Here is a 72,089-nt window from a genome sequence, read left to right on the forward strand (position 1 = left end):
TACTGGAACCAGGATGGGGAGCAGAAGGTACAAGAGCAAAAGACACTGCCGAGAACCAGCTGACGGTACTGGAACCCGGATGGGTAGCCGAAGGTCCAAGAGCCAATGGAACTACCGAGGACCAGCTGATGTTACTGGAACCCGGTTACTAAGCAGGAGGTACCCGTGCTGAAAGCACTACCAAGGACCACCTGACGTTGGTGGAACTCAGATACCCAGAGGGAGGCACCTAAGCCAAAGGCTCTGCCCGGAACCAGCTGACGGTACTGGAACCAGGATGGGGAGCAGAAGGTACAAGAGCAAAAGACACTGCCGAGAACCAGCTGATGGTACTGGAACCCGGATGGGTAGCCGAAGGTCCAAGAGCCAATGGAACTACCGAGGACCAGCTGACGTTACTGGAACCGGTTACAAAGCAGGAGGTACCCATGCTGAAAGCACTACCAAGGACCACCTGACATTGGTGGAACTCAGATACCCAGAGGGAGGCACCTAAGCCAAAGGCTCTGCCCGGAACCAGCTGACGGTGCTGGAACCAGGATGGGGACCTATTCAGGCTTGTCTTCCTAGAGCCCCAACTAGCGGTGTTGGAGCAAAGGGTCAGCAGGGGGAGCAGAGTGTAGGCCGAAGCCTGCACTGGCGGCAGCTTTGGGTCTGTTGTGTCTGCGTGGCTGTTGCAGGACACGTTGCCGGCTACACAGCAGGGGAACAGCTGGCGGTGCTGAACCCCACTGACACATTGGCTGGTGTTTTTCTCTGTGCAGCTAGCAGGACCGGGCCCCAACTGGCGGTGTTAGAGCCCAGGGTCAGCAGGAGGAGAGGGAGCAGAGTGTAGGCCGAAGCCTGCACTGGCGGCAGCTTTGTGTCTGCGTGGCTGTTGCAGGACACGTTGCCGGCTACACAGCAGGGGAACAGCTGGCGGTGCTGAACCCCACTGACACATTGGCTGGTGTTTTTCTCTGTGCAGCTAGCAGTACCGGGCCCCAACTGGCGGTGTTAGAGCCCAGGGTCAGCAAGAGGAGAGGGAGCAGAGTGTAGGCCGAAGCCTGCACTGGCGGCAGCTTTGTGTCTGCGTGGCTGTTGCAGGACACGTTGCCGGCTACACAGCAGGGGAACAGCTGGCGGTGCGGAACCCCACTGACACATTGGCTGGTATTTTTCTCTGTGCAGCTAGCAGTACCGGGCCCCAACTGGCGGTGTTAGAGCCCAGGCTCTGCAGGGGGAGCAGAGTGTAGGCCGAAGCCTAATTGAACCAATTTTAAAGGTAACCTTTAACCCCCCCTCAGGTGTTACAAAGTAGAAGAGCCACAGCTTATGCAGCAGTAGTGCTGCACAAGTCAAAGGTTGCTCTTTTAATTTTTCTCCTTGCACACGCTGAATGAAACACGTATATCATTTAGCCCTTTATACAGTCAAACTGTGTTGGAGGCGAGAGTTCCCTTCGTAATGAGACGCAGCACAGATGTCAAGAATCCCACCTTGGTGCTGGGCGCAGCCTCCTGAGCGTTGTTATTTGCTGTACAGGAGTCTGCGCTGTCGTTTTATCCCTTGGCCTTGCGCTGTTAGCGCTGCCCATCTTCTGGCATCATTTAATGTCGGCCGTTGCGGTTTGCGATGACCATGAATCCCAGCCCCGCAGTGTCTTGACATAGTTAAAACACTGCGGGGCTGGGATTCATGGCCTGGCGCAGTACATATGTTGGCCTCTCACACTCGGGTCCTTACACCCGCTTCAGACTGTGCGGCGTCAGCTGATCCCTTATCGCATGCCACGGCCATGAAGCCGCACAGTCTGAGGAAGGCGGAAGGAGATGAGGGACAGGCGAACATATGCACTGCTCATGCCCATCAATCACACCCTCGCAGTCCAAATAAATAAGACACCGAGGGGCGTTGTGTCGGGCAGGGCGGCCGCAGAGGCGCAGGCAGCCAAACAATGATGCCAGAAGACGGGCAGCGCTACCAAGGGGGTTGCAGCGTGTCATTACAAAGGAAAGTCACACCTCCGGGACGGTTAAATGGTCACAGAGGACACATTTTAGACGTGTTCAGTTCCACATGTGCGAGGAGAATAAGTTTATGAGCCACCTTGCACACATGCAGCATTACTGCTGTACAAGGTGGCTGTAAAACATACAAACACCTGGGGGAGGGGGGACAGGTTCCCTTCAATTTCAGTTCTTGTGTCTGCGTGGCTGTTGCAGGACACGTTGCCGGCTACACAGCAGGGGAACAGCTGGCGGTGCTGAACCCCACTGACACATTGGCTGGTGTTTTTCTCTGTGCAGCTAGCAGTACCGGGCCCCAACTGGCGGTGTTAGAGCCCAGGGTCAGCAGGAGGAGAGGGAGCAGAGTGTAGGCCGAAGCCTGCACTGGCGGCAGCTTTGTGTCTGCGTGGCTGTTGCAGGACACGTTGCCGGCTACACAGCAGGGGAACAGCTGGCGGTGCGGAACCCCACTGACACATTGGCTGGTGTTTTTCTCTGTGCAGCTAGCAGTACCGGGCCCCAACTGGCGGTGTTAGAGCCCAGGGTAAGCAGGAGGAGAGGGAGCAGAGTGTAGACAGAAGCCTGCACTGGCGGCAGCTTTGTGTCTGCGTGGCTGTTGCAGGACACGTTGCCGGCTACACAGCAGGGGAACAGCTGGCGGTGCGGAACCCCACTGACACATTGGCTGGTGTTTTTCTCTGTGCAGCTAGCAGTACCGGGCCCCAACTGGCGGTGTTAGAGCCCAGGCTCTGCAGGGGGAGCAGAGTGTAGGCCGAAGCCTAATTGAACCAATTTTAAAGGTAACCTTTAACCCCCCTCAGGTGTTACAAAGTAGAAGAGCCACAGCTTATGCAGCAGTAGTGCTGCACAAGTCAAAGGTTGCTCTTTTAATTTTTCTCCTTGCACACGCTGAATGAAACACGTATATCATTTAGCCCTTTATACAGTCAAACTGTGTTGGAGGCGAGAGTTCCCTTCGTAATGAGACGCAGCACAGATGTAAAGAATCCCACCTTGGTGCTGGGCACAGCCTCCTGAGCGTTGTTATTTGCTGTACAGGAGTCTGCGCTGTCGTTTTATCCCTTGGCCTTGCGCTGTTAGCGCTGCCCATCTTCTGGCATCATTTAATGTCGGCCGTTGCGGTTTGCGATGACCATGAATCCCAGCCCCGCAGTGTCTTGACATAGTTAAAACACTGCGGGGCTGGGATTCATGGCCTGGCGCAGTACATATGTTGGCCTCTCACACTCGGGTCCTTACACCCGCTTCAGACTGTGCGGCGTCAGCTGATCCCTTATCGCATGCCACGGCCATGAAGCCGCACAGTCTGAGGAAGGCGGAAGGAGATGAGGGACAGGCGAACATATGCACTGCTCATGCCCATCAATCACACCCTCGCAGTCCAAATAAATAAGACACCGAGGGGCGTTGTGTCGGGCAGGGCGGCCGCAGAGGCGCAGGCAGCCAAACAATGATGCCAGAAGACGGGCAGCGCTACCAAGGGGGTTGCAGCGTGTCATTACAAAGGAAAGTCACACCTCCGGGACGGTTAAATGGTCACAGAGGACACATTTTAGACGTGTTCAGTTCCACATGTGCGAGGAGAATAAGTTTATGAGCCACCTTGCACACATGCAGCATTACTGCTGTACAAGGTGGCTGTAAAACATACAAACACCTGGGGGAGGGGGGACAGGTTCCCTTCAATTTCAGTTCTTGTGTCTGCGTGGCTGTTGCAGGACACGTTGCCGGCTACACAGCAGGGGAACAGCTGGCGGTGCTGAACCCCACTGACACATTGGCTGGTGTTTTTCTCTGTGCAGCTAGCAGTACCGGGCCCCAACTGGCGGTGTTAGAGCCCAGGGTCAGCAGGAGGAGAGGGAGCAGAGTGTAGGCCGAAGCCTGCACTGGCGGCAGCTTTGTGTCTGCGTGGCTGTTGCAGGACACGTTGCCGGCTACACAGCAGGGGAACAGCTGGCGGTGCGGAACCCCACTGACACATTGGCTGGTGTTTTTCTCTGTGCAGCTAGCAGTACCGGGCCCCAACTGGCGGTGTTAGAGCCCAGGGTAAGCAGGAGGAGAGGGAGCAGAGTGTAGACAGAAGCCTGCACTGGCGGCAGCTTTGTGTCTGCGTGGCTGTTGCAGGACACGTTGCCGGCTACACAGCAGGGGAACAGCTGGCGGTGCGGAACCCCACTGACACATTGGCTGGTGTTTTTCTCTGTGCAGCTAGCAGTACCGGGCCCCAACTGGCGGTGTTAGAGCCCAGGCTCTGCAGGGGGAGCAGAGTGTAGGCCGAAGCCTAATTGAACCAATTTTAAAGGTAACCTTTAACCCCCCTCAGGTGTTACAAAGTAGAAGAGCCACAGCTTATGCAGCAGTAGTGCTGCACAAGTCAAAGGTTGCTCTTTTAATTTTTCTCCTTGCACACGCTGAATGAAACACGTATAACATTTAGCCCTTTATACAGTCAAACTGTGTTGGAGGCGAGAGTTCCCTTCGTAATGAGATGCAGCACAGATGTCAAGAATCCCACCTTGGTGCTGGGCGCAGCCTCCTGAGCGTTGTTATTTGCTGTACAGGAGTCTGCGCTGTCGTTTTATCCCTTGGCCTTGCGCTGTTAGCGCTGCCCATCTTCTGGCATCATTTAATGTTGGCTGTTGCGGTTTGCGATGACCATGAATCCCAGCCCCGCAGTGTCTTGACATAGTTAAAACACTGCGGGGCTGGGATTCATGGCCTGGCGCAGTACATATGTTGGCCTCTCACACTCGGGTCCTTACACCCGCTTCAGACTGTGCGGCGTCAGCTGATCCCTTATCGCATGCCACGGCCATGAAGCCGCACAGTCTAAGGAAGGCGGAAGGAGATGAGGGACAGGCGAACATATGCACTGCTCATGCCCATCAATCACACCCTCGCAGTCCAAATAAATAAGACACCGAGGGGCGTTGTGTCGGGCAGGGCGGCCGCAGAGGCGCAGGCAGCCAAACAATGATGCCAGAAGACGGGCAGCGCTACCAAGGGGGTTGCAGCGTGTCATTACAAAGGAAAGTCACACCTCCGGGACGGTTAAATGGTCACAGAGGACACATTTTAGACGTGTTCAGTTCCACATGTGCGAGGAGAATAAGTTTATGAGCCACCTTGCACACATGCAGCATTACTGCTGTACAAGGTGGCTGTAAAACATACAAACACCTGGGGGAGGGGGGACAGGTTCCCTTCAATTTCAGTTCTTGTGTCTGCGTGGCTGTTGCAGGACACGTTGCCGGCTACACAGCAGGGGAACAGCTGGCGGTGCTGAACCCCACTGACACATTGGCTGGTGTTTTTCTCTGTGCAGCTAGCAGTACCGGGCCCCAACTGGCGGTGATAGAGCCCAGGGTCAGCAGGAGGAGAGGGAGCAGAGTGTAGGCCGAAGCCTGCACTGGCGGCAGCTTTGTGTCTGCGTGGCTGTTGCAGGACACGTTGCCGGCTACACAGCAGGGGAACAGCTGGCGGTGTGGAACCCCACTGACACATTGGCTGGTGTTTTTCTCTGTGCAGCTAGCAGTACCGGGCCCCAACTGGCGGTGTTAGAGCCCAGGGTCAGCAGGAGGAGAGGAAGCAGAGTGTAGGCCGAAGCCTGCACTGGTGGCAGCTTTGTGTCTGCGTGGCTGTTGCAGGACACGTTGCCGGCTACACAGCAGGGGAACAGCTGGCGTTGCGGAACCCCACTGACACATTGGCTGGTGTTTTTCTCTGTGCAGCTAGCAGTACCGGGCCCCAACTGGCGGTATTAGAGCCCAGGCTCTGCAGGGGGAGCAGAGTGTAGGCGGAAGCCTAATTGAACCAATTTTAAAGGTAACCTTTAACCCCCCCTCAGGTGTTACAAAGTAGAAGAGCCACAGCTTATGCAGCAGTAGTGCTACACAAGTCAAAGGTTGCTCTTTTAATTTTTCTCCTTGCACACGCTGAATGAAACACGTATAACATTTAGCCCTTTATACAGTCAAACTGTGTTGGAGGCGAGAGTTCCCTTCGTAATGAGACGCAGCACAGATGTCAACAATCCCACCTTGGTGCTGGGCGCAGCCTCCTGAGCGTTGTTATTTGCTGTACAGGAGTCTGCGCTGTCGTTTTATCCCTTGGCCTTGCGCTGTTAGCGCTGCCCATCTTCTGGCATCATTTAATGTCGGCCGTTGCGGTTTGCGATGACCATGAATCCCAGCCCCGCAGTGTCTTGACATAGTTAAAACACTGCGGGGCTGGGATTCATGGCCTGGCGCAGTACATATGTTGGCCTCTCACACTCGCGTCCTTACACCCGCTTCAGACTGTGCGGCGTCAGCTGATCCCTTATCGCATGCCACGGCCATGAAGCCGCACAGTCTGAGGAAGGTGGAAGGAGATGAGGGACAGGCGAACATATGCACTGCTCATGCCCATCAATCACACCCTCGCAGTCCAAATAAATAAGACACCGAGGGGCGTTGTGTCGGGCAGGGCGGCCGCAGAGGCGCAGGCAGCCAAACAATGATGCCAGAAGACGGGCAGCGCTACCAAGGGGGTTGCAGCGTGTCATTACAAAGGAAAGTCACACCTCCGGGACGGTTAAATGGTCACAGAGGACACATTTTAGACGTGCTCAGTTCCACATGTGCGAGGAGAATAAGTTTATGAGCCACCTTGCACACATGCAGCATTACTGCTGTACAAGGTGGCTGTAAAACATACAAACACCTGGGGGAGGGGGGACAGGTTCCCTTCAATTTCAGTTCTTGTGTCTGCGTGGCTGTTGCAGGACACGTTGCCGGCTACACAGCAGGGGAACAGCTGGCGGTGCTGAACCCCACTGACACATTGGCTGGTGTTTTTCTCTGTGCAGCTAGCAGTACCGGGCCCCAACTGGCGGTGTTAGAGCCCAGGGTCAGCAGGAGGAGAGGGAGCATAGTGTAGGCCGAAGCCTGCACTGGCGGCAGCTTTGTGTCTGCGTGGCTGTTGCAGGACACGTTGCCGGCTACACAGCAGGGGAACAGCTGGCGGTGCGGAACCCCACTGACACATTGGCTGGTGTTTTTCTCTGTGCAGCTAGCACATCTGGGCGCCAACTGGCGGTGTTTGAGCCCAGGGTCAGTAGGAGGAGCATAGTGTAGGCCGAAGCCTGCACTGGAGCAAGTTGAAAGGGAACCTTTAACCCCCCCCAGGGGTTTGTAGCTGAAAGAGCCATATTGTACAGCACTAATGCTGGAAAAGGTAAACTTAGCTCTTTTAATTATGGTCCTTGCAAACGCTGAACTTGACACTTATGAAATGTGTCCCCTCACACCGTTAAACCGTCCGGTCGGAGGGACTTTCCTTTGTCATGTGACGCAGCACAGCTGTCATTCTTACCCCCTTGGCGCCGTGCGCCGCATCCTCAGCGTTGTTTGAATCTGTCCCGGAGCCTGCGCTGTTATGTTAGACCTTGTCCATGCACACATTTTGCGCTGCCCATCTTCTGACATCATTTGGTGTCAGGCTGGCTGCGCCTGTGCGGCTGCGCTGGCCAAGATCCCGCCTCGCTGTGTCATCTAATGTAATCACTCTGCGGACCTGTGATCCATGGGCATGCGCAGTGCATATCCTTGCCTCTCACTCCCCTCCTTCCAGCTTCTTCAGACTGTGCGGCGTCATGGCCGTGGCATGCTATTAGGGATCAGCTGACGGCGCACAGTCTGAAGAAGGCTGAGGGAGATGAGAGAGAGGCGGAGGTTAAGATATGCACTGCGCATGTCCATGGATCACAGGCCCGCAGTGGGATTAAATCAGAAGACACTACGAGGCGGGATCTCGTCCAGCGCGGCCGCACAGGTGCAGCCAGCCTGACACCAAATGATGTCAGAAGATGGGCAGCGCAAAATGTGTGCATGGACAAGGGCTAACATAACAGCGCAGGCTCCGGGACAGATTCAAACAACGCTGAGGATGCGGCGCACAGCGCCAAGGGGGTAAGAATGACAGCTGTGCTGCGTCACATGACAAAGGAAAGTCCCTCCGACCGGACGGTTTAACGGTGTGAGGGGACACATTTCATAAGTGTCAAGTTCAGCGTGTGCAAGGAGCACCACAAAAAAAGCCACTTTTTCCTTTTGCATCATTATTACTGCTGCACAAGGTGGCTCTTTCAGTAACAAACGCCTTGGGGGGGGGGACAGGTTCCCTTAAATTTAAGTTGTGCCTGCGTGGCGGTCGCATGACACATTGCCGTATACACAGCAGGGGAACAGCAGGCATTACTGAACCCCACTAACACATTGGCGAGGTGTTTGGCTCTGTGCGGACAGCACTTCTGGACAACAACTAGCGGTGTTGGAGCCCAGGGACAGGAGGAGGAGGTGGAGGTGGAGGAGATAGGAGGGATTGCCACACACACAGCTGGGGAACAGCTGACGTTACTGAACCCCAATAACAGAGGAGGGACTGTTGGGACTGTGCGGACAGCACTTCTGGACAGCAACTAGCGGTGTTGGAGCCCAGGGACAGGAGGAGGAGGAGGAGGTGGAGGAGATAGGAGGGATTGCCACACACACAGCTGGGGAACAGCTGACGTTACTGAACCCCAATAACAGAGGAGCGACTGTTGGGACTGTGCGGACAGCACTTCTGGATGGCAACTAGCGGTGTTGGAGCCCAGGGACAGGAGGAGGAGGAGGAGGTGGAGGAGATAGGAGGGATTGCCACACACACAGCTGGGGAACAGCTGACGTTACTGAACCCCAATAACAGAGGAGGGACTGTTGGGACTGTGCGGACAGCACTTCTGGACGGCAACTAGCGGTGTTGGAGCCCAGGGACAGGAGGAGGAGGAGGAGGTGGAGGAGATAGGAGGGATTGCCACACACACAGCTGGGGAACAGCTGACGTTACTGAACCCCAATAACAGAGGAGGGACTGTTGGGACTGTGCGGACAGCACTTCTGGATGGCAACTAGCGGTGTTGGAGCCCAGGGACAGGAGGAGGAGGAGGAGGTGGAGGAGATAGGAGGGATTGCCACACACACAGCTGGGGAACAGCTGACATTACTGAACCCCAATAACAGAGGAGCGACTGTTGGGACTGTGCGGACAGCACTTCTGGATGGCAACTAGCGGTGTTGGAGCCCAGGGACAGGAGGAGGAGGAGGAGGTGGAGGAGATAGGAGGGATTGCCACACACACAGCTGGGGAACAGCTGACGTTACTGAACCCCAATAACAGAGGAGGGACTGTTGGGACTGTGCGGACAGCACTTCTGGATGGCAACAAGCGGTGTTGGAGCCCAGGGACAGGAGGAGGAGGAGGAGGTGGAGGAGATAGGAGGGATTGCCACACACACAGCTGGGGAACAGCTGACGTTACTAAACCCCAATAACAGAGGAGGGACTGTTGGGACTGTGCGGACAGCACTTCTGGACGGCAACTAGCGGTGTTGGAGCCCAGGGACAGGAGGAGGAGGAGGAGGTGGAGGAGATAGGAGGGATTGCCACACACACAGCTGGGGAACAGCTGACGTTACTGAACCCCAATAACAGAGGAGCGACTGTTGGGACTGTGCGGACAGCACTTCTGGACGGCAACTAGCGGTGTTGGAGCCCAGGGACAGGAGGAGGAGGAGGAGGTGGAGGAGATAGGAGGGATTGCCACACACACAGCTGGGGAACAGCTGACGTTACTGAACCCCAATAACAGAGGAGGGACTGTTGGGACTGTGTGGACAGCACTTCTGGACGGCAACTAGCGGTGTTGGAGCCCAGGGACAGGAGGAGGAGGTGGAGGAGATAGGAGGGATTGCCACACACACAGCTGGGGAACAGCTGACGTTACTGAACCCCAATAACAGAGGAGGGACTGTTGGGACTGTGCGGACAGCACTTCTGGACGGCAACTAGCGGTGTTGGAGCCCAGGGACAGGAGGAGGAGGAGGAGGTGGAGGAGATAGGAGGGATTGCCACACACACAGCTGGGGAACAGCTGACGTTACTGAACCCCAATAACAGAGGAGGGACTGTTGGGACTGTGCGGACAGCACTTCTGGACGGCAACTAGCGGTGTTGGAGCCCAGGGACAGGAGGAGGAGGAGGAGGTGGAGGAGATAGGAGGGATTGCCACACACACAGCTGGGGAACAGCTGACGTTACTGAACCCCAATAACAGAGGAGCGACTGTTGGGACTGTGCGGACAGCACTTCTGGACGGCAACTAGCGGTGTTGGAGCCCAGGGACAGGAGGAGGAGGAGGAGGTGGAGGAGATAGGAGGGATTGCCACACACACAGCTGGGGAACAGCTGACGTTACTGAACCCCAATAACAGAGGAGCAACTGTTGGGACTGTGCTTACAGCACTTCTGGACGGCAACTAGCGGAGTTGGAGCCCAGGGACAGAAGGAGGAGGAGGAGGTGGAGGAGATAGGAGGGATTGCCACACACACAGCTGGGGAACAGCTGACGTTACTGAACCCCAATAACAGAGGAGCGACTGTTGGGACTGTGCGGACAGCACTTCTGGACAGCAACTAGCGGTGTTGGAGCCCAGGGACAGGGGGAAAAGCAGAGGAACACAATGCAGGCCGAAGCCTGATTGGAGAAAGTCGAAAGGGAACCTTTAACCCCCCCCCCCAAGGCGTTTGTAGCTGAAAGAGCCAGCTTGTGCAGCACAAAGGATGCAAAAGGAAAAGGTGGCTCTTTTCATTATGCTCCTTGCAAACACAGAACTAAACACTTATAAAATGTGTCCCCTGAAACCGTGAGACCGTCCCGGAGGTGGGACTTTCCTTCGTAACATGACACAGCACAGCCGTCATTCTTACCCCCCCGGCGCCGTGCCATGGCTCCTCAGCGTTGTTTGATTCCGTCCCGGAGCCTGCGCTGTTATGTTATCCCTTGGCCAGGCACACTTAGCGCTGCCCATCTTCTGACATCACTTGGTGTCAGGCTGGCTGCGCCTGTGCGGCCGCGCTGGCCGAGAGCCCGCCTCGCAGTGTCGTCTAATGTAATCCCACTGCGGGCCTGGGATCCGTGGCCATGCGCAGTGCATATCCTCGCCTCTCACTCCCCTCCCTACGGCTTCTTCAGACTGTGCGGCGTCATGGCCGTGGCATGCTATTAGGGATCAGCTGGAGGCGCACAGTCTGAAGAAGGCGTAGGGAGATGAGTGAGAGGCGGAGGTTCAGATATGCACTGCGCATGTCCATGGATCTCAGGCCCCCAGTGGGATTAAATCAGAAGACAGTGCGAGGCAGGCTCTCGGCCAGCGCGGCCGCACAGGCGCAGCCAGCCTGACACCAAATGATGTCAGAAGATGGGCAGCGCTAAGTGTGCCTGGCCAAGAGATAACATAACAGCGCAGGCTCCGGGACGGAATCAAACAACGCTGAGGAGCCGGGGCACGGTGCCAAGGGGGTAGGAATGACAGCTGTGCTGCGTCATATTACGAAGGAAAGTCCCACCTCCGGGACGGTTTTACGGTATCAGTGGACACATTTTATAAGTGTTAAGTTCTGCGTGTGCAAGGAGCTAAACAAAAATAGCTACCTTTTCCTTGTGCAGCATTACTGCTGCACAAGGTGGCTCTTTCAGTAACAAACGCCTTGGGGGGGGGGACAGGTTCCCTTACATTTCAGTTGTTGTGTCAGCGTGGCGGTCGCAGGACACATTGCCGGCTACACAGCTGGGGATCATCTGACGTTACTGAAACCCAATAACACTGGGTCGTATGTTTTGACTGTGCAGACGGCACTTCTGAGCCTCAACTGGTGGTGTTGGAGCCCAGGAATTTAAGTTCAGGTGGTAGAAAGATGAACACAACAGGAGACCTGGATAACGTAGACAGTCATCTAATTATTTAATCAGGAAGAGGAGTGGCAAATTCCTGCGAGATCCAGGCCTTGTTCATTTTCAGGAAAGTAAGCCGGTCAACGTTATCGGAGGATAGTCGCATGCGACGGTCAGTTAGTACACCACCTGCAGCACTAAAGACGCGTTCCGATAATACACTAGCTGCAGGGCAAGCCAGCACCTCCAATGCATACTGGCTTAGCTCTGGCCATGTATCCAGCTTTGAGACCCAAAACTTGAAAGGTGAAGAGCCGTCTGGGAGTACAGCAAGAGGGCAAGACATGTAGTCTGTCACCATCTGACGGAACCGTTGCCTCCTGCTGACTGGAGCCGTCTGTGATGGTGTAGACTTTTGTGGCGGGCACAGAAAACTGTGCCACAGTTGGTATACAAAAAAGGTTGCACTCTATCGTGCCAAAGCATGTCTAATATGGAATACTTGAAATTTGAATAGCAAAATGGCTTTTGAACATTAGAAAATTATTTAAGAGACGCTTAGCATAGAATTTGATATAATCAAATAGTGTGTGCCCATCAACCGACGTCAAGGTGGTCTCATAAACTGATGGGTCCCTGACCTCCCTGTCCAAATGTGAACACTTACCAAAGGCCAATGTCTGTATGCCTGGGTGAATGTGAAAACCTCTGTTCAGCACAGCCTACATATGAGTTGGCCGGGACCAAGTGTAATGAGATGCAATTAAAAACCACATGGTGATGGGAGGAGTGCTCAGTCAATAAGCTAGCATTGAAATGACAGAAAAAAGACTCGCACATCCTTTTTTGTATATTTATGTATGGAGGTAGCTGCTCCTGGTATGCACCTATTCACACTAGTTAGGATGTGCGAGTCTTTTTTCTGTCATTTCAATGCTAGCTTATTGACTGAGCACTCCTCCCATCACCATGTGGTTTTTAATTGCATCTCATTACACTTGGTCCCGGCCAACTCATATGTAGGCTGTGCTGAACAGAGGTTTTCACATTCACCCAGGCATACAGACATTGGCCTTTGGTAAGTGTTCACATTTGGACAGGGAGGTCAGGGACCCATCAGTTTATGAGACCACCTTGACGTCGGTTGATGGGCACACACTATTTGATTATATCAAATTCTGTGCTAAGCGTCTCTTAAATAATTTTCTAATGTTCAAAAGCCATTTTGCTATTCAAATTTCAAGTATTCCATATTAGACATGCTTTGGCACGATAGAGTGCAACCTTTTTTGTATATTTATGTATGGAGGTAGCTGCTCCTGGTATGCACCTATTCACACTAGTTAGGATGTGCGAGTCTTTTTTCTGTCATTCTGTGCCACAGTTGGGCCATACTGGTCTTGCCTTGGGCAGAGGCACTGCTTCTGCTCCCTCTTTGTGCAGAGCCTACACCACTGCCTGGACGCACTGAGCTGCTTTGTAATGCACTAGCAGCACTTCTCTCACTTGGAATGGAGAAGATGATGGAATTCACCAGTGTGTCTTGGTACTCCCGCATTTTTCGCTCCCGGTTCAACGGTGTGATGAGGCTTTCTACGTTGTCCCGGTAGCGAGGATCGAGGAGGGTGAACACCCAATAATCAGACATGTTGAGAATGTGGGCGATGCGGCGGTCGTTTCTCAGGCACTGCAGCATGTAATCCACCATGTGCTGCAGACTGCCAACTGCCCAAGAAACGCTGTCCCCTGCTGGAGGCGTGATCTCTGCCCGCTCGTCATCACCCCACCCTCGCTGTACACACTGAGTACTGGACAATTGTGTAACTCCCTCCTCTGGACGGATGTCTTCCTCCTCCATTGACTCCTCCTCATCCTCCTCACAAACTGTCCCCTGCCTACGCGTTTGTGAGGAACCACGTGGCGCTGACTGTCCAGAAGATGATGGAAATGGTGAATCCTCATCCTCCACCTCTTCCACAACATCATCCCTTAGCGCTTGCAGTGATTTTTCAAGCAGGCAGATAAGGGGGACAGTCATGCTGACTAGTGCATCATCTGCACTCGCCATCCGCGTGGAATAATCGAAGGGACGCAAAACCTGGCAGACGTCATTCATAGTGGCCCACTCTGTGGTTGTGAAGTCTGAACGGCGCGGAGTGCGACTTCTTTGCGCCTGATGCAGCTGGTACTCCATTACAGCTTGCTGCTGCTCACACAACCGCTCCAACATATGTAACGTGGAATTCCACCTGGTAGGTAGGTCACATATGAAGCGATGTTCCGGCAGGCGGTGTCGGCGCTGCAGAGCCGCAATGCGCGCTTTTGCCGTGCTGGAACGCCGCAAGTGAGCACACTCTAGGCGGACCTTGTGCAGCAGTGCATCAAGATCCGGATAGTCCCTCAAAAAACTCTGCACGACCAAATTGAGCACATGTGCCAGACATGGGATGTGAGTGAGGTTGCCGAGGCCCAGAGCTGCCACCAGATTTCGGCCATTATCACACACTACCATGCCTGGCTGGAGATTCGCTGGCACAAACCACACATCGCTCTCCTGCTTGATGGCATTCCAGAGCTCCTGCGCTGTGTGGCTTCGATTCCCCAAAGAAATTAATTTCAAGACGGCCTGTTGACGTTTGGCCACGGCTGTGCTCATGTCGGTCGTAACAGGTAAACGTTCATGGGTCCATGTGGAGGTGGACTGTGACGGCTCCTGCAGCGATGATTCTGAGGAACTGGTGTAAGAGGAGGAGTCAATGCGTACAGAATGGATTCCTGCAATCCTTGGAGTGGGCAGGACACGTCCTGCGCCACTCGCACGATCTGTACCCGGCTCAACGACATTAACCCAATGGGCAGTGAGGGAAAGGTATCGCCCCTGTCCATGTTGACTGGTCCACGCATCGGTGGTGAGGTGGACCTTGCTACTGACGGCGTTCAGTAGTGCGTGTTTTATGTGTCCCTCCACATGCTTGTGCAGGGCAGGGACGGCTTGCCTGCTGAAGTAAAAGCGGCTGGGCACATTGTACTGTGGGACTGCCAATGACATCAAGTCACGGAAGCTGTCAGTCTCCACCAGCCTGAATGACAGCATTTCCAGTGACAGAAGTTTGGCAATGCCTGCAGTCAGAGCCTGTGCTCGTGGGTGGTTTGACGAGAAAGGCCACCTTTTCTCCCATGCCTGTACTACCGATGGCTGTACACTGGGCTGGGAGTGTGTGGATGACTGGGAAAGTGGTGCTGCGGGTGGAATTACAGCGGGTCTCTGGACAACAGGGCCAGAGGTTCTTCCACGGCGATCCTGGGAGGAAGCCGAACCAGCTGCGTGTGAGCTGGAGGAAGAGGCAACACGAGCTGAAGAGGTGGTAGCTGCCGCTGTTGGTTGGCCTAGCTCTTCAGTGTGTTTTTCTAACTCCGCTGCGTGCCTGTTGCGCACATGTTTCCACATGTTGGAGGTATTGAGGTTGCTGACATTTCAACCTCTTTTGACTTTGTGATGACACACCTTGCATTTGACATAGCAAATGTCATCTGCAACTGTGTCAAAAAGGACCAGGCACTGCAAGTCTTGGGAGCGCCCTTTTTGGCTTTTGGAAGAGACATGCTCCTAACGGGTGCCAAAGCGGAGGCTGCAGGATCCGCAGTCTTCCCCCTCCCTCTCCCTCTTTGGGCCGTACGGGGAATCTCTTCCTCAGAGCTGCTCCCACCACCTTCCTGTCCCTCACACCAAGATGGGTCAAGGACCTCATCATCTACACTACCCTCTGTCCCCAACTGCTCCTCCTGGGTAGTCTCAGCAGCAGAGCACGCACCAGAAAGTGGCACCTGAGTGTCATCATCAGCTGATGCGGCCTGCGATGTGGTGACCGGAGGCACTGGCCCACCCGCCTCTTCAGAGGAAGAGAGAAAAAGCTGTTGGGCATCACTGCACCCTGCCTCTTCTTCCATTTCTCCAATGCTGCTTGGCTGGCCCCCTGTTTCCAAGCCAAGAGATTCAGAGAACAGAAGTAGAGACGGCTCCTGTCCTGGGCTCTCTGTCTGCCTGGGCAATTTGGCAGGTGGTGAAGAGACAGATGGCTGCTCTCCAGTGCTCTGTGTCTGAGAGGATGTGGCACTAATTGAAGTTGATGCATTAGCTGCCATCCATCCAACAACGGCTTCAATTTGGTCTTCACGCAGCAGCGGTGTACGGCGCTCTGCGACAAAGCTGCGCATGAAGGACTGTTCCCTGGTGAAAGTGGGTGCTGATGAGTCACCGGTGCCCGCAGCAGGCACAGAATCCCCACGTCCTCTCCCTGCTCCGCGCCCACGCCCACATGCCTTACTCACTGCCTTCTTCATCTTGGTTGACTGATAAAGATAAGCAGAAAAGTACTAACGGCTTTGTGTGCTTATTCCTGAACAAATCCTAACAGGTATAAGAAACACTAATTTTCTAAAGTGTGGACTAGACTTTAATATGAGCTAATGTGGCCTACACAAATGTAAAGTGGTGTCACTGGTGTGTTTGGTGAACTTTATTATTTATTTATTTTTTGGGGGCTGAACTGACAACAGAGAGAGCTGCAGTCACACGGAGACCGTGCAGACAGCCGTAAACGGCGCTGCAAGGCCCAAAAACCCTCCTCTACGTTATCCTATGTAGTGTTTTTCCACAAGTTAGCTGGAGACGGGTGGAAAGACACTAATAGGAATTTTTTGAAAAAATGTGCAGCAGCCTGCACTACTTAAAACAAAAGGAAAATTGATTTTACGGTATGACGCAGTGAAGAACCCTGAGCTGGAGACAACCAGGCTATGGCTGCTCACAGACTACAGGGCGAGCTGCAGTCACACGGAGACCGTGCAGACAGCCGTAAACGGCGCTGCAAGGCCACAAAACCCTCCTCTACGTTATCCTATGTAGTGTTTTTCCACAAGTTAGCTGGAGACGGGTGGAAAGACACCAATAGGAATTTTTTGAAAAAATGTGCAGCAGCCTGCACTACTTAAAACAAAAGGAAAATTGTTTTTACGGTATGACGCAGTGAAGAACCCTGAGCTGGAGACAACCAGGCTATGGCTGCTCACAGACTACAGGGCGAGCTGCAGTCACACGGAGACCGTGCAGACAGCCGTAAACGGCGCTGCAAGGCCCAAAAACCCTCCTCTACGTTATCCTATGTAGTGTTTTTCCACAAGTTAGCTGGAGACGGGTGGAAAGACACTAATAGGATTTTTTTGAAAAAATGAGCAGCAGACTACACTACTTGAAAAAAAAAAAAAAAAGAACAGTATGAGGCAATGAACCACCCTCCCTGAACTGAATACAACCAGCTATGGATGGCCTATGGCTGCACTCAGACTAGAGAGTGGGCTGCACTCACACACACACACAGACCTTGCAGATCGCTGTGAAAACAGCGCTACAAGGCAAAAGCAAGGTGATTAGTAGGTGAACACAGCGGTTGCTAAATTAGCCTTTGAAAAGCACAAAGAAGCAAATCGCTATCTCTAAACTGGCCCTCAGTCAGCAAACAGCGTCCTGTCACTAACTGAATTCACAGCAGAGTGAGCGCAAAATGGCGCCAGCGACTTTTAAACTGCATCATGACATCATTTCAGCAGCCAATCACAGCCTTGCCAGTAGTTTCATGCCCTCTATGCTGAACAGGATGTGCCCACACTTGGAATCATTCTCATTGGCTGATTTCGTGCAAATTTGTGCAGTTTGAATCCTGGGAACTTCCGATTCCGGTATCCGATACGCGGCAAGTATCGGATCTCGGTATCGGAATTCCGATACCGCTAAGTATCGGCCGATACCCGATACTTGCGGTATCAGAATGCTCAACACTACTGACCATTTTTTTGTTCAAAATAAAAAAAAAAGGTTGAAAACTCTGCTGTGCATAATAATTTGGAACATGCATTTTGAGTGTTTATTTTTTTTTAAAAAGATACTGTTTTCATAGGCAGTTTGTTCCAAAACATTGCAATTATACTAGAATAGTAGATGACTGGAAAATAACAATGACTGCAATTCAGATAGGTAATTTAGAGAAAATATGAGGAAATATTATTTGCATAATAATTTGGAACACAGTGTATACAATTTGAGCAGTCGGCAGCGCAGCTCCAGTAAAGCTCCCTGCTGGGATATGTATAGATATGTACACAGATAGTAGAGCACAAAGCATTATAATGAGGGCAATCTGGTGATGGGTCCCCAGGAGCCTCTGGCTCTGAGCGATAGCCCAGATTGCCCTCATTATAATCCTCCTATGGGGAGAAGGCACCCTTCAAATATGAGAGACCTGGAGCAGTTTGCAAAAGACGATTGGTCCAAAATTCTAGCTGAGAGGTGTAAGAAGCTTGTTGAAGCAATTGATTGCAGTTATTTATTCCAAAAGGGTGTGCAACCAAATATTGAGCTGAGGGTGCCAATAATTTTGTCCAGCAGATTTTTTGCTTCTTTCTCTGTTTTTTTTTGTTTGTTATTCCAATACACACAAAGGAAATAAACGTGTATAAGGAAACGTGTAATTGCAATAATTTTCTGGAACAATTTCAAGGGGGCCAACACTTTCGGCCATGACTGTGTACTGTATATATAATTTAATTATTGTGCAAAAGGTTTAGACAGGAGTGGAAAAAATGCTGCAATGTAAGAATACTGACGACTGGTTTCATTTACATGATCAGGTACAAATAGTCAGCAGGCAACAGAGAAACCATGTTTGCATTTCAGCATGAAGGTGAAGGGAATGCTGCGGCGACAAGTCTGCATTGTACAATCATTAGGACACACCCTGGTTGTAGCCAATACAAGGCGTGCAATAGACTAACGGCTTAGCAACCACTTTGCATTGTCCAGAAATTCATACAGCAACTTGTCACATTTACTGAAGAGAGAACTCAGTGCACAGAACGACTAACAAAAGAAGAGACCAGGTAAGAAAATGCATGGTGTGTGTGTGTAATGGTAATTTAGTGAACTTTCTGCTAGTCTATGGGGAAGTGATAGCGTACAGTCTGCTATAGCAACGCACTACACTGTTCGGAAATTGGGAAAATAGATATCCCCTGTTTTTTCCAGGGACAGTTTCTTTTTGTGGGACAGACTATACTGTGTTTATTTGTATATTTAAATCTGCAGTCAAATTGGTTAAAAAAATAATTTATGGAATTTTTTTTTTTTTAAATCAATGTGAAATTTTCTTCATAATTGTTTCTGTTGGTAAAAAGCACCTAAAAAATTCATGAGCGGATTTAGGATATCTTTACTAAACATTATTAACATATTAATAAATGGATTACATGAAGTTTTAGTGAGTTTCTGTATTAATTATGTACAGTACAGTATCATAAATGTATAAAAGGGCTTTGTACAGAGAAATAAACATAATCATATTACATAAATACTTGTGTGCAAGTCGACTTGAGTATAAGCCAAGACACCTAAATTTGCCACGAAAAACTGGGAAAACTTATTGACTTGAGTATAAGCCTGGTATGCATTGTCCCTTCATCCCTATCCTGGTATGCATGGCTCCTGCCTCACGGTCATTGTATGCATGGCTTCCCATCCTTGTCCTTGTATGCATGGCTCCCTATATCTGTCCTTGTATGCATAGCTCCCCATCCCTGTATGCATAGCTCCTTATCCCCGTCCTTGGATGCATGGTTCCTCCTTATCCCCTATCCTTGTATGCATGACTCCCCATCCCTTTCCTGGTATGCATGGCTCCCTGTCCCTGTATGCATGGCTCCTTATCCCCGTCCTTGTATGCATGGCTCCTTATCTTCTATCCTTGTATGCATGGCTCCCCATACCTGTCCTTGCATGCATGGTTCCTATAAATAAAACACATCCTACTTACCTTCCCTGCGCGCCCTTGCTGCATCTCATTCCGACACCAGCAGGTCTTCCGGCCGAGCGATCACGTGTCCCCGCTCATTAAGGTCATGAGTATTCACTCCACGCCTATGGGAGTGGAGAGAGGTGAATATTCATTACCTTAATGAGCAAGGGAGACACGTGATCACTTGGCTGGAAGAGCTGCTGGCGACAAAATGAGATGCAGAGAGGGTGCTCAGAGAAGGTAAGAGAAATGAATATTCACTGCCAGCGCAGTGAATATTCATTCCTCTTTAGCAGCGGGCACAGGCTTTAGCTGCAGCCGCCAACTCCTGCCTCTGTGACCTGCTGCTCCACCACTTCACGTCCCCCATCTATCTGGAACAATGACCCGTGTATATGCCGAATGCCGAGGGGGGGCGTTTTCAGTATAAACGGTATATATATATTTCATTGCCACATAAATATAATATTTATATGTTGTACTAGATGGAGGTCCCAAGCTATCGCATCGGAAGGGCGGTAATGTCACGATGGGGGCAGGCTTTGCAGCGTTGAGAATCTCTCCCCCCCATATGCTCACCCACCTATCCACTCTCTCTTTCCCTATGTGCTGACTTCTCCCGTCTGTGCTCTCTTCTTTGACCTGTCTACCCCATGTGCTATCCCCCTTGTCTGGTGTCTCTCTCCTTCCTGTGCTGTGTTCTCCCCTCATGTGCTGTCCCGTTTGAGCTGTCTCCCCCATGTGCTCTGTCTCTCTCACCCGTGTGCTTTTTCTCTCCCCCATCTGCTGTCTTCTCCTCTCATGTCATCTCTCCTTTGACCTGTGTACCCATATGCTCTCCCCTTTGTCTGCTCTCTCTCTCTCCACCACTGTGCTGTCTTCTTTCCTCATGTCACGTCGCGCATCTGCCGCCAGGATCAGCTGAATGATTCGCTGCGCCTGCGTGAAATTCACACAGGCGCAGTAAATCAGACCGCCGCCATCTTTGTCCAGACAGATAGCAGCGGTCACATTAAAACTGTGCATGTGCTCCTCCTGTACAAAGATGGCAGCAGTCATTGAATCATTCGACTGATTCTGGTGTTGTGTTTTCGATGGTGTTCTGCTGTGTTCTGCTGGTGCCGCAAGATGCTGCGTACGGCGTGTACAGTGTGTGTGTGTGGTGTGTACGGCATATACAGTGTGTGTGTGTGGTGTGCACGGCGTATACAGTGTGTGTGTGGTGCGTACGGCATATACAGTGTGTGTTTGTGTGTGTGTGGTGCGTACGGCGTATACAGTGTGTGTGTGTATGTGGTGCGAGAGGCTGGTACCACCAGCAGTTTCCATATTGATACACCCATTACTTGGGTGTCCCAATATGGCGGTCGGTGAACTTCCGCCGCTTGGAATTCTGGGATCCGGACACATCTGGACGGAACAGGATGTGAAAACATTACAAGGTAAGTATATATTAAGATATGTCTGAGTCGGCCTCCACTGGGCGTAATGGCAGCCAACTGTCACAGTGGTTTCACCAGCCGAAGGGCCATCCTCAGCAGAATAAAAAGGCTAATGTTATAGAAGGGATGCAGGATCAGCCGATCTCAATCAGCAATGTCCAGACCTCAGGTGCAACAGGTAAAAAGACTCGCTTTTACTGGAGCAATTGATGTTGATTACAGCTCTCCACAGTTATTCAGTACACTGAGCCAACAGCCCCTCATGGTGTGATGAACCCAGCTCTTTTCTGGCAATGTGTAGCAGCTCTCATCAGTCTAGTCTACTCTAGCACTATACGTGCACTAAATCTTCTCCTCCCAGCATGGACCTTGGCATCCACGGCACCTCAGGCTTAACAGGAAAGTACCTCAACTCTCTTTCCACGTCTGACAAATAAGGATCATGTCTAGACATCTCTCCTCTGATCCCTAACTGATGTCATCTGGCAGATGGGCATGTCTTGAACTGCACAATTCACTATGTCCCATGTGGCTGCACAGATTTTGCTGACTTTGCAGGGCACCACACACACAAACATATATACACTCACCGGCCACTTTATTAGGTACACCTGTCCAACTTCTTGTTAACACTTAATTTCTAATCAGCCAATCACATGGCGGCAACTCAGTGCATTTAGGCATGTAGACATGGTCAAGACAATCTCCTGCAGTTCAAACCGAGCATCAGTATGGGGAAGAAAGGTGATTTGAGTGCCTTTGAACGTGGCATGGTTGTTGGTGCCAGAAGGGCTGGTCTGAGTATTTCAGAAACTGCTGATCTACTGGGATTTTCACGCACAACCATCTCTAGGGTTTACAGAGAATGGTCCGAAAAAGAAAAAAAATCCAGTGAGCGGCAGTTCTGTGGGCGGAAATGCCTTGTTGATGCCAGAGGTCAGAGGAGAATGGGCAGACTGGTTCGAGCTGATAGAAAGGCAACAGTAACTCAAATCGCCACCCGTTACAACCAAGGTAGGCCTAAGAGCATCTCTGAACGCACAGTGCGTCGAACTTTGAGGCAGATGGGCTACAGCAGCAGAAGACCACACCGGGTACCACTCCTTTCAGCTAAGAACAGGAAACTGAGGCTACAATTTGTACAAGCTCATCGAAATTGGACAGTAGAAGATTGGAAAAACGTTGCTTGGTCTGATGAGTCTCGATTTCTGCTGCGACATTCGGATGGTAGGGTCAGAATTTGGCGTAAACAACATGAAAGCATGGATCCATCCTGCCTTGTATGGAGCATCTTTGGGATGTGCAGCCAACAAATCTGCGGCAACTGTGTGATGCCATCATGTCAATATGGACCAAAATCTCTGAGGAATGCTTCCAGCACCTTGTTGAATCTATGCCACGAAGAATTGAGGCAGTTCTGAAGGCAAAAGGGGGTCCAACCCGTTACTAGCATGGTGTACCTAATAAAGTGGCCGGTGAGTGTATATATATATATATATATATATATATATATATATATATATATATATATATATATATATATATATATATATACAAACATAACCATATATTCAGTGGTGAAATAAGTATTGAGCACGTCTCCAATTTCCTAAGTAAACATATTTCTAAAGGTGCTATTCACATGTGCTGGTCACAATCCATACAATTCATACAAGCAAAGAAATTAAACCATATATGTCCATAAATTAAGTTATGTATAATATTGAGAAATGACTCAAGGAAAAAGTGTGGAACACGCTTACTAAAATGTAATACTTCATACAAAAGCCTTTGTTGGTGAGAAGGAGAAACTAGTTGCATGCATTGCTCAGGTGAGATTTTGGCCCGTTCTTCTACACAAACACTCTTCAAATCCTGGAGGTTCCCGTGGGCTCCTTCTATGAACTCTGAGGTTTAGTTCTTTCCATACATTTTCTATTGGATTGAGGTCAGGCGATTGGCTGGCCCATTCTAGCAGCTTTATTTTCTTTCTTTGAAAGCAATTGAGAGTTTCCTTGGCTGTGTGTTTGGGATCATTGTCTTGCTGAAATGTTCACCCTCATTTCATATTCATCATCTTGGTAGATGGCAGTGAATTTTTATGAAGAATGTCTAGGTACATTTGTCCATTCATCTTTCCTTTAATTATATGAACGATTGAAACGATAACACCAGGCCGCATGTTGCTTGTACTACTGTGAATAGAAAGCATGAGCTAAACATGATATAATGGCCTGCAACATCTCTGGACTTGTCTCCCATCAAGCACATCTGGGACATCATTGGTAGACAATTATAAAGGGATCTGCCAGCAGTGAATCCAAATTATTTGCCTGCCCAAGTGCCAAAACCTTCCTTAAACAACTATGACTAACCTCATTGATAGCAGCCAAGACGTTCAAATGTGGGCATTTCTGCATGTGGAGATCATACTCGATACTGAATAAATTGAGATATTTCGAGAATTTTGTTTCCATATTTTCAGCATTTGCATATCATGCACATGTCTATCCTGCGATTGAGATAATTCCAAGATTTTTCCTGTGTTGCAATTGTGTTGCAATTTCAATGCTGAGGAGAATAAAAAGGATTGCTTCTGCTGCAAGCACATAGATTTTTGCAAATCTGATTCCAAAGAAAATGACAACTGCAGATAATATGCAAGAAATCTACCAATTCATCGTTTTTACCTTTCATAAGTGATTTCTGTTCCTGATACTAAAGATAAGGATTTTTTACATTTATCTGGAGGCATTTTACTTACTCCCAATGACACATCACTATGTGAACAATCCTGCCTCCTGTCCCTATTGTTACATGTGCTTGTCACGAGGACGACACTTGGATGTAGCAATAATATCGCTTTGTCTGTACTTGACATCTCTGATTGTCGGCTAAGTGGGACACTTAAAGACATCTATGTCAGGCCATCATGCGTGACAGATTTTCAATTTGATCAGTCAAGGTTTATATTATATTCTTCCATGTAACTATGTAGCTACTTATTACTAGATGTGGAGTGCTTTTCTCGTGTTGGAGTAGGTAATGAAGATATGAAACAGACGCAGAACAGATGATTTTTCCATGTATGTACTGGAATTTCTGTAATTAAAGTGGTCCATCATATCTAATGTAGTTATTACATTCCCAATGGTTTGGAATGAGTCATTCCAGACACTAATAAACTACAATTACAATGTACACCTGACTTTTTGACTATTTCTCTAGTATTGAGAACAGATTTACATCATAGCACACACGATTTCCTCCGAATTACATAGGGTCCTCATTGTAGAACACTACATGGACTTCTTACTTTATTGCTACCTATTAACAGCAGGGTGCTACTAGCTCTTGATCTTTAGAAAAAAAAGCATCAGTATATGTGAGACATGCACGGAAAGGAGTGGAAGTCACAAACATGTAGTAGGAAATGTTATTGTATTAATGTAGCATTTTTTCAATGCTGTATCAACAGCTAAAAATGATATGCTTTTGTTCATATTGTACAGATAAAAATAATGTTGCATCCTTAAAGCCCAGACTATGCCACACAGAGTAGTATGAACATATGTATATAATTGACCGGTATCATTTTTGGGGAGGTAGCACTGAGTTGGATTGGACAGAGCTATGCATAATTGCAGTTGTTGGTATTTAACAAATTCACAGATCACTGTCCCCTTTTATTCCCATCATTCAGTTGAACTTGATGGACATTTAACAATGTGCCATTATGCTATATTTGCATGTTTTATATAAAGCCCCTCATATGACAATGTATAATCATGATGTATCATCAACCCCTGAAGAAGCAATAAGTGAAACGCATGTCAGTTCAGGTGGGTGATCCTAAATATTTGGAGACTGGTTTTATCATGTAACAATATGTGGGGTAGTTTCTTTTCCCGTCATGATTTTCCTGCCTCTATTAATAGTTCCTATACTCTGCTGTATGTTATATTTTGCTGAACTACTGAAATTGATTTTTTTTGCACTATACAGTATACATCACATAAAGAGATACAAATAATAAATATAAATATATTCTTTTACTCTATGATAATTACGGAGTCCTGGCTTATCCACTTGTTTTGTCTGCATCTGTATGTTTTTTAATCTTGATCTTTTTTCAATTATATAAAATGTGATATATTTTATTATTATTTTGTTCCTGAACTTGTTTTTTCATTTTCAGGGTATATATTGTTAAATTGATGTCAGATGTAGTCTACACCCCTGCTCATGAAGTCTTGTCTTATGTATATTGCTTTTCAATCAGTTTGGTTTATTTACAATGGAGCCAACACAGTGTTTGTACGGCAAGCTGCACACAACATTAGAACTGTATACAGCATGGGAATAATTATAATTACTTTTAACTACACTCAATGTTTTCTGTACATTAGGGAAGAATTAACTGTTTTAAATAGCTCCCAAATGTTTGTGCCATGTACAGTACAGAAATGACTACAAAGTGTCTGCAATTACATTCTGTGTGTTATTTGTAGACTATGGAGACTTCTGATGTACGCTCATTTACTGATCCTCAAGTCTTAAAGCAGAACACAACCATGCGCCAGTGGAACTGCTGTCATCATACTGAAAATTACTACAAATATTCTTGTGTTCAATGTCCTCTATGTGGATCCATCTAGGTTTATCGATTTACCCAGCGGTTTATCAGGGAAGTTATTGATGCCTGTTTTTAATGGAGAGCAGAAGTGGAACCAAAAAGGAAGTGTAACATCTGTGTCGGCTCCAGTCCCTTTTGTTCCTACTTTAGTCACTAGGCGTCACAGTGCCTTTGTTGCTGGGGGTATGTGACAGCATTGGTCCTGTTTTATTCCTGGGATTTGTGGTGTTGCTAGATCAGGATGATGCTATGGAGTGAATTGCATGGTCTTTTTATTACATCTTTCTTAGTACCTTGGGCTGGGCTGCCTGCTACTTATACCCCCTGAGTCTCTGACTTCCACTGCCAGTCAATAAGTTTTGCTACATGACTTGTGCTTCAGTCCTTGCATCTGCTGTTTTCTTGACTCCTCCTGTTTTCTGACCTCTGTGTGAATTTGACCATCCTCTTGTCTTACCATCCTCTTGTCTTATGAATCTGTTCCTGATGTGACCTCCTGTATCTGACTCGGATACTTCATTCTTCTTCTTGCCAGATTGCACCATCAAACAGCAGTTGACTCTGTGGCCCTTGCCCACGGATCCTGTGTAAGGCCCCAATCCAGCTTGCAAAACAAGAAAAAGACCTTTTATGACTAGTGTTGAGCGATACCGTCCGATACTTGAAAGTATCGGTATCGGAAAGTATCGGCCGATACCGGCAAAGTATCGGATCCAATCCGATACCGATACCCGATACCAATACAAGTCAATGGGACTCAAGTATCGGACGGTATCCCTGATGGTTCCCAGGGTCTGAAGGAGAGGAAACTCTCCTTCAGGCCCTGGGATCCATATTAATGTGTAAAAGAAAGAATTAAAATAAAAAATATTGCTATACTCACCTCTCCGACGCAGCCTGGACCTCACCGAGGGAACCGGCAGCGTTGTTTGCTTAAAATTCGCGCGTTTACTTCCTTACGTGAAGTCCCGGCTTGTGATTGGTCGCGTGCCGCCCATGTGGCCGCGACGCGACCAATCACAGCAAGCCGTGACGTAATTTTAGGTCCTTCAGGATTTTAAAATTACGTTCTGGCTTGTGATTGGTCGCGTCGCGGTCACATGGGCGACGCGACCAATCACAAGCCGGGACGTCACGGGAGGCAGGACAAGCGCGCATTTTAAAATGCGCGCGTGTCCAGCCTCCCGTGACGTCACGGCTTGTGATTGGTCGCGTCGCCCATGTGACCGCGACGCGACCAATCACAAGCCAGAACGTAATTTTAAAATCCTGAAGGACCTAAAATTACGTCACGGCTTGCTGTGATTGGTCACGTCGCGGCCACATGGGCGGCACGCGACCAATCACAAGCCGGGACTTCACGTAAGGAAGTAAACGCGCGGATTTTAAGCAAACAACGCTGCCGGTTCCCTCGCTGAGGTCCAGGCTGCGTCGGAGAGGTGAGTATAGCAATATTTTTTATTTTAATTCTCTCTTTTACACATTATTACATTAATGTTGTTTCGATACCGATACCCGATACCACAAAAGTATCGGATCTCGGTATCGGAATTCCGATACCCGCAAGTATCGGCCGATACCCGATACTTGCGGTATCGGAATGCTCAACACTATTTATGACACTCACCTATGGGGCGATAGGGTCCGATGAAATGTTAAGGAATGAATACAACTCAAGTCTCTGAAGGCCTGGGAGCATTTCCTTAAGTTTGCCAAATACTATCGTAAATTTATTAAAGTTTTTTCCAAGATTGCCAAACCACTTACTGAAATAAAGGGGGTAGATGTGGTTAGTTGGAAGCCTGAGGCAATCCGTGCCTTCATTGAGTGTAAAGAACATTTTTTTCTGATTTGATATTGGTTCAGCCAAATCTTGAGAGTCCTTTTATTGAGGTTGACACTTCTAAGTTTGGAGTTGGAGCTTGGTATAGCAAGGTACCCAGGTATCAACTTCATCTATGTGCCTTCTTTTTGTGAAAATTTTCATCTGCTGATAGGAAATATGGCAACTGTAATCGTGAATTGTTGGCAATTAAGTGAGCCTTCGAGGAATGGCACCACTTCCTTGAAGATGAGTCAGCCAAAAGACTAAATCCTAATCAAGCTAGATGGACTTTGCTCTTCTTTAGGTTTGAATTTGTAGTGACATTTAGATCTGGTACAAAAAAACATGAAAGCTGATGCTCCCTCCTGAAGCTTTTGCCCATCCCAAACTGAGGACTCAGACCTAGTTTCCATTCTAGCTAAAGTATAGTTGTGTCTGCAGATCCAAAGGAAAAAGAAAGCAGCACTCACTGTGTAAAATCACACATATCTTAGAGTCCTTTAAAACATGAGGTCAGGGAGAGAGGAGGTGTGGCTGATCAGAATATAGATAGGCTGATCAGATAGTTGTGTCCACAGTCTCACTAGATCTTGTTGAAGATATATGTAAAAATCAAGTGTTAACCCATGACAATACTCCTTCCCAAAGATTATTTGGGCCTTCCCAGTTTCATCTAGAAGTACTCCAGGAGTCTCATGATTCTGTTATAGCAGGTCACCCTGGATTAGCAATACAATCCAAGTAATAACCATTAATTTTTAGTGCCCAATCATAGGTTGATATTGTAGGGTAAATGTTAATGCATGTAACATTTGTGCCCGAAACAAAAACACCCCGAACCTGCCCCGCTGGACTTCTTAAGTCCTTACTCTAAAAAGTCATTTGACCCACTTCTCCATGGATTTCATAAATTACCTCCCACCCTCAGAAGGGAAAACTATAATTTGGGTAGTGATAGACAGATTTAGCAAATAGTGTCATTTGCTCCTTTGTCTGGGTTGTCAAACTCCCATCATAAAGTAAGTTGCTTATCAAATACTTCCACATGGCATTCCTGAAAATATTTTTCCGAAAGAGAAACTCAGTTTGTTTCTAAATTCTGGAGGGTGTTCAGTAGTTAACTTAATATTGAATTGTCCCTTTCTTCAGTTTATTACCCAGAGACTAATGGTCAGGCTGAGTGTGCCAACCAAATATTGAAGCAATGTCCAGAATCCATTAGGACATCTCCGTTCTTCTGTCATCTTGGGTACCATCCATGGTTTGGTTTCTTTGCGAACTCTTAAGTTGATACTTCAGAGGCTGGTAAACACATAGACAAGTTGAAGCTTGTTTGGTGTGAAGTTAGAGAGAACCTGAGACAGGCCCAAGATGGACAGACCTTTTATGCTAATAAGAGGAGCATAGAAGGGCCAAGCTTTGCTGTTGTGGGACAAGGCATGGTTATCCACTAGAAATATCAAACTCTCCCCTAAGTTGAATCCCAAGTTCATTGGCCCTTATGAGATTATCAAGGTTGTCAAGTCAATCCAGTAGCCTTGTGTGTGAAACTTCCAACCTCATTCTGGATTCCCAATGTTTTTCACAAATCCTTACTAAAGATATTTTGGTTGCCGGTTCACCCTGTTAATAAACCCTCTCCACCTGTGTTGGTTGAAGACAGTCTCAAGTATGAAGTGGAAAAAATCCTTGAATCCTGGATAATAAGGCGATCTTTGCAGTACCTTGTCAATTGGAAGGGCTGTGGACCAGAGGAAAGGTGGTGGGTGTCAATTAATTACCAGTTAATTACATCAATGCTGACAAACTTATCAGTAAATTCCATCCATCTTTCCCTAGTAAGCTTGGTCATAAGTGTTTGAAAGCCCATTGTAATGCGGGGGGAGGGGGGGAATGCTGTAACATCTGTGCTCTTAGTTCCAACTTTAGCCACTAGGAGGCGCCGCACCTTTGTCACTTGTGGATCAGGGAAATACAGGGTTAATTGCCTGGTCTTTTGATTATTCCTTTCTGAGAGCCTTCCGCTGGGCTGCCTGCTAACTAACCCCCTGGATCTCTTACTTCCACTGTTGGTCAATTAGTTTTGCTACCTGACTTGTGCTTTATTCCTTTTGTCTACTATTTTCTTGATTCCTCCTGCTTTCTAACCTCGGTGTGAATTTAACCATCCTCTTGTCTTATGAACCTGTTCCTGGCATGGCCTGCTGTATTTGACCCTGCTATCTTTTTTTTTTTAATTCTTTAAGTTTTCACATCACAAAGACAAATAACATAACATAAATGCTCACAGGTAGATATCAAGCATGTATTGGTTCAGGAGAGACTGAGATGCACTAGAAGATACAGGAAATCAATGTAAATATAACTGAAAAAAGACAAGTGAGCATAAAACTTGAACAAACTGGTTCAGGCCTAATGAAAGTAGCCTAAAAACGAAACAATAAGCTTGTAAAATGAATAAAGGTCACAGGGTGTGACGGTAGGAATTAACTTTAAGCAATTTATTTGTTTCTGAGAGTGAGGAAGGTTAAGAAGGCTGGCTTAGAAGATAGGTCAGATGAAGTGGCAAGGCAACCAAGATGGTGGGCACAGTCACGGCATCGCATAAAACCCTGGAAGGAGGAGAGGGGGAAAAAACAGAAGTCGTACCTAACGTAGTGTATCGTAGGTAGAGGTGGGATTCAGGGGGATGGGCGGCTAGGACCATCAGAGTGGGATGAAAATTTAATCCAGGGAAGCCAAGAGTTTTGGAATTTCTCGTTGACCCTGCTATCTAATTATCCTTCTTGCCAACTTGCTCCACTGTACAGCAGCTGACTTTGTCGGTCTTGCCCAGGGAACCTGTGTAAGTCCAGATCCTTGGACACAAGTTAAAGGATAAAAGCCAGGGCAACCGCTGGGCTGTGGGAAATGGATTAGCTTGTACCAAGACAATTTGTGGCTGCCTTTTTGGAACTGCCAGGTGACTACAAACAATGCACGTGTGAAAGAAAGAGCTGCGTTTCCTTGATATTTACGGTATATAGATCCAGTCCTGGTTTTAGCTGAATTAATAAAAAACGATATCAAAATTGCATATGTGAATCTAGCCTTCTAGAAACATAAAATATAAAATAATCAGTGGATTATTAATAGTGAATCACACAAAATGTCAGTATTACAAAACTTTATTTATGGTGGGTTTAATTTTTAGGATAGCACTAGTAACTGATCTAACATAATGATAATATATCTAGATCTGATCTATTCATAGATCCTCACTCCTACAATCCTATTTTCATCTGAATGAGCTATAAGAGTGCATCTCCTATGATTAACAGCAATGCATGTGACAATCATCGATGGAATGATATTTATGTATAGAGCTAATGCTTAATAACAGGATCTATGAAAATATCTAACTATGCAGTCTCCACAGTCTACATGTGCAAAGTGAGTTGGAGCAGATTGCATATTCTTGTGACCTAATCTATGTAATCTTATTTGATGAAAATTGTCTAATCCAATTAATTTCAATGAGACAGGTGCACTATCTGATGTGTATGGGGCCTTCATCTCACCCTGAGAGACATTGCCGGAGGAGAGATGAATTGTGTGATTAGAATTTCAACAGCTGGTTTTGTTTCAGGAGAGATCGCAGAACCTTCATTGCTGATAGCCAAGGGTGAGGCACTCATCAGGGGCTCTCGGCATGGTACATGAAAGTGGACTTGTGCTGTGAGGGCATTATGACCGTGCAGACCACATGTAGCTGATGTTGCGGGTTTGCCAGGACCAGATATTTCACAGTTCAATGAGAGAGACCAGCATTCACTAATAAACTCTTTACTGAACGGTAATTTGCTAAGGGTTATATACAAGGGATAGCTGGTGCAAAGTCTTATGGACGCTTCCTTTACAGTATACAGCATTTTCCACAAAGTATCCTTCCTCTGTAGTATACTCCTGGGCTGTTTATGTTCACTATTTCTCTTTACTGCACCACAACCCAGTTTTAACGCTACAGTCCTGATTAACAAGTCTCCTTCACTTGTTCAGTGGTTCCGCTTCATATTTCTTCCACTACTGGTGCCTTGGAACATCCTCTTGGGACCCTTCACTAGTACTCCATTTTCAGTCCTGTTTGGGCCCATTACCTCTCAGCGTTACAAGCCCAAGGTCTTTTGGCTCGGAGTCTGCCTCTTAGGATACGTCTCCGGAAGGCCACTCTTTTTCTCTTAGTCACTTATGTTTAGGATGCCGCTATCACTCCTGTTTGGACTACTCTCACCCTTGTAAGCGGCCCTGCTCACTTTGTTCTCCAGTCTCTATCTGTCTTCCTAGCAGAAGGCTGTCACTTTCCCTTACACTAGTCCCTCCCACTGTGGGCTAGTCAAACCATTAAGTTTTAACTTATCCTATAGTCAACGATCTACTTCACATCATGCAACACATTACATTTTCAATGCCTATCACACTCTATATCACGTTACATTATATTACATTACAATTCACACATGTCATGACTCTGACAGGATGGTTCCACCTCCATCCTGGTTAGGTCAGGGTTAATTCTAGTCTGCCTCTCTTTGGTTCTGGGGTGGCTAATTAATGTTGGTAGTTCCTGGGTTTAGTGTCGGTGATACTTCCGTATACTCGGTTTGTGGTTGCTGACCCAGGTTACTCATCCGTAATAGTTGTGCCTCTGAGCGTGAGAGCTTTTGATGTGTATGACCCAGTTTGTCCCCTGACTTTTGCCTTTGTATCCTGCATTGTACTGCCCTGTCCTTCCTGGATATCTGACCCCTTGGCTTTTCTCGGTTTACTCTCTGTCTTATCCCTAGGTGCTATGCTCTTGTCTTGCTTTTGACCCTTGGCTCTCCTTTGACTATGTTTACGTTCTATGCCCTGTACTCCATGCTCCCAGCTACCTTCCCCTGCCGCAGGCTCAGTGACTCCACCCCCTGTTAACATGTGATTTCTTAGTTCCTGGTCCTGCGCTCACTGCTTAGTCTCAGGTCCTTGCGCACTGCATGCCTTGTTCCTTCACGCCCTGCCTTAGTTCCCATGTCCCCTGATAGCGCCCCCTAAACTGCGCCAGTGACATCATCGGTGTCATTACATTATCACCGACCTTTTACATTTTTCAGGGGGTTTTGTGTGTTTGGGGGTTATGTCGGATCAGATATCTAACCTGACCGAAAAGATGCAGAACCTATCACTAGAGCAAAGAGTATTAACTGCTTCTCATCAACAGGTACAGAGGGAGTTGTCAGATACAGTTAATACTATTCGGGGTGCTTCTTCTTCTGGCAATGTGGGGGGTACTGTATCTGATGTTTCCCTATCCTCTCCTGAACCCTCTGTCAAACTTCCAGATACCTTTTCTGGGGATAAGAGAAAATTCTGGGTGTTTAGAGAGAGTTGTAAATGACTTTTTTCCCTGCGTCCTCGCTCCTTGGGTGATGAGAGTCAAAGGGTGGGGATAGTTATTTCCCTGTTATGTGAGGGGCCGCAATCCTGAGCTTTCTCCCTGTCCCCTCCCTCCCCTGAGAGAATGTCTGTTGATCAGTTCTTTGAGGCCTTGGTTCTAATTTACGCTGAACCTGATCAAGTGAGATTGGCAGAGGACACCATTATGAGTCTTACCCAGGGAAAGCTCTCTGCTGAGTGGTACTGTTCCAAATACAGGCGATGGGCACCAGAAGTATCCTGGAATGACTCAGCACTCAGGGAGCTATTTTGAAGGGGTCACTCTGAGCATTTAAAGGGTGCCTTGGCCCTGCACCCACCACCCGATTCTCTGGAGGAGGACATAACCAGGCCGTCCGAATGGACCGCAGGCTGAGAGAGAGGAGTCGTGCAATGTGAAGCTCCTCTGTTGCCTATGAAACCAGAGTCTTAGTTGTGGGTTGAGCCCATGGAGGTGAGGACTGTCTCCATGAAGGAAAATGAGAGGAGATGTCACAGAGAGAAGAAACTCTGCTTTCATTGTGGACCGCCAGGTCATTGAATAAAGGACTGTCCCCCGATTCCAAGGTCTTGGGAAACGACTAGGTCTGTGTAACTGCCAAGGAGGTTACCCAGACCCACAGGTACTTTTTTTCCTCAGTCTTCAAACTATTGTTAATAGTGGAAGTTCGGGTGGACAACTGTTTTTTCCCCTCTTCTGCTTTTATGGATTGCAGGTATTTAGTAAACATGATTGACTCGAGGTTGGTGGCCCATTGTGAGACAGGGACATTCAGGTTGGAAAAACCCATGAGAGTGGAGGCTATTAACTCGACCCATTTCACCAAGCACGGATCCGTTCTGTTACCAAAGAATTCATCCTTAAGGTGGGGTCTGTTCATCTGGAGTGTATAGCCTGTTTCTTTCTGGACAACCTCCCTGCAGGTTTGGTTTTAGGATTTCCTTGGTTACAATGTCATAATCCAGTCATTGACTGGGAGGCCCGGGAGATTTTTAAATGGGGATCCAACTGTGGGTGTTCTCTGAAAGTCAGGCTGAGGGGTTACCACCGCACTGCCTTTTTGACTGTGCCATCGACTTGATTCCTGGGGCTAAATTGTCTAAGGCCCGATTGTTTAACCTTTCTGGTCCAGAGCGGGTTGCCATGAAAGAGTACATATCTGAGAGTCTCCGCAAGGGGCATATACGCTCTTCCGTGTACCCTGTTGCTGTAGGTTTCTTTTTTGCAAAAAAAAAAAGATGGTGGTCTCAGCCCATGCTTTGACTTTCGGAAATTTAACAAGATTACTGTAAGAAACACATATGCCCTCCCACTCATTCCCGATTTATGTAATCAATTGTCCGGGGCCAAATGGTTTTCAAAATTGGACTTGCAGGGGGCATATAACCTCGAAAATTTAGTTATGCCGTTTGGTTTGACCAATGCTCCTGCGGTCTTTCAAAACTTCATCAGTCATGTGTTCCCTGATTTTATTGGGCAATTTGTGGTTATATACGTAGATGACATTCTGGTTTATTCATTTGATAAGCAGACACATATTGCTCACCTTCGGGTGGTTCTTTAAAGACTCAGGGAGAACCAACTTTTCGCTAAGCTTGAGAAATGCTAATTTTTTGTCCAGGAACTGCCTTTCTTGGGGTTCATTGTCTCTTGTAAGGGGTTTCGTATGGATCCCTCGTATGGATCCCAAAAAGGTGCAGGCCATTGTGGTTTGGGTGCAGCCCTGGGACCTAAAAGGCCTTCAGAGATTTTTGGGATTCGCCAATTATTACCGGAGGTTTATTACAGGGTTCTCTCAGGTGGTCAAGACCCTCACCAACTTAATGCAGAAGGAGGCTGATGTTAAGAACTGGTCTGCCTCAGCACTGTTTCTCACCCTGAAAAAATGATTCATGACTGCCCCGATTCTGGTTCAACCAGATCCATCTGAACCCTTTGTGGTAGAGGTTGATGCCTTGGAGATGGGAGTGGGGGCGGTGTTGTCCCAGGGGTCCGCCACTGTGACCAATCTTAGACCATGCACCTTTTTTTCCAAGAAGTTCTCCCCAGCAGAAAGAAATTATGACGTGGGTAATTGGGAACTCCTTGCTGTTAAGTTGACCTTTGAAGAATAGAGGCATTTTTTGGAGGAGGCGGTTCATCCCATTACTGTAGTTACTGATCACAAGAACCAGGCGTATATTGCATCTGCTAAAAGGTGGACCCCTAGACAAGCTTGATGGACATTTTTTTTTCCCTGTTCCAGTTCTCAATCACTTTTCTTCCGGGATCCAAGAATGTGAAGGCCGATGACTTGTCTCGGAGTCTGGATCCAGTTTCTCCCCCTGAGCCTCCATCCTCCATTCTTCAACCCGGGGTGGTGGTGACTGATGTGACGGCAGGCTTGGAAAGGGAGATTCGGGAAGCCCAGTCCCAGGCTCCCCGTCCAAGCCGCTAGAAAAATTGTTTGTTTCTGTTCAATTTCGACTCAGAGTCCTCCAGGAGTTTCATAATTCGGCGCTTAGTGGACATCCGGGAATTTCGGCTACTCGTGAGGCCATCACGAGAGTTTTTTGGAGGGCATCGCTTACATCTGTAAGCGAAATGTAAAGAAATTTGTGTCTGCCTGTGAGGAGTGTGCCCTTGCTTACATGCCGGCCAGGGAATTGGAGCCTTTGCCGGTTCCTGATAGACCATGGACACATTTGTCAATGGATTTTATCACCATCTTCCTCCTTCCAAGGGTAATACTGTCATCTGGGTGATGGTGGACAGGTTTACTAAGCAAGCACACTTTGTACCCTTGGTGGCACTGCCCTCTGCTGAAACTTTGTCTAGGTTGTTCGTTCAGCATGTGGTTCGTTTGCATGGTGTACCCTTGAATGTGGTGTCTGACCGTGGTGTGCAATTTGTGTCCAGGTTTTGGAGGGAGTTTTGTAAAAGATTGAGTATTGAGTTGTCCTTTTCATCTGCATACCATCCAGAGTCCAATGTACAGACTGAACAGACCAATCAGTCGTTAGAGCAAATTTTGCACTCTATTTCCACTTCCAGTCAAGATGATTGGTCCGATGCCTTGCCTTTAGCAGAGTTTGCGTTCAATAACCGTGTTAACCACTCTACCGGTATCTCCCCTTTCTTCTGTAATTATGGGTTTAATCCACACTTTGGGGAGTTTTCTCGTCTGGAATCCGGTTGCCCAGGGCTGATTTAGCTGTACAGCTGTCAGGGACTTTTTGGCGGGAAGTCCAGAAGAATATTGGGGAGGCTCAGGGGAAGTTTAAGATTTTTGCAGACAGGAGACGGATGGTGGGACCTACCCTTGAGGTTGGGGATAAGGTATGGCTGCCTACTAGGAACATTAAGCTTAAGGTTCCTTCGGTGAAGATGGGGCCCAAGTTTATTGGTCCTTATGAGATCACGGAGGTGGTTAACCCAGTGGCGTTTCATTTGTGCCTCCCAGTATCTTTTAAGATTCCCAATGTATTCCATAGGGCCCTGTTGAAACCATTGGGGGCTGTGGAAGAAGCATAGTTGGGTCCCTCGCTGGCTGTATCGGTGAATGGTCAGGAGGAGTTTGAGGTGGAGCGCATCATGGATTCCCAGTTGGTCCGTTATTCCCTCCAATATCTTGTGCACTGGAAGGGGTATGGACCTGAGGACCAATCCTGGGTTCCTGCTCAATCGGTTCATGCCAATTGTCTGGTGCGCTCCTTTCATGCCTGGTTTCCTGGGAAACCTGGGGGTCCGGTAGCCCCCCCATTGAGAAGGGGGTACTGTCATGACTCTGACAGGATGGTTCCGCCTCCATCCTGGTCAGGTCAGCGTTAATTCTAGTTCTCCTCTCTTTGGTTTTGGGGCGGCTATTTAATGTTGGTAGCTATTATTATTATTTATTTATATAGCACCATTAATTCTGCAGCGCCCCAGAGTCCTGGTCGTTGCAGTAATGTTATTCTTCCACCAGGGGGAGTGATATTACGTCTGATGGCAATAAAGGCGATCTTCCTACCAGGTATCACAAACCATACACCACACTTCACACTCCAGACCACCAGGGGGAGCCTTGCTCCTATCTACTAGGGCACTCCTTACAGAAGGTAAAACTGGTGGGCTGGATAGAAAGTTAGGGAGAAGCTGACTGGGCTTTGCCCAGGCAACACCTGTCAGGCAGACAGGGGGAAAGGAGGAACATCGGAGCTGCAGACAGAGGGTCCCGGACAGGGGTCAGATCCTGTCAGAGGCCTAGCTAGACAGAAAGACATGGAGCTGCGCCTGCCCCACGTGCGGCAGCATCCTAAGAAAGGACACAAAGAGAATTGTGTTGTAGAGGGTGAGAAACGAAGTCATAGCACAAGGAGAAAACACCAGAGGGAGTTCTGCCCTGTAAAGGCTGCCTCCTTCTGAGGCGCGAAGCCGGTGGCCGGAACACCGAGGGAGCAACTGTCTCCAAGCCTTGCTCCAGAGACCGGCAGGACAGTCAATTCCAAGTTGGCTGCCCGACCTTAATACCTAGGAAGATACGGTGGCAACTTGTGGGGGTCAGGGCGTCTCTAGGGTCCCTATAAACAAGCCTCAGGCCATCAGTCATACGGGTTTGTCCTATCCACACCATCTGGGGGACAGAGAGGAAGAAATAACATCTAGAACATCTACAACAGTTGTGAGGACCTTAAGGCCCCGTCTCACATAGCAAGATCGCTAGCGAGATCGCTGCTGAGTCACAAGTTTTGTGACGCAACAGCGACCTCAGTAGCGATCTCGCTATGTTTGACACGTACCAGCGACCAGGCCCCTGCTGTGAGATCGCTGGTCGTGTCGGAATGGCCTGGACCTTTTTTTGGTCGTTGAGGTCCCGCTGACATCGCTGAATCGGTGTGTGTGACACGGATTCAGCGATGTCTTCACTGGTAACCAGGGTAAACATCGGGTTACTAAGCGCAGGGCCGCGCTTAGTAACCCGATGTTTACCCTGGTTACCATCGTAAATGTAAAAAAAAAAAAAAACAGTACATACTCACATTCCGGTGTCCGTCAGGTCCCTTGCCGTCTGCTTCCCGCACTGACTGACTGCCGGCCGTAAAGTGAAACCACAGCACAGCGGTGACGTCACCGCTCTGCTGTTAGGGCCGGCGCTCAGTCAGTGAAGGAAGCGGACGCCGGGGGACGCGAAGGTGAGTATGTACTGTTTGTTTTTTTACATTTTACACTGGTAACCAGGGTAAACATCGGGTTACTAAGCGCGGCCCTGCGCTTAGCAACCCGATGTTTACCCTGGTTACCCGGGGACTTCGGCATCGTTGGTCGCTGGAGAGCGGTCTGTGTGACAGCTCTCCAGCGACCACACAGCGACTAAACAGCGACGCTGCAGCGATCAGCATCGTTGTCTGTATCGCTGCAGCGTCGCTGTGTGTGACGGGGCCTTTACCGAGAAGCTCAGCAGGGAGGTACTACAACACACAGGCGCTAGAGGAAGGCTACTGATTTCCACCTAGATAAGGGGACTCTGGATTTGCCTTCAGACCGGCTGGACTCTGCCTACCCTGTGGTCTGTACCCTGGACTTTGGATGCTGAAGTCTTCAGTAGAGGTAAAGAGACTGCAACCTTGTGTCCTCGTTCTTCACTGCGCCTTACATCACCCACCATCACCATCCACACTTCTGGGAAGCCCTGGGGATACACTTCACCTGTGGGAAGGTATACCATCTAGCTGCCATCACATCACCCCAGTGGACCCCTAAGCAGTGTCGGTCACCCTAACCGAATACCACAGGTGGCGTCACAAACTACCCCTTTAAAGACCTTTCCCCAATTTATCACATGGACGTTCCCCTAGGGCCACGGACCGGGTCAGCCACCGTGACATCCCCTGAATTGAAGGACCCGGTGCCGAGTACCCCACTGCCCTAATGTGGGGCCGATCCAATTCCATGGTGCTGTACATGAGAAGGGGTTACATCAAAATGCAAATATCACTTACAGTAAGCAAAACTAACAATGACAGACTGATACAGAGGAGAGAGGACCCTGCCCTTGCGGGCTTACATTCTGCAGGATTATGGGGAAGGAGACAGTAGGTCGGGGGTTGCAGTAGCTCTGATGGTTTTGAGGTGGCCGTGTGGTCGTTACAGGCTGTAAGCTTCTTTGAAGAGGTGGGTTTTCAGGTTTCTTTTGAAGGATCCGAATGTGGTTGATAATCAGACGTGTTGGGGCACAGAATTCCAGTGGATAGGGGATATTCGGGAGAAGTCTTGGAGGCGATTGGGTGAGGAGCGAATAAGCATAGAGGAGAGAAGGAGGTCTTGGGAGGACCAGAGATTACGTGAGGGAAGATATTGAGAGATTAGTTTGGAAATATACGGAGGAGAAAGGTTATGGATGGCTTTGTAGGTCAGTGTTAGTAGTTTAAACTGGATACGCTGGGAAATTGGGAGCCAGTGAAGGGATTTGCAAAGAGGGGAAGCAGGAGTGTAGCGAGGAGAGAGATTAATTAGTCGGGGGCAGCAGAGTTAAGGATGGACTGTAGGGGTGCGAGAGTGTTAGAAGGTAGGCCACAGAGGAGGATGTTGCAGTAGTCGAGGCGGGAGATGATTAGGGCATGCACAAGCATTTTGGTAGAGTGAGGGTTGAGGAAAGGACGGATTCTGAAAATATTTTTGAGCTGGAGGCGACAGGCGGTGGCGAGAGCTTGGATGTGTGGTTTGAAGGACAGGGCAGAATCCAGGGTTACTCCGAGGCAGCGGATTTTGGAGACAGGGGAAAGAGTAATTTCATTTATTTTGATAGATAGATCAGGTACTGAAGATATGCGAGATGGAGGAAAGATAACTAGTACAGATTTCTCCACATTGAGCTTGAGGAAGCGAGAGGAGAAGAAGGAGGATATGGCTGATAGACACTCTGGGATTCTGGAGAGCAGAGAGGTGATATCTGGGCCAGAGAGGTAGATCTGAGTGTCATCAGCATATACAGTTAGGTCCATATATATTTGGACAGAGACAACATTTTTCTAATTTTGGTTATAGACATTACCACAATGAATTTTAAACAAAGCAATTCAGATGCAGTTGAAGTTCAGACTTTCAGCTTTCATTTGAGGGTATCCACCTTAAAATTGGATGAAGGGTTTAGGAGTTTCAGCTCCTTAACATGTGCCACCCTGTTTTTAAAGGGACCAAAAGTAATTGGTCAATTGACTCCAAGGCTATTTCATGGACAGGTGTGGGCAATCCCTTCATTATGTCATTCTCAATTAAGCAGATAAAAGGCCTGGAGTTGATTTGAGGTGCGGTGCTTGCATTTGGAAGGTTTTGCTGTGAAGTAAACATGCGGTCAAAGGAGCTCTCCATGCAGGTGAAACAAGCCATCCTTAAGCTGCGAAAACAGATAAAACCCATCCGAGAAATTGCTACAATATTAGGAGTGGCAATATCTACAGTTTGGTACATCCTGAGACAGAAAGAAAGCACTGGTGAACTCATCAATGCAAAAAGACCTGGGCGCCCATGGAAGACAACAGTGGTGGATGATCGCAGAATAATCTCCATGGCGAAGAGAAACCCCTTCACAACAGCCAACCAAGTGAACAACACTCTCCAGGAGGTAGGCGTATCAATATCCAAATCTACCATAAAGAGAAGACTGCATGAAAGTAAATACAGAGGGTTCACTGCACAGTGCAAGCCACTCATAAGCATCAAGAATGAAAAGGCTAGACTGGACTTTGCTAAAAAGCATCTAAAAAAGCCAGCACAGTTCTGGAATAACATTCTTTGGACAGATGAAACCAAGATCAACCTCTACCAGATTGATGGAAAGAGAAAAGTATGGCGAAGGCGTGGTAGAGCTCATGATCCAAAGCATACCACATCATCTGTAAAACACGGCGAAGGCAGTGTGATGGCTTGGGCATGCATGGATGCCATTGGCACTGGGTCACTAGTGTTTATTGATGATGTGGCACAGGACAGAAGCAGCCAAATGAATTCTGAGGTATTCAGAGACATACTGTGTGCTCGGATCCAGCCAAATGCAGCAAAACTGATTGGTTGTCGTTTCATACTACAGATGGACAATAACCCAAAACATAAAGCCAAAGCAACCCAGGAGTTTATTAAAGCAAAGAAGTGGAATATTCTTGAATGGCCAAGTCTGTCACCTGATCTCAACCCAATTGAGCATGCATTTCACTTGTTAAAGACTAAACTTCAGACAGAAAGGCCCACAAACAAACAGCAACTGAAAACCACCGCAGTGAAGGCCTGGCAGAGCATCAAAAAGCAGGAAACACAGCGTCTGGTGATGTCCATGAGTTCAAGACTTCAGGCAGTCATTGCCAACAAAGGGTTTTCAACCAAGTGCTAAAAATGAACATTTTATTTAAAATTATTGAATCTGTCCAATTACTTTTGGTCCCTTTAAAAACAGGGTGGCACATGTTAAGAAGCTGAAACTCTTAAACCCTCCATCCAATTTTAATGTTGATACCCTCAAATGAAAGCTGAATGTCTGAACTTCAACTGCATCTGAATTTTTTTGTTTAAAATTCATTGTGGTAATGTCTATAACCAAAATTAGAAAAATGTTGTCTCTGTCCAAATATACAATGGGGCAAAAAAGTATTTAGTCAGTCAGCAATAGTGCAAGTTCCACCACTTAAAAAGATGAGAGGCGTCTGTAATTTACATCATAGGTAGACCTCAACTATGTGAGACAAACTGAGAAAAAAAAATCCAGAAAATCACATTTTCTGTTTTTTTATCATTTTATTTGCATATTATGGTGGAAAATAAGTATTTGGTCAGAAAAAAACAATCAAGATTTCTGGCTCTCACAGACCTGTAACTTCTTCTTTAAGAGTCTCCTCTTTCCTCCACTCATTACCTGTAGTAATGGCACCTGTTTAAACTTGTTATCAGTATAAAAAGACACCTGTGCACGCCCTCAAACAGTCTGACTCCAAACTCCACTATGGTGAAGAACAAAGAGCTGTCAAAGGACACCAGAAACAAAATTGTAGCCCTGCACCAGGCTGGGAAGACTGAATCTGCAATAGCCAACCAGCTTGGAGTGAAGAAATCAACAGTGGGAGCAATAATTAGAAAATGGAAGACATTCAAGACCACTAATAATCTCCCTCGATCTGGGGCTCCACGCAAAATCCCACCCCGTGGGGTCAGAATGATCACAAGAACGGTGAGCAAAAATCCCAGAACCACGCGGGGGGACCTAGTGAATGAACTGCAGAGAGCTGGGACCAATGTAACAAGGCCTACCATAAGTAACACACTACGCCACCATGGACTCAGATCCTGCAGTGCCAGACGTGTCCCACTGCTTAAGCCAGTACATGTCCGGGCCCGTCTGAAGTTTGCTAGAGAGCATTTGGATGATCCAGAGGAGTTTTGGGAGAATGTCCTATGGTCTGATGAAACCAAACTGGAACTGTTTGGTAGAAACACAACTTGTGTTTGGAGGAAAAAGAATACTGAGTTGCATCCATCCAACACCATACCTACTGTAAAGCATGGTGGTGGAACATGACAATGATCCAAAGCACACCGCCAGGGCAACGAAGGAGTGGCTTCGTAAGAAGCATTTCAAGGTCCTGGAGTGGCCTAGCCAGTCTCCAGATCTCAACCCTATAGAAAACCTTTGGAGGGAGTTGAAAGTCCGTGTTGCCAAGCGAAAAGCCAAAAACTTCACTGCTCTAGAGGAGATCTGCATGGAGGAATGGGCCAACATACCAACAACAGTGTGTAGCAACCTTGTGAAGACTTACAGAAAACGTTTGACCTCTGTCATTGCCAACAAAGGATATATTACAAAGTATTGAGATGAAATTTTGTTTCTGACCAAATACTTATTTTCCACCATAATATGCAAATAAAATGATAAAAAAACAGAAAATGTGATTTTCTGGATTTTTTTTTCTCAGTTTGTCTCCCATAGTTGAGGTCTACCTATGATGTAAATTACAGACGCCTCTCATCTTTTTAAGTGGTGGAACTTGCACTATTGCTGACTGACTAAATATTTTTTTGCCCCACTGTATATGGACCTAACTGTAGATGATACTGGAAGCCATAGGACCTTATGAGTTGTCCCAGGCCGAGTGTATACATTGAGAAGAGTAAGGCCCCAAGGACAGAGCCTTGAGGGACACCAACAGACAGGGGGAGAGATGAAGAGGTGGTATGGGAGTAGGAAACGCTAAATGTGTGGTTGGTAAGGTATGAGGAGATCCAAGATAGGGCAAGGTCTTTGACCCCAAGGGAAGAGAGGATCTGTAGTAGGAGGCAGTGGTCAACTGTGTTGAAGGCAGAGGACAGGTGTAGAAGGAGGAGTATAGAGAATTGTCTGTTAGCTTTGGCTGTAAGTTGTTAGTAATTTTGGTCAGGGCAGTCTCAGTGGAATAGTGGGGACGGAAGCCAGATTGTAGGTTGTCAAAGAGAGAGTTAGATGCAAAGTGAGAGGAAAGTTCAGCATGGACATGCTGCTCAAGGAGTTTGGATGCAAATGGGAGCAAAGATATGGGGCGATAGCTGGACATAGCGCTTGGGTCTAGGGATGGCTTTTTGAGGATAGGTGTGATTGTGGCATGTTTGAAAGCAGTGGGGAAGGTACCAGAAGTTAGTGATAGGTTGAAGAGATGGGTTAGAGATGGGATTAGTGTGGTGGTGAGGTTGGGGAGGAGGTGGGATGAGATGGGGTCAAGTGCACAAGTGGTGATGTGTGATTTTGAGAGAAGATGAGCAAGCTCCCCTTCAGTGATTTTGGAGAGGGAAGTTATGGGGTTTGGGCATTGGTCTGGTATACAAAGGGGTTGTGGTGGTTTGACGACAAAGATTTGCCTTGTTTGGTCAATCTTATTTTTGAAGTGCGCCGCAAAGTCCTTGGCAACGATTAGGAAATTCGGAGGGGGCAGTGGTGGGCGGAGGAGGGAGTTAAAAGTGTTGAATAACTGTTTGGGGTTGTGGGATAGGGAAGATACGAGGGTTGTGAAGTAGGCCTGTTTAGCAGAGGTGAGAGCTGATTTGAATGCGAGTGTTGCTTGTTTGAGTGCAGTGAAGTCATCTTGCGAATGTGTTTTCTTCCAATGCCGTTCTGCAATTGTGGATGCTTGCCAAAGCTTTTTAGTGATGTTATTGTGCCAGGGTTGTCTATTGGTTCCTAGCACTCTGCTATGCATGACAGGGGCGACCATGTCAATAGCTGATGCAAGAGTGGCATTGTAGAAAGCAGTGGCAGTGTCTGTGTCATGGAGTGAGGATATGGATGCTAGCAGTAGGATAGAGTCAGAGAGTGTGTGGGTGTCTAGGTGTGCGAGGTTCCTGCGTGGGTGCACATGTTGCTGGACATGGGTGACAGGTGAGGAGTACAGGACTGAGAATGTGAGTAGATGGTGGTCAGATAGAGGGAGAGGGGAGGTTGTGAAGTTAGATAGAGAGCAGAAACGGGTGAAACGGGTTCCTGGGTTTAGTGTCGGTGATACTTCCATATACTCAGTCGGTGGTTGTTCACCCAGATTACCTGTCCGTAATCGTTGTGCCTCTGTGCATGAGAGCTTTTGCTATGTATGACCCGGTTTGTCCCCTGACTTTTGCCTCTGTATCCTGCATTGTGATGCCCTGTCCTTCCTGGTTATCTGACCTTTTGGCTCGTCTTGGTTTACTCTCTCTTATCCCTAGGTACTACGCTCTCATCTGGCTTTTGACCCTCGGCTCTCCTTTTACTATATTTACGTTCTGTGCCCTGTACTTCGCGCTCCCAGCTGCCTTCCCAGGCCACACGCGCGGTGACCGCCCCCCTGTTATCACGAGACTGCTTAGTTCCAGGTCCTGCACTCACTGCTTAGTCTCAGGTCCTTGCACACTAGGTGCCTTTTTCCTCCACTCCCTGCGTTTGTTCCCATTCCCACTGATAGCAACCCCGTAAGCTGCACCAGTGACATCATCGGTGTCATTACAACACAACATAATACACAATAAAATTTACTTCTTCACGGAGGAAATGGGCCAGCATGTCAATATCCTTACATTTCCCCCTCCTTTAATGATGGTCATCTTTGACGATACAGAGCCTATAATACACCAAAATGTTCTAACGCCGGCACTGTACTTAGAATTTAAAAGTTCTCACCAGTCAAGACCATTTAGCACCGAAGTCTCTGAATTATCCTCCTGCACATTACTTATGTCTTGTTTCACTCAATATTAGCCTCTCCTCTCGGTTAGGACCATAGAACTTATGTCCTTCTGAGTCCAGGTTACTGTTGTGCTAACCCAACATCAGTCTATCGAGTTAGTTTAAAGTTAAGAAATAATGGCCCTTAACTCAGCAACACCGTCCATTCCTGTAAGGGTAGCCCTTTTCACCATGGGCACAACTTCAACCAGGATGGAACATCGAGTTATCCATTCCCTGTCCCCCAAACATTGGTCCATATGGCAAGGACACAGTCCATCTGTCCTGCATCAGTCCATGGGATGGGGACACAGTCCTTTTCCTCACCTCAGCCCATGAGGCAGGCCCACAGTGCCTTACCGGCATCTTCCCTTACTGGCCGAGATCCAGTCCCAGGTTGAGGGTGTAGGACCCTCGAACGGCTGCAGTACCTCTGCAGTCTAGAAGGGGGATGCGCAAAGGGCCCAATAAAAATTGGAAAGGGGGAAACAACTTCAGCTGTCATGACCATTACCATAGGTAAAGTCCCAGTTACGAAGGCCATTTTTCTCACTGGAATTCTGGGCTGGCAACCAGTGCGAAGGCCGTCGCAACTGCGATATTGCACCAGGCATTCCTGGATCCAAGCACACGGGCTGCTATTTGAAATTTGGGCAGCCAGAATCTGATTTTCAGACATTTATGAAATTATATGCTATTAGTGTTTATCTAATGAAGGCCATCTAGACCGAAACGTTATATTTCATACATTATTTCTTGAATTCAATAAAAACTAGCTCTTTTTTGAGAGTGCTGGATTCCACATAGTTTGTATATTATTTGTATTGCCAGCTTTAAGGGGTTTTCAAAGTTAAGAGAAATAGACCTCAAATACTTTTATAGAATGAGAGCAAGTACTCATTCTCTTCTGGTCCAAGGCCAAATCTCCACCGTCTCTACACTCTCAGTATAATAAATAACTAGCTTGGCAAAATTAATGTTTCTGTTAATGTTTTGAATTTGTAAAGGAGAACTAAGTAATACATTAATACTTTATTCTAATATATTAACATTTAATGGAACTAATGAGATCATATTTGGTTTATTTTTTTTACAGTTAAGTGACAATTCATAATGAAAATAAATATATTATTTTCTTGCAGGAAAACTTCATGGTTGATGAACAAAGCCTGGAGCCTATACCTTTTTTAATCTGTACATGGAAACCATTTTTCAGGAATTCTCTGCATGTAATGGCACATTAATAAAGCCGTATTACTGGCTCTATGCAAACAACAATTGTGTGAAATGTCCGTATCATGTAAGAACAGGAGAGGAGTCCCGGGTTACTTATGGAGAGTTCTACAAGGCATTTGGCTTTCCATATGGACCAACAATGCCAGAAAATATACAGCTGATATTTTACGAAATAAAAGCATTTAATGGAGCCGTCATACAGAAAGGCCAGGCTACAAACTGCACTCATTCTAACATTCATGCAGAGTCCATGTTGTTTGAAAAAAATGGATATCTAGATGTTTTCCTCTACCAGCATTACCCAGTTGGCTACTTAACTCTTTACACAAACTTTACTCCTTGCAATGAGTTTGGACATTGTTGCATCAGTAAAATGTATGATTTAATAATGAGGTATCCAGAGATGCGCTTAGATATCTATTTCTCACAGATGTACCATGTTGCAGAAGAGTTCCCTGCTTCTTTTTGGAACAAAGAAGCTTTAAAAAGTCTTGCTGGTCACTGGCCGAGAGTAACGCTGAATCCACTGAGCGATGGAGTTTGGAAAACTGTTCTATATTCCTTTGTGAAAGAGGTTCCGCAGAGCACCATGGAACAGCCCATTCTGCCTGCTAGGGCTTCAGCTGATAGTTATAACGCACACATGATTCACTTTATCACTGAGATTAAGCCTTATTTTGTTGACTCTCCTTCAATTTCTCAACCTCAAGAAACTAAACATTTTCCAGTGTACCCAAGAGATAAGATTAATCCAAATCAGCAACAAAATAGCATCTTTCAGCACTATCCTATGTTTTTACCACACATGCCCTTCATACCTGCAACACATGGTCCAAAAGAAGTCGTTTCCAGACCCAAACAAATTGTCCGACATCTAAACATGCCAATGGATATGGGTGAAGAAATAAACTCAAGAAACACTGTACCAAATGCAAGAAAAATAAATGAAGTTATAATTACTGAGCAAGTGGTAAAAGGAAAGGATAAAGAAGCAAAAAGGAACAGAAGGAAAAATAATGCAGATTCTGTGAAAAAACTCAAGCGCTAAGAGTTATGCTAAGTCAGTCTGCACAAGATAATTATTTATTTTATACATGCACAATAACATGCAGGAAATAAAATAATGAATATGATTTTACAATAGGAAGTTTTTCATCATAGACCTAAAATTGTTAAAGGGTTTTCTGCTTACGTTCCCATGTTTTGGGCATATAGAGGGTGATAGTCTGGCAAGTTTTCTGTCTTTTAATTTCTTTCACATTACATTATTGCAGTGGCCAGATACAGCGATGCAGTGCTAGCTTGTTTAATCTTTGGGTATGTAAAACTTAACCACTCCAATGCATCTGAAATAAAATAAAAATATTTTTGTATGCTTTAGACAACTGCTTTAACAATGGTTGTTTTCACTCAGGAACTTATATACAAAGCAGGAATGGCGAACATTTTTGATATTTATACCATCATTTGTGGGCCATACCAAATTATCAAAATATAAATAATCCTGCTTCATTTGGATAAGCATTTAAATAACTCACTCCTAATGTGATAGCTGGACCTGCTTTTCTATGGTGAGGCAGTATATCAGTACCATATCACAATGTTATATGGTAGTGATGATGTCACTACTCGCAACTGCTTTTAGAGGTTTGCATTAGTCTGATGTGCAGACCACTCTTTGCGATATTGTTTGCAATGTACTGCTCACAGCACTATGTTGTTCCGAATACAGATGTGTAGTATGCTGTAGATCTTCTCAAAGTGGAAAAATTCATCACTGGTCTTGTAACATTTATAGAACTAAAGCAGTGTATGGACTGATGTATACATCATATAGGAGACAAAGAAACTGCAGTATATAAATCACATAGGAGACACTGAGACTGCTTTATATACATCACATAGGGTACTCTGTGACTGCTGAATACATCACATGCTAAACGCTAAGACTCTGCTGTATCTACATCACATAGGAGACACTGAGACTGCTGTATATACATTGGGGAAAATAAGTGTTTGATCCCTTGCTGATTTTGTAATTTTGCCCACTGATAAAGACATGAACAGTGTTGTGAATTTGGATTCTGGGCTCCCCCGGTGGCCGCTTGTGGAATTGGACTTGTCATCCTCTTTCCTGTTTCACCTGATTCCATCAGTAGTGGGTGTCGCTATTTAAGCTCATTTCTCTGGTGGTTTCTTGCCGGTCAACAATGTTATCTGATGCCTCTCAGTGCTTGTTCCTGCTTCTAGACAACTACTGATAAGTTGGACTTTTGTCCATGTTTTGTTTTGCCTATTTGTTCCAGTTCGCAGCTGAAGTTTTGTTACTGTGTCTGGAAAGCTCTCGTCGATCAGGGATTGCTACTCTGGCGTTATGAGTTAATGCCAGAGTTTAAGGTAATCTCTGGATGGTGTTTTGTTAGTATTTTTCTGCTGACCATGAAAGTATACTATCTGTCTTCTGCTATCTAGTAAGCGGACCTCAAATTTGCTAAGACTATTTTCCTGCTGCGTTTGTTGTTTCATCTGAACTCACCGTCATTATATGTGGGGGGCTACTGTCTTCTTTGGAATATTTCTCTAGAGGTGAGCCAGGTCTTATATTTCCCTCTGCTAGCTATTTAGGTCTTAGGCCAGAGCTGGGCATCTAGCTATAAATAGGAAATGCTACCTGGCTATTTCTAGTTGCGCGGCAGGCTTAGTTCATGGTCAGTATAGTTCCATCTTCCGAGAGCTTGTCCCTCTATAGGCTTGCTATGATCTCTGCCTGCAGAGATCATGACAGTTTGACCGGCCCACTAAAGTGTTAAAGACCCAGGTTGAGAAAGGAGAGTTATAAGAAGTCTGCTGGAATTTTTTTTTTTTTTTTCCTCCAGTCTGCCTTGCTGCAGTCTTTTTTCTCTCTCTCCTCCTAATCTCTGTATGCTCTGTGTGCACCTGACAATAATGGATCTCCAGAGTGTAACTGCGGGTTTGAATAATCTCATCACGAAAGTACAAAATTTACAAGATTTTGTAGTACATGCTCCGGTATCTGAGCCGAGAATTCCTTTGCCGGAGTTCTTCACAGGGAATAGAGCTAGCTTCTAGAATTTCCGAAATAATTGTAAGCTTTATTTGTCCCTGAAGTCTCGTTCAGCTGGAGACCCTGCTCAGCAGGTTAGGATTGTGATTTCCTTGCTCAGGGGTGACCCTCAAGATTGGGCCTTCTCATTGCCAGCAGGGGATCCTGCGTTACGCGATGTGGATGCGTTTTTTCTGGCCTTGGGCTTGCTTTATGAGGAACCTCATTTGGAACTTCAGGCAGAAAAAACTTTGATGGCACTATCTCAGGGGCAAGACGAAGCTGAAGTTTTCTGCCAAAAATTCCGTAAATGGTCTGTGCTTACTCAGTGGAATGAGTGCGCCTTGGCGGCAACTTTCAGAGAAGGTCTCTCTGATGCCGTTAAGGATGTTATGGTGGGGTTCCCTTTGCCTGCAGGTCTGAATGAGTCCATGACAATGGCTATTCAGATTGATAGGCGTCTGCGGGAGCGCAAACCGATGCACCATCTGGCGGTGTCTATGGAAAAGACGCCAGAAAGTATGCAGTGTGATAGAATTCTGTCCAGGAGTGAGCGACAGAATTTTAGACGGAAGAATGGATTGTGTTTCTATTGTGGGGATTCTACTCATGTTATATCGGCATGCTCTAGGCGTACAAAGAAGCTTGATAAGTCTGTTTCCATTGGCACCATTCAGTCTAAGTTTATTTTGTCTGTAACCCTGATTTGCTCTTTGTCATCCATTGCCACGGACGCCTATATTGACTCTGGCGCCGCTCTGAGTCTTATGGATTGGTCCTTTGCCAATCGTTGTGGTTTTGATTTAGAGCCTTTGGAGACTCTTATTCCTCTGAAGGGGATTGACTCCACCCCATTGGCTAATAATAAACCACAATACTGGACACAAGTAACCATGCGTATCAATCCGGATCACCAGGAGATTATTCGTTTCCTGGTGCTGTATAATTTACATGACGATTTGGTACTGGGATTGCCATGGTTGCAGTCTCACAACCCAGTCTTGGACTGGAGAGCTATGTCTGTGTTGAGCTGGGGATGTAAGGGTATTCATGGGGACGTACCTTTGGTTTCTATTTCGTCGTCCATTCCCTCTGAAGTCCCTGAGTTCCTCTCTGATTATCAAGACGTCTTTGACGAACCCAAGCTTGGGTCGTTACCTCCGCACCGTGAGTGCGATTGTGCCATAGATTTGATACCGGGTTGTAAATATCCAAAGGGTCGTTTGTTTAATTTGTCTGTGCCGGAACATGCTGCTATGCGGGAATATATAAAGGAGTCTTTGGAAAAGGGACATATTCGTCCATCTTCTTCTCCCTTGGGAGCTGGGTTTTTCTTTGTCTCAAAAAAAGACGGCTCTTTGAGACCATGTATTGATTATCGGCTTCTGAATAAGATCACTGTTAAGTATCAATACCCATTGCCATTGCTTACTGATTTGTTTGCTCGTATAGAGGGTGCTAAGTGGTTCTCTAAAATTGATCTTCGTGGGGCGTATAATTTGGTGCGGATCAGGCAGGGGGATGAGTGGAAGACCGCATTTAATACGCCCGAGGGCCACTTTGAGTATTTGGTCATGCCTTTTGGTCTTTCTAATGCCCCTTCAGTTTTCCAGTCTTTTATGCATGATATTTTCCGCGATTTTCTGGATAAATTTATGATAATATATCTGGATGATATTCTGATTTTTTCTGATGACTGGGACTCTCATGTCCAGCAGGTCAGGAGAGTTTTTCAGGTTCTGCGGTCTAATTCTTTATGTGTGAAGGGGTCTAAGTGCGTTTTTGGGGTCCAGAAAATTTCCTTTTTGGGGTATATTTTTTCTCCCTCTTCCATTGAGATGGATCCCGTCAAGGTGCAAGCTATTTGTGACTGGACTCAGCCCTCCTCTCTTAAGGGTCTTCAGAGATTTTTGGGCTTTGCCAACTTTTACCGCCGATTTATTGCTGGTTTTTCGGATGTCGTTAAACCACTGACTGATTTGACCAGACAAGGCGCTGATGTTGCTAATTGGTCCCCTCATGCTGTAGAGGCCTTTCAGGAGCTTAAGCGCCGTTTTGCCTCTGCCCCTGTGTTGCGTCAGCCTGATGTGAATCTGCCTTTTCAGGTTGAGGTTGACGCTTCGGAGATCGGAGCTGGGGCAGTGTTGTCGCAGAAAGGTTCCGACTGCTCCGTCATTAGGCCTTGTGCCTTCTTTTCTCGCAAATTTTCGCCCGCAGAGCGGAATTATGATGTTGGGAATCGGGAGCTTTTGGCCATGAAGTGGGCGTTTGAGGAGTGGCGCCATTGGCTCGAGGGGGCTAGGCATCAGGTGGTGGTATTGACTGACCACAAAAATTTGATTTATCTTGAGACTGCCAGACGCCTGAATCCTAGACAGGCGCGCTGGTCTTTATTTTTTTTCTCGCTTTAATTTTGTGGTGTCATACCTACCGGGTTCTAAGAATGTTAAGGCAGATGCCCTTTCTAGGAGTTTTGACCCGGACTCTCCTGGTAATTCTGAACCCACAGGTATCCTTAGGGAGGGAGTAATTTTGTCGGCCGTTTCTCCTGATCTGCGGCGGTCCTTGCAAGAGTTTCAGGCGGATAGACCGGATCGTTGTCCGCCTGATAGACTGTTTGTTCCGGATGATTGGACCAGCAGAGTCATCTCTGAGGTACATTCTTCTGCATTGGCAGGTCATCCCGGAATTTTTGGTACCAGGGATTTGGTGGCAAGATCCTTCTGGTGGCCTTCTCTGTCACGAGATGTGCGAGTCTTTGTGCAGTCATGTGACGTTTGTGCTCGGGCCAAGTCTTGTAGTTCTCGGGCTAGCGGACTGCTGTTGCCCTTGCCTATTCCTAAGAGGCCTTGGACACACATCTCGATGGATTTTATTTCAGATCTGCCTATTTCCCAGAAGATGTCTGTCATCTGGGTGGTCTGTGACCGTTTCTCTAAAATGGTCCATTTGGTTCCTCTGCCCAAGTTGCCTTCTTCTTCTGAGTTGGTTCCTCTGTTTTTTCAGAATGTTGTCCGATTGCACGGTATTCCTGAGAATATTGTTTCTGACAGAGGTACCCAATTTGTGTCTAGATTTTGGCGGGCATTCTGTGCTAGGATGGGCATAGATTTGTCTTTTTCATCTGCTTTTCACCCTCAGACTAATGGCCAGACCGAGCGGACTAATCAGACCCTTGAGACATATCTGAGGTGTTTTGTCTCTGCTGACCAGGATGATTGGGTTGCTTTTTTGCCATTGGCAGAGTTCGCCCTCAATAATCGGGCCAGTTCTTCCACCTTGGTGTCCCCGTTTTTCTGTAATTCGGGGTTTCACCCTCGATTTTCCTCCGGTCAGGTGGAATCCTCGGATTGTCCTGGAGTGGATGCGGTGGTGGAGAGATTGCATCACATCTGGGGGCAGGTTATGGACAATTTGAAGTTGTCACAGGAGAAGACTCAGCGTTTTGCCAACCGTCATCGTCGTGTTGGTTCTCGGCTTTGTGTTGGAGATTTAGTGTGGTTGTCTTCTCGTTTTGTCCCTATGAGGGTCTCTTCTCCTAAGTTTAAACCTCGGTTCATCGGCCCTTATAGAATATTGGAGATTCTTAATCCTGTTTCTTTCCGTTTGGACCTCCCTGCGTCCTTTTCCATTCATAACGTTTTTCATCGGTCGTTATTGCGCAGGTATGAGGTACCTGTTGTACCTTCTCTTGAGCCTCCTGCTCCGGTGTTGGTTGAGGGTGAGTTGGAGTACGTTGTGGAGAAAATTTTGGACTCTCGTGTTTCCAGACGGAAACTCCAGTATCTGGTCAACTGGAAGGGTTACGGCCAGGAGGATAATTCTTGGGTCAATGCATCTGATGTTCATGCTTCTGATCTTGTTCGTGCCTTCCATAGGGCTCATCCTGGTCGCCCTGGTGGATCTGGTGAGGGTTCGGTGCCCCCTCCTTGAGGGGGGGGTACTGTTGTGAATTTGGATTCTGGGCTCCCCCGGTGGCCGCTTGTGGAATTGGACTTGTCATCCTCTTTCCTGTTTCACCTGATTCCATCAGTAGTGGGTGTCGCTATTTAAGCTCATTTCTCTGGTGGTTTCTTGCCGGTCAACAATGTTATCTGATGCCTCTCAGTGCTTGTTCCTGCTTCTAGACAACTACTGATAAGTTGGACTTTTGTCCATGTTTTGTTTTGCCTATTTGTTCCAGTTCGCAGCTGAAGTTTTGTTACTGTGTCTGGAAAGCTCTCGTCGATCAGGGATTGCTACTCTGGCGTTATGAGTTAATGCCAGAGTTTAAGGTAATCTCTGGATGGTGTTTTGTTAGTATTTTTCTGCTGACCATGAAAGTATACTATCTGTCTTCTGCTATCTAGTAAGCGGACCTCAAATTTGCTAAGACTATTTTCCTGCTGCGTTTGTTGTTTCATCTGAACTCACCGTCATTATATGTGGGGGGCTACTGTCTTCTTTGGAATATTTCTCTAGAGGTGAGCCAGGTCTTATATTTCCCTCTGCTAGCTATTTAGGTCTTAGGCCAGAGCTGGGCATCTAGCTATAAATAGGAAATGCTACCTGGCTATTTCTAGTTGCGCGGCAGGCTTAGTTCATGGTCAGTATAGTTCCATCTTCCGAGAGCTTGTCCCTCTATAGGCTTGCTATGATCTCTGCCTGCAGAGATCATGACAGAACAGTCTATAATTTTAAGAATAGGTTAATTTTAAGACTGAGATAGAATATCAAAAATAAAATCCAGAAAATCACATTGTATAAATTATATAAATTTATTTGCATTTTGCAATGAGAAATAAATATTTGATCCCTTACAAACCATTAAGAGTTCTGGCTCCTACAGACCAGTTAGACGCTCCTAATCAACTCGTTACCTGTATTAACCCCTTCCTGACGTCGGACGGGATAGTACGTCCGACGTCAGGTCCCCTGCTTTGATTCAGGGCTCCGCGGTGAGCCCGCATCAAAGCCGGGACATGTCAGCTGTTTTGAACAGCTGACATGTGCCCGCAATAGGCGCGGGCAGAATCGCGATCTGCCCGCACCTATTAACTAGTTAAATGCCGCTGTCAAACGCAGACAGCGGCATTTAACTACCGCATCCGGCCGGGCGGCCGGATATGACGTCATCGCCGACCCCCGTCACATGATCGGGGGTCGGCGATGCTTCTGAATGGTAACCATAGAAGTCCTTGAGACCTCTATGGTTACAGATTGCCGGCAGCTGTGAGCGCCACCCTGTGGTCGGCGCTCACAGCACACCTGCAATTTTGCTGTGTAGCAGCGATCTTATGATCGCTGCTACATAGCACAGCCGATCGGGTTGTGCCTGCTTCTAGCCTCCCATGGAGGCTATTGAAGCATGGCAAAAGTGAAAAAAAAAGTTAAAAAAAATGTGAAAAAAATAAAAAAAACATAAAAGTTTAAATCACCCCCCTTTCGCCCCAATCAAAATAAATCAATAAAAAAAAATCAAACATACACATATTTGGTATCGCCGCGTTCAGAATCGCCAGATCTATCAATAAAAAAAGCATTAACCTGATCGCTAAACGGCGTAATGAGAAAAAAAATTGAAACTCCAGAATTACGTTTTTTTTGTCGCCGCGACATTGCATTAAAATGCAATAACGGGCGATCAAAAGAACGTATCTGCACCGAAATGGTATCATTAAAAACGCCAGCTCGGCACGCAAAAAATAAGCCCTTACCTGACCCCAGATCACGAAAAATGGAGACGCTACGGGTATCGGAAAATGGCGCAATTTTGTTTGTTTTTTGTTTTTTTTTTAGCAAAGTTTGGAATTTTTTTCACCACTTAGGTAAAAAATAACCTAGTCATGCTAGGTGTCTATGAACTCGTAATGACCTGGAGAATCATAATGGCAGGTCAGTTTTAGCATTTAGTTAACCTAGCAAAAAACCCAAGCAAAAAACCAGTGTGGGATTGCACTTTTTTTGCAATTTCACCGCACTTGGAATTTTTTTCCCGTTTTCTAGTACATGACATGGTAAAACCAATGATGTCTTTCAAAAGTACAACTCATCCCGCAAAAAATAAGCCCTCACATGGCCAAATTGACGGAAAAATAAAAAAGTTATGGCTTTGGGAAGGAGGGGAGTGAAAAACGAAAACGGAAAAACGGAAAATCCCACGGTCATGAAGGGGTTAAAGACAGCTGTCTTACATAGTCACCTTTATAAAAGACTCCTGTCCACAGACTCAATCAGTCAGACTCTAACCTCTACAACCTGGGCAAGACCAAATAGCTTCATAAGGATGTCAGGGACAAGATCATAGACCTGCAGAAAGCTGGAATAGGCTACATAACCAGAAGTAAGACACTGGGTGAGAAGGAGACTAATGTGCAATAGTAAGAAAATGGAAGAAAAACAAAATGACTGTCAATCGACATCGATCTGGGGCACCATGCAAAATCTCACCTCGTGGGGTATCCTTGATCATGAGGATGGTGAGAGATCAGCCTAAAACTACACGAGAGAAACGTGTTAATGATCTCAAGGCAGCTGGAACCACAGTTACCAAGAAAAACATTGGTAATACATTATGCTTTAAAGGTTTGAAATCCTGCAGTGCCCGCTAGGTCCCCCTGCTCAAAAAGTCACATGTGCAGGCTCATCTGAAGTTTGCCAATGAACACCTGGATGATTCTCTGAGTGATTGAGAGAAAGTTCTGTGGTCAGATGAGACAACAAAAATTGAGGTGTTTGGCATTAACTGAAGTCACCATGTTTGGAGGAAGAGAAATGCTGCCTATGACCCAAAGAACACCATCCCAACTGTCAAGCATGGAGGTGGAAACATTATGTTTTGGGGGTGTTTCTCTGCTAAGGGCACAGGACTACTTCACTGCATCAATGGGAGAATAGATGGAGCCATGTAGTGTAAATCCTGAGTGACAACCTCGTTCCTTACTCCAGGACATTAAAATGGGTCATGGCTGGGTCTTTCAGCAAGACAATGACCCAAAACATACAGCCAAGGCAACAAAGGAGTGACTCAAAAAGAAGCACATTAAGGTCATTGAGTGGCCTAGCCAGTCTCCAGACCTTAATCCCATAGAAAACTGATGGAGGGAGTTGAAGCTCTGAGTTGCCAAGCAACAGCCTCAAAATCTTAATAATTTAGAGATAATCTGCAAAGAGTAGTGGAAGAAATTCCGCCTGACGTGCGCAAACCTCATAGTCAACCACCAAAAAAAGTCTGACTGCTGTGCTTGCCAACAAGTGTTTTGCCACCAAGTATTAAGTCTTGTTTGCCAGAGGGATCAAATACTCATAAATAGGATTACCTTATATATGTTGATAGGACTTCTTTGGCAATTTGCTAGAAGTGATAACATATAGTCAGTTTTGCGTTGTAGCGCTTTCATCAAGCGCTCCCAGATCTGACATTGTGATATTATGGGTAATTAACCCCTATTTTTTTCATATCTATATGTGTAATCTCACTCTGAATATGATGCGACACCTATAAGTCATTGAATTAGTGCAATTATTTTTATAACGCAATTATTATTGACACATATCAGGTGTTATCGCTCTTATTCAGAAAAGACTGGTTTAGATTATGCCTATAGGGCTGTTGGTAATTAGCTAGAAGCCGCATATATAGTCAGTCCTGTGTTGTAGCATTTTTCACTGGATTTATCACCTAGTTGGATCATCTTCCTTTCCATATGGACAGATTGTCTTTTGTACGTAATATAATGATTAATTGTTAATACTATATGTAACAATAAAAATTACAATTTTTTATATATGAAAAAAACTCTGATTCTCTTTATTTATTTATGATTAATTTGAGTTTAGTATATGTATCCATTGATATATTGCTGTTTTTTTTTTGTATATATATATATATATATATATATACAGTATATATATATTATGCTTTAAATTCCTGGTTGTATCCTTATTCTTATAAATATTTGTTATAAATTTTATGTTCATGTTTGTATTGGTCTTTAACCCCTTCCCGACCCATGACGCCACGTAGGCGTCATGAAAACCTGTGCCAATCCGACCCATGACACCTATGTGGCGTCATGGAATGATCGCGTCCCTGCAGATCGGGTGAAAGGGATAACTCCAATTTCACCCGATCTGCAGGGACAGGGGGAGTGGTACTTCAGCCCAGGGGGGGTGGCTTCACCCCCCGTGGCTACGATCGCTCTGATTGGCTGTTGAAAGTGAAACTGCCAATCAGAGCGATTTGTAATATTTCACCTAAAAAACTGGTGAAATATTACAATCCAGCCATGGCCGATGCTGCAATATCATCGGCCATGGCTGGAAACACTTATGTACCCCCCCCCCACCACCGATCTCCTCCCCGGTCCTCCGTCCGGTGCTCCGCTCCCCTCTGTCGTCCTGCCTGCTCCCCCGTCCTCCTGCCCGCTCCCCCCGTGCTCCGATGCCACCCCCCCATCCTCCGATCCACCCCCCATGCTCAGATCTCCCCCCTCATACTTACCGGGCCTCCCGGTGTCCGTCCGTCTTCTCCATGGGCGCCGCCATCTTCCAAAATGGCGGGCGCATGCGCAGTGCGCCCGCCGAATCTGCCGGCCGGCAGATTCGTTCCAGGTATATTTTGATCACTGAGATATAACCTATCACAGTGATCAAAATAAAAAAAATAGTAAATAACCCCCCCCTTTATCACCCCCATAGGTAGGGACAATAATAAAAAAAGAAAATATTTTTTTTTCTTTTTCCACTAGGGTTAGGGTTAGAACTAGGGTTAGGGATAGGGTTAGGGTTAGGGTATGTGCACACAGTGCGGATTTGGCTGCGGATCCGCAGCGGATTGGCCGCGGATCCGCAGCGGATTGGCCACGGATCCCCAGCGGATTGGCCGCTGCGAATTCGTAGCAGTTTTCCATCAGGTTTACAGTACCATGTAGACCTATGGAAAACCAAATCTGCTGTGCCCATGGTGCGGAAAATACCGTGCGGAAACGCTGCATTGTATTTTCCGCACCATGTCAATTTTGTGCGGATTCCGCAGTGTTTTACACCTGTTCCTCAATAGGAATCCGCAGGTGAAATCCACACAAAAAAACACTGGAAATCCGCTTTAAATCCGCAGGTAAAACGCAGTGCCTTTTACCTGCGGATTTTTAAAAAATTGTGCGGAAAAATCTCACATGAATCCGCAACGTGGGCACATAGCCTTAGGGTTAGGGTTGGAATTAGAGTTAGGGTTGGAATTAGGGCTAGGGTTGGAAATAGGGTTAAGATTAGGCTTGTGGTTAGGGTTACGGATAGGGTTAAGGGTGTGTTGGGGTTACAGTTGTGGTTAGGGTTGGGATTAGGGTTAGGGTTGGGATTAGGGTTAGGGTTGGGACTAGGGTTACGGGTGTGTTGGGGTTAGGGTTGTGGTTAGGGGTGTGTTGGGGTTAGGGTTGTGATTAGGGTTATGGCTACAGTTTGGATTAGGGTTAGGGGTGTGTTGGGGTTAGTGTTGAAGTTAGAATTGAGGGGTTTTCACTGTTTAGGCACATCAGGGGTCTCCAAACGCAACATGGCGCCACCATTGATTCCAGCCAATCTTGCGTTCAAAAAGTCAAATGGTGCTCCCTCCCTTCCATGCCCCGACGTGCGCACAAACAGTGGTTTACCCCCACATATAGGGTACCAGCGTACTCAGGACAAACTGGGCAACAACTATTGGGGTCCAATTTCTCCTGTTACCCTTGCAAAAATGAAAAATTACTTGCTAAAACATAATTTTTGAGGAAAGAACAATTATTTTTTATTTTCACGGCTCTGCGTTATAAACTTCTGTGAAGCACTTGGGGGTTGAAAGTGCTCACCACACATCTAGATAAGTTCCTTGGGGGGTCTAGTTTCCAAAATGGGGTCACTTGTGGGGTGTTTCTACTGATTAGGCACATCAGGGGCTCTGCAAATGCAACGTGACGCCCGCAGACCATTCCATCAAAGTCTGCATTTCAAATGTCACTACTTCCCTTCCGAGCCCTGACGTGCGCCCAAACAGTGGTTTACCCCCACATATGGGGTATCAGCATACTTACAACAAACTGGGCAACAAATATTGGGGTCCAATTTCTCCTATTACCCTTGTGAAAATAAAAAATTGCTTGCTAAAACATCTTTTTTGAGGAAAGAAAAATGATTTTTTATTTTCACAGCTCTGCGTTGTAAACTTCTGTGAAGCACTTGGGGGTTGAACGTGCTCACCACACACCTAGATAAGTTCCTTGGGGGGTCTAGTTTCCAAAATGGGGTCACTTGTGGGGGGTTTCTACTGTTTAGGCACATCAGGGGCTCTGCAAACGTAACATGATGCCCACAGACCATTCCATCAAAGTCTGCATTCCAAAACGTCACTACTTCCCTTCCGAACCCCGGCATGTGCCCAAACAGTGGTTTACACCCACATATAGGGTATCATCGTACTCAGGAGAAACTGGACAACAACGTTTTGGGTCAAATTTCTCCTGTTACCCTTGGGAAAATAAAAAAATTCTGGGCTAAAAAAATATTTTTGAGGAAAGAAAACACATTATTTTCACGGCTCTGCGTTATAAACTTCTGTGAAGCACTTGGGGGTTCAAAGTGCTCACCACACATCTAGATAAGTTCCCTTGGGGGTATAGTTTCCAAAATGGGGTCAATTGTGGGGAGTTCCTACTGCTTAGACACATCAGGGGCTCTGCAAACGCAACGTGATGCCCGCAGAGCATTCCATCAAAGTCTGCATTTCAAAACATCACTACTTCCCTTCCGAACCCCGACGTGTGCCAAAACAGTGGTTTACCCCCACATATGGGGTATCAGCGTACTCAGGAGAAACTGGACAACAACTTTTGGGGTCCAATTTCTCCTGTTATCCTTGGGAAAATAAAAAATTGTGGGCTAAAAAAACATTTTTGAGATAAGAATTTTTTTTTTATTTTCATGGCTCTGCGTTATAAACTTCTGTGAAGCACTTGGGGGTTCAAAGTGCTCACCACACATCTAGATTAGTTCCTTGGGAGGTCTAGTTTCCAAAATGGGGTCACTTTTGGGGGAGCTCCAATTTTTAGGCACACAGGGGCTCTCCAAACGCGACATGGTGTCCGCTAATGATTGGAGCTAATTTCCCATTCAAAAAGCCAAATGGCGTGCCTTCCCTTCCGAGCCCTGCCGTGCACCCAAACAGTGGTTTACCCACACATATTGGGTATCATCGTGCTCAAGACAAACTGGACAACAACATTTGGGGTCCAATTTCTCCTATTACCCTTGGGAAAATAAAAAATTCCAGGCTAAAAATCATTTTTGAGGAAAGAAAAATTATTTTTTATTTTCACGGCTCTGCGTTATTACCTTCTGTGAAGCACCTGGGGGTTTTAAGTGCTCACTATGCATCTAGATAAGTTCCTTGGGGGGTCTAGTTTCCAAAATGGGGTCACGTGTAGGGGAGCTCCAATGTTTAGGCACACAGGGGCTCTCCAAACACGACATGGTGTCCGCTAACGATTGGAGCTAATTTTCCATTCAAAAAGTCAAATGGCGCGCCTTCCCTTCCGAGCCTTGCCGTGCACCCAAACAGTGGTTTACCCCCACATATGAGGTATTGGCGTACTCAGGAGAAATTGCCCAACAAATGTTAGGATCCATTTTATCCTGTTGCCCATCTGAAAATGAAAAACTTGAGGCTAAAATAATTTTTTTGTGAAAAAAAAGTACTTTTTCATTTTTACGGATCAATTTGTGAAGCACCTGGGGGTTTAAAGTGCTCACTATGCTACTAGATAAGTTCCTTGGGGGGTCTAGTTTCCAAAATGGGGTCACTTGTGGGGGAGCTCCAATGTTTAGGCACACAGGGGCTCTCCAAACGCGACATGGGGTCCGCTAAAGATTGGAGCCAATTTTTCATTCAAAAAGTCAAATGGTGCTCCTTCCCTTCCGAGCCCTGCCGTGCACCCAAACAGTGGTTTACCCCCACATATGAGGTATCAGCGTACTCAGGACAAATTGGACAACAACGTTCGTGGTCCAGTTTCTCCTTTTACCCTTGGGAAAATAAAAAAAATTGTTGCTAAAAAATCATTTTTGTGACTAAAAAGTTAAATGTTCATTTTTTACTTCCATGTTGCTTCTGCTGCTGTGAAACACCTGAAGGGTTAATAAACTTCTTGAATATGGTTTTGAGCACCTTGAGGGGTGCAGTTTTTAGAATGGTGTCACTTTTGGGTATTTTCAGCCATATAGAACCCTCAAACTGACTTCAAATGTGAGGTGGTCCCTAAAAAAAATGGTTTTGTAAATTTTGTTGTAAAAATGAGAAATTACTGGTCAAATTTTAACCCTTATAACTTCCTAGCAAAAAAAAATTTGTTTCCAAAATTGTGCTGATGTAAAGTAGACATGTGGGAAATGTTATTTATTAACTATTTTGTGTCACATAACTCTCTGGTTTAACAGAATAAAAATTCAAAATGTGAAAATTGCGAAATTTTCTAAATTTTCGCCAAATTTCTGTTTTTTTCACAAATAAACTCAGAAATTATCGACCTAAATTTACCACTATCATGAAGCCAAATATGTCACGAGAAAACAATCTCAGAATCGCTAGGATCTGTTGAAGCGTTCCAGAGTTATTACCTCATAAAGGGACACTGGTCAGAATTGCAAAAAACGGCCAAGTCATTAAGGCCAAAATAGGCTGGGTCATGAAGGGGTTAAGGTTATTACCTCTGCCATGTGCCATGTTTGTGTGCTAACCCCCCAAAACAGATGTGTGATGGATGATTGTTCTTTTAAGGTGGGGTCGATGTGAATACTTTTCTGCCCAATGACGACAAAAGTATTCTGGGAGAGACACCTTTATTGGCTAACCAGAAAATAATACGTTTGCAAGCTTTCAGAGCACAGTGGCTCCTACTTCAGGCAAGATTACAAATAGATTAATAAGAAGAAAGCACAACATTTAAAGAATTCTACAGTAGAACATTTTTTGGGGGGTGAGAAGTGTGATGAGTCCATAGATAAGGCAAGGAAATCAAATTAGTCATTCTCTTACAAAAGGAGATGCAGTGGGAATAATGTTCTTAGTTATCTGGAGTCCATCTGGTGGAGGTGTGAATTGTATCTATGTAGTGACTCATAAATCCAGGTGTTAAATTGAGTCCTAGTGTTAAAGAATTGAACATTTTCATTAGTTTGAATTCCCAAATTTTTCTTTCCCTGTGGTCCTTAAAATTACCTTTTAGTATTAAGACTTTTAAGTCTGTCATACTGTGTCCAGGTCCAGAGAAATGTTTTCCCACAGGAGTGTCCATTTCATTCCTGATTGTGTGTCTGTGTAGATTCATCCTAGTTTGTAGTCTTTGCATAGTTTCCCCAATATAGATACTTCCAGGGCATCTCGTACATTGTATCATGTACACCACGTTGGAGGATGTACATGAAAAAGAGTCCATGACCTTATAGTCCTGATTTGTGTTTGGTACGTGGACTACATTTGTTGGTAATATGTGGGTACAAGTTTTGCATTTTTTATTGTTACATGGGAATATGCCAGTCACTGATGGTGATGAGAGGACACGTCTGACAAGCAGATTCCTTAAGTTAGGGGGCTGTTTATAGGAGAGAAGTGGTAGTTCTGGGAATATGTCTTTCAATTAGGGGTCTCTGTGGAATATGGGTTGGAGATCAGCACCAATTTTCCTTAGGATGCTCATGTGGGGGTTGTATGTGACCACAAGAGGTACCCTGTTGTTATCATCTCTAAGTTTGTAATCCAGGAGGCTGTTTATTGGGATCCTTGTAGCCCTGTGGATCTGCTCATCTATTTCCAGTGGATGGTATCCTTGTTGTAGGAATGTATTCCTCAGTGATCGCAGCTATAGTTCCCTGTCTTTGCTGTCTGAACAGATCCGAATATACCTCAGAGCTTGACTGTAGATGATGGATTTTTTTGTGTGTCTTGGATGAAAGCTGTTCCATCTAAGATAAGCCGGACGTCCTGTGGGCTTGTGGTAAATGGATGTCTGTATGGCATTGTCCTTGATGTGTATGGTCATGTCCAGAAAATGTATTTGGGTCTTTGAAAAGTTGAGGGTGAGCTTGATGGTTGGGTGGTACTTGTTGAAGTTATTGTGGAAAGTGAGTAGATCATCTTTTGATCCTGTCCATATTATTAGCAGATCATCAATGTAGCGGAAGTATGCAAGCGGTCTAATAGAGCAAGATGACAAAAATTCTTCCTCCAGTTTCGCCATAAATAAATTAGCATATTGTGGGGACATTTTGCATCCCATGGCGCTACCCATACACTGTTGGTATAAATTGTTCCCAAAAGAAAAATAGTTGTGATGGAGCACAAACCTGATAAATTGCAGTGTTGGTTCTGTGGCTAGATTGTTCTTTTGAAGGAAATATTTACATGCTGCAATTCCATCCTCATGAGGAATGTTGGAATAGAGAGACTCTACATCCATGGTGGCTAGTATTGTGTCCTCTGGAAGTGGGCCCAGCGCTGACAATTTGCAAAGAATATCCGTGGTGTCCTGGATATAGCTGGGTGCGTGCCTTACCAAGGGTTTCAGAATGTTCTCCACCCAGCCTGAGATATTTTCAGTTAGAGTCACAATACCAGAGATGATAGGCCTCCCAGGATTACCTTCTTTATGTATTTTAGGCAACATGTAGAAGGTACCTGTTTGGGGATTGTCTGGTATTAGTTCCAGCAGAGAGGATGAAGTGGAATCAAATCCCTTGATCATATTTGTTAGTTCCTCTGTGTACTTTTTGGTCGGATCTCCCTGAAGTGGAGTGTAGTATTTTATATCCAAGAGTTGTCTGTTTGCTTCCTGGATGTAATTGTAATAGTATGCAGGTACTGAGTATGTCACCATGGAACAGACAGACCAACAGTTGAGGGGTTTAATAACAGGAATCAGGTTCTCCTCGCAGGGAGGAAGCAATGGAAAAAAACTAGCAATAAAACTGTCACGGGGAGACTAGGTGAGCGAAAGCTAATAACCCGGGCCCCTGCAATTTCCCTCAGACTAGGGAAATCCTGACTGACCCTCTACCTGAAGTTTACACTGATGGTGTGCATGTCCAGGCCTCGAACCTCACCCTGTCTCCTGTTTCAACCCTAGGCTGAAACCTCCGCCCATCACCCAGTGAAGAGGTAATTCACCAATACCCACAGTTAGCACAGACAAGGATAAATGAAAATATACACCACGCCGCAGTCACTCAGGAATGCACTATAAATGTGCAGGGCAAAATAAATACAAATATAGGAAGGAGTAAATAAGACAAAGGAAAATACACTACCAGCAACGAATCTCCAACAACCAGCTCTCCACTCCAGACTGAGATAACAACGCACAAGACAGAAGCTATAATTGGCGACGCTCAATGATCAGGAGAGTTATTTAAAGGCAATGGGCATGGCCCAGCTTCCAATCCGAGGATCAGGTAAATTAACCCCGGAACAGCTAGATAAAATCTAGCCGATGCCAATGAGCAAATAGTGGTCAAAAGCGGAATTACCGCTGTCTGTCGAACGACCTGGTCTGAACAGCGTCCGACATGACAGTACCCCGCCTTCTACGAGGGACCCCAGGGCCCTCAGGGCTTATAGGACCCGGCTTGTCTGGATGGCGACGATGAAAAAACCCGACCAGCCGATCCGCATGAATGTCCGAGGCTGGTACCCAGGACCTCTCCTCAGGCCCATAACCACGCCAGTGTACCAAGTACTGTAAAGTGCGGCGCACTACACGAGAGTCAACCACCTTGGAGACTTCAAACTCCAAATTACCATCCACCAAGACTGGAGGTGGCATAGGCGCCACGTCCACAGAACCCACCACCTTCTTTAGAAGAGACCTGTGGAACACGTTGTGTATCTTATACACCGTAGGGAGCTCCAATCGGTACGCTACTGGGTTAATGACGGCGGTGACCCTAAATGGACCAATAAACCGTGGACCCAATTTAAGGGATGGTATTTTGAGTCTTATGTTTTTTGTGGATAACCACACCCAGTCATCCACACTCAGGTCCGGACCTGGCACACGCCTACTGTCAGCCACACGTTTGTACCTAGCACCCACACTCAACAGGCGCTGTTTAACTCTCCTCCAGACTGATGACAATTGTGCTCCTAACTGGTCCTCCTCCGGAACGCCGGAAGAGCCCCTTTGACTCAAAGTACAAAATTGAGGATGTAGCCCGTAAACACAAAAAAACGGAGACTCCCCAGATGACTCCTGGCGGTGATTATTGATGGCAAACTCAGCCAAAGGAAGAAAGGTAGACCACTCCTCCTGGTTATCAGAGACAAAGCAGCGTAGGTACTGTTCCAAATTTTGGTTCATACGCTCCGTCTGACCATTTGACTGAGGATGAAACGCCGAAGAATGAGACAACTTGATCCCCAGCCGTGAGCAAAATGCTTTCCAAAATTTTGCCACAAACTGAGACCCCCTATCAGACACGATGTCAGACGGAACCCCATGAAGTCTGACCACCTCCTGCACAAATACCTGAGCCAGAGTCTTAGCGTTAGGCAATGAAGGCAAAGACACAAAGTGCGACATTTTAGAAAACCGATCAACAATCACCAAGATGACCGTGTTCCCAGCTGATGAGTGCAAATCAGTGATGAAATCCATGGAGATTTCCGTCCACGGCTTACTAGGTACCTCAAGAGGAAGTAGTGTGCCAACAGGACGGGAGAGGGGCGTCTTAGCCCTAGCGCACGTGGTACAAGCTGACATGTATGAGACCACGTCCTGTCGGATCTTGGGCCACCAAAACCGACGTGACACCAACTCCAAGGTACCTCTAACCCCTGGGTGGCCAGCCAGGACAGCATCATGATGCTCCGCCAAAATCTTTAAGCGGAGTTGAAGCGGTACAAAAGATTTGTTGATGGGAAGCTCAGATGGTACCTCCTCCTGAGCCTCGGCAATCTCAGCCTCAACCTCGGTAGTGAGAGCCGAAACCACAACACCCTTTTGGAGGATGGGTACTGGATCCTCCCGAGGTTCTCCCCCCGGAAAACACCTGGACAGAGCATCCGTCTTAGTGTTTTTAGACCCCGGTCTATAAGTGACAACAAAATTGAACCGCGTGAAAAACAATGCCCAGCGAGCCTGCCTGGGGGACAGATGCTTGGCTGACTCCAAATACAGCAGATTCTTATGATCGGTAATAACAGTTACCTGATGTACCGACCCCTCCAAGAAGTGTCGCCATTCCTCAAAGGCCAACTTAATTGCCAACAACTCCCTGTTGCCGATATCGTAGTTACGTTCGGCGGACGACAGTTTCTTGGAGAAATAGGCGTACGGACGCAAACACTCAAAGATGAGCCTTGAGATAGTACCGCCCCCACACCAACCTCAGACGCATCGACTTCCACAACAAAGGGTTTTGATACGTCTGGCTGCACAAGAATGGGGGCTGAAACAAAACTGTTTTTAGGAAATTCAAATGCGCGCACAGCAGCCTCAGGCCAAACGGAGAAATTGATACCCTTTTTAGTCATGTCAGTTAGCGGTTTAGCAATGATGGGAAAATCCTTGATAAATTTCCTATAGTAGTTAGAAAACCCAAGGAACCGCTGAAGTGCTTTCAGGTTATCAGGACGTTCCCAATGCAGCACCGCTTGCACCTTAGCGGCGTCCATTTTAAAACCAGAAGCAGACACAATACAGGTCCTTCTCAAAAAATTAGCATATAGTGTTAAATTTCATTATTTACCATAATGTAATGATTACAATTAAACTTTCATATATTATAGATTCATTATCCACCAACTGAAATTTGTCAGGTCTTTTATTGTTTTAATACTGATGATTTTGGCCTACAACTCCTGATAACCCAAAAAACCTGTCTCAATAAATTAGCATATCAAGAAAAGGTTCTCTAAACGACCTATTACCCTAATCTTCTGAATCAACTAATTAACTCTAAACACATGCAAAAGATACCTGAGGCTTTTAAAAACTCCCTACCTGGTTCATTACTCAAAACCCCCATCATGGGTAAGACTAGCGACCTGACAGATGTCAAGAAGGCCATCATTGACACCCTCAAGCAAGAGGGTAAGACCCAGAAAGAAATTTCTCAACAAATAGGCTGTTCCCAGAGTGCTGTATCAAGGCACCTCAATGGTAAGTCTGTTGGAAGGAAACAATGTGGCAGAAAACGCTGTACAACGAGAAGAGGTGACCGGACCCTGAGGAAGATTGTGGAGAAGGACCGATTCCAGACCTTGGGGAACCTGAGGAAGCAGTGGACTGAGTCTGGTGTGGAAACATCCAGAGCCACCGTGCACAGGCGTGTGCAGGAAATGGGCTACAGGTGCCGCATTCCCCAGGTAAAGCCACTTTTGAACCATAAACAGCGGCAGAAGCGCCTGACCTGGGCTACAGAGAAGCAGCACTGGACTGTTGCTAAGTGGTCCCAAGTACTTTTTTCTGATGAAAGCAAATTTTGCATGTCATTCGGAAATCAAGGTGCCAGAGTCTGGAGGAAGACTGGGGAGAAGGAAATGCCAAAATGCCTGAAGTCCAGTGTCAAGTACCCAGTCAGTGATGGTGTGGGGTGCCATGTCAGCTGCTGGTGTTGGTCCACTGTGTTTCATCAAGGGCAGGGTCAATGCAGCTAGCTATCAGGAGATTTTGGAGCACTTCATGCTTCCTGGCACCTGCTCACAGTGCCAAAACCACTGGTAAATGGTTTACTGACCATGGTATTACTGTGCTCAATTGGCCTGCCAACTCTCCTGACCTGAACCCCATAGAGAATCTGTGGGATATTGTGAAGAGAAAGTTGAGAGACGCAAGACCCAACACTCTGGATGAGCTTAAGGCCGCTATTGAAGCATCCTGGGCCTCCATAACATCTCAGCAGTGTCACAGGCTGATTGCCTCCATGCCACGCCGCATTGAAGCAGTCATTTCTGCCAAAGGATTCCCGACCAAGTATTGAGTGCATAACTGAACATTATTATTTGATGGTTTTTTTGTTTGTTATTAAAAAACACTTTTATTTGATTGGACGGTTGAAATATGCTAATTTATTGAGACAGGTTTTTTGGGTTATCAGGAGTTGTAGGCCAAAATCATCAGTATTAAAACAATAAAAGACCTGACAAATTTCAGTTGGTGGATAATGAATCTATAATATATGAAAGTTTAATTGTAATCATTACATTATGGTAAATAATGAAATTTAACACTATATGCTAATTTTTTGAGAAGGACCTGTATAACCCAAGAAAGGCAACTCTTGAACAGAAAATACACATTTCTCAAGTTTAGCATACAGCTTATTCTCTCTGAGAAGCTGTAACACCTGCCTGACATGATCTAAATGAGCATCACGGTCGCAAGAATATATGAGAATGTCATCTAGGTACACGATAACGAATTTCCCCAAAACATGTGAGAACACATCATTGATGAAATGTTGGAACACTGCAGGTGCGTTAGTCAACCCAAATGGCATTACCAAATTTTCAAAATGACCCTCAGAGGGGTATTAAAAGCCGTCTTCCACTCATCACCTTGACGGACTCTTATGAGGTTGTACGCCCCCCTGAGGTCAAGCTTGGTAAACCACTTAGCACCTGCCACCTGGTTGAACAAATCTGGTATCAGTGGCATAGGGTATGGATCACGAACCATAATCTGGTTCAACTCCCTGAAATCCAAACACGGACGTAATCCGCCATCTTTCTTCTTCACGAAGAAGAACCCTGCTGCCACCGGCGAGGATGACGGCCTGATGTGCCCTTTGCTCAAGCTTTCAGCAATGTAATCTTTTAACGCTTGTCTCTCCGGACCGGAGATGTTAAACATCCTTGCTTTAGGCAATTTGGTCCCTGGTTTAAACCTGATAGAATAGTCATAGGGACGATGTGGCGGCAACTCTGAACAACCCTTCTCAGAGAACACATCCACAAAATTCAGAAGTGACTCCGGAACGCTTGAAGTCACCGCAGCCACACATGTGGCCAGGCAATTCTCCAGGCAGAACTCGCTCCACTGAATTATGTCCTGAGTTTTCCAGTCAATTACCGGGTTGTGCATAGACAACCAAGGAAAACCCCAAACCACCTGAGCAGGAAGATTCCTGAGCACCTTACATGTAACCCGCTTGGAATGTAGAACTCCAATGTGGAGTTTCACCTCAGCCACAAATTCAGTAATCTCCCCCTGAGAGAGAGGAGCAGCATTGATGGTGACCACGCGGATAGGATGAGACAGTTTTTCAATCCTAAAACCTGCTGTGCGCGCAAACTCCTCATCAATGAGATTTGTGGCTGAACCACTATCCACAAAAACAGTAATTGGCAGCTCACTGCCAGCGATAAAAACCTTAGCAGTGAGCATGCATTGAGAAACCACCATGGAGGATATACATAAGCTCAGATTGGTCTCCTCCACACCCTCTGAGCTTAGAAGTTTTCCGCCGTTGCGTTTTTCTTAGACAGCAGAGGACAGATGTTAATAAAATGACCAGTTTTACCACAGTAAAACAGGCTCCCTGCTTCCTGAGCTCAGGGACTCGACGCTTCACATGTGACACCCCTGCAATTTGCATAGGCTCCGTGGGCTCACCTGCAGCAACCTCACGTGAACCTAAACCCTCTCCCATAGGTGGTGTCTCATGCTCCCCCTGACGCAAACGGCGATCAATGCGGACAACCAGACTCATAGCGGAATCTAGAGAAGTAGGAGTCTCGTACATCAGAAGGGCTTTTTTAACCCTTCCAGATATCCCATGTATAAACTGACTCCGCAATGCTGGATCATTCCATTGTGTATCGATCGCCCAGCGACGAAATTCAGAACAGTAATCCTCTGCAACTCGCTCCCCCTGGCGAATAGTGCGTATCTTAGATTCTGCTAGAGCCATTCTGTCAGGTTCATTGTAGATTTTTCCAAGAGAGGAAAAAAAACTCTCCACAGAGTCAAATGCAGCAGAATCAGATGGCAAAGAAAACGCCCATGCTTGGGGATCCCCGCTTAACAATGACAACACCAGGCCTACACGCTGAGCCTCATTACCCGAGGAGATCGGGCGCATACGGAAATATAGTTTGCAAGCTTCACGAAAAGAAACAAATTTACTGCGTTCCCCAGCAAATTTTTCAGGCAAAGGAAATTTAGGCTCAGCAACTCTTCCTGTCGCTCCAGCTTGCACATTAGATACTGCTAGTCCTTGTTGCTGTACTGCCCCCCTCAACTCAGTGACCTGTAGGGACAGCGCCTCCAACTGGTGGGTTATGGAAGTCATGGGATCCATGACAAACACAAAAAAAAGAAACCCCTTTTTTTTTTTTTTTTGGGGGCCAATTATAATGTCACGGGGAGACTAGGTGAGCGAGAGCTAATAACCCGGGCCCCTGCAATTTCCCTCAGACTAGGGAAATCCTGACTGACCCTCTACCAGAAGTTTACACTGATGGTGTGCATGTCCAGGCCTCGAACCTCACCCTGTCTCCTGTTTTAACCCTAGGCTGAAAGCTCCGCCCACCACCCAGTGAAGAGGTAATTCACCAATACCCACAGTTAGCACAGACAAGGATAAAGGAAAATATACACCACGCCGCAGTCACTAAGGAATACACTATAAATGTGCAGGGCAAAATAAATACAAATATAGGAAGGAGTAAATAAGACAAAGCAAAATACACCACCAGCAACGAATCTCCAACAACCAGCTCTCCACTCCAGACCGAGATAACAACGCAAGACAAAAGCTATAATCGGCGACGCCCAATGATCAGGAGAGCTATTTAAAGGCAATGGGCATGGCCCAGCTTCCAATCCGAGGAACAGGTAAATTAACCCCGGAACAGCTAGATAAAATCTAGCCGACACCAATGAGCAAATAGTGGTCAAAAGTGGAATTACCGCTGTCTGTCGAACGACGTGGTCTGAACAGCGTCCGACATGACAAAAACAGTGCAAAAATACGGGAGTCAAACAATATAACAGAATTAAGCAGGATTTCTTGAGAAAAGAACACTTATCAGTCTGATGAGGACTTGCTTGAAGGGTCGTCTTCTCCAACGTAGGCGCCGAGAAACAGCGGCACTTGTCGTCCCTCTGTTGTCCATGGGCAGAGTAGTCTCCAGGAGCCTGCTGCCTGGGGTTTCGGGAGTTAATGTGGTATGCACAGGCTCTGAGTCTTTAGCTTTTACAGCACAGCCAGGAATCAGGGGCTCTGTTCTGTTAAGTCTCTGTACCAGGAATCACAGTCTCAGTACTGATACCGCGGGGACCAGGGGGTCGAAGTCTCTGCACGGGCCAATGTCTCTACACGGGTCTCAAAGCACCCCTCTCCAGTCACAGCAGAGTCCGCTTTCATGTACTCACAAGATGCAGTCTTTCTGGGCAGTCTCCCTCTATTTGTTCTCAGACCGGGAGCTCTCTCTCTCCCGGAGCGCAGCTGCACCCTGCTCTGACCGCTGCTCACGCTGCTCTGTCCCCTGTGTGCGTGCCTTTCCCACTCTCTGCCCACTTCCTTCCTGTCCCAGTCTCTAAGTCTGCCCCTTGGGGAAACTGCAGCACAGCTCAATGGTTCCAGGCACAGATCAGGCACAGAGCCAAGAAGGTAACCGCCCCCAGACTCTTCTTGTGTTTTACCTCCTTACATAAT

At 46.6% G+C, this 72,089-nt stretch overlaps 1 protein-coding gene across 1 annotated transcript; it reads left to right on the forward strand.

Annotated features, from left to right (window-relative positions):
- The first annotated feature begins 18,585 nt into the window (after positions 1-18,585).
- On the forward strand, positions 18,586-47,744 carry APOBEC4 (apolipoprotein B mRNA editing enzyme catalytic polypeptide like 4). The gene is made up of 2 exons (XM_077278632.1): positions 18,586-18,695; positions 46,270-47,744. The coding sequence occupies exon 2, from the start codon at positions 46,326-46,328 to the stop codon at positions 47,409-47,411; it is 1,086 nt and encodes a 361-aa protein (XP_077134747.1). The 5' UTR covers positions 18,586-18,695; positions 46,270-46,325; the 3' UTR covers positions 47,412-47,744.
- Positions 47,745-72,089: the final 24,345 nt, after the last annotated feature.

Source organism: Ranitomeya variabilis, chromosome 8 (assembly GCF_051348905.1).
Source record: "Ranitomeya variabilis isolate aRanVar5 chromosome 8, aRanVar5.hap1, whole genome shotgun sequence".
NCBI lineage: Eukaryota > Metazoa > Chordata > Amphibia > Anura > Dendrobatidae > Ranitomeya > Ranitomeya variabilis.

Excerpts from the sequence above, each read along its gene's own strand:
- APOBEC4 (XM_077278632.1), top strand. The coding sequence starts at position 46,326 with ATGGAAACCATTTTTCAGGAATTCTCTGCATGTAATGGCACATTAATA.